We start from the raw sequence: 72,089 nt of genomic DNA, 5'->3' as shown, positions 1-72,089 counted from the left end.
TAGTAGGAAATCACCGTGATTGCTGTATCCATTATATAACCCATGAGTATCAGGTATCTACCTTCTGGGTCTTTAATTTCTGATGATAAGGTGAATGGTGTGGATCGGTGAAATGCAATTAGAGTTCCCCTTTGCTTGGTACAGGCAGAAGCCGTGTAAATTTGTTGATAAAAAGGAGAAATATATTTTGGAGTAGAATCTTTGGTGAAGTGTGTTTCTTGGAGGCATACTATGTGAGCCTTCTTGTTATGAAAAGTACGGAAGGCTTTGGTCCTTTTTTGAGGGACATTTATTCCCTGAACATTCAGGGAAAGTATATTCAGTGGTGCCATGGCAATAGATCAAATAGTTTTGACTTACTTTTTGTTATGCAGAGCTGACTGCGCAGATCAACCTGTGTGGACTGAAGAGATGAATAGATAGAAAAGAAACCAGTGAATTGTGGAGTAAAGAGTAAACAAAAAACATATGAGATTAGATGATACATTGTATAAATTATTTTTTGCAAGTAATCACAATTTACCCGTGAAAGAGAATAAATATCTCTCTCAGGGGAATAAGTGCCTTTGTCACACTCCCACATAATATGGTTGGGAGAATGAGGAGGGCTAATGGGGGTACACGGATCTTCCGCTTACAGGAGAGAAGTGCTATGTCAAAAGACATCAAAATGTTTCATTAATTGGAGTGCAGAATACAGTTTTTGTTGAAATTATTTAGTCCAGGGTGGTTGTATATGGTTAGTCTTGCCCTAGGCTAAATAATTCAGTTAGAAAGGTACTGTTAATAACTTTGGTATTGATGAAGATAGTTTGAATTATTTGGGGATTTTAACCCTTTTAGAGTAAACAATTACATATTTTATTCATATGTAACTGTTTAGATATGTTAACTCCATAAAATTGAGGTTGTATTGCTTCAGATTAGAATAAACAAAAACATAATTCTAGGAACTAGTTAGGTAATAATATATTTGTTTTAAGAAAAGAAAGAAAAAGCTTCCATTACTTCTGGATTATTGAACATTTTTGTCCTAAAAAGTAATAAATCTATTGTTATTACCTGATAATATATAACTGAACAAGAATTTCCTTATTTCACTTATATATTCTAAGGCTATATGAAGTAATAAGAGATATAACTGGAATGTAACATGATCCCACACAGTGTGTGACTATCAGAATGCAGTTACATTCAGTTATAAATATAGGTTTTTTATAGAGAACCATCTCTTAGTATAATAAATGAAGAGATATCAGGAATTAGGATGTCAGTCCATTGAATCTTCTTGGTCCATGGATGATGTGGCATAACGGCCTCTTTTGTGAGAATGATGATTCCCATTTTGTTCTGAAATTTTCTGGGTGCTGCCTGAAGGTGAAGATGACGCCATTCTTCTGCGCGTGGGAGTGTTGCTGCTTGTGGGTTCTGTCAGATTTAATTTTAAAAGGGTTTGTTGTAGTTCATCTGCTGATCTGCTTCTGTAAATTGTACCTCGGTAGTTAAATCTGACTGAAAAGGGGAAGCCCCATTGATACATAATGTTGTGGCATTGCAGTTCTAGTATTCTAGTATCTAGTATTCTAGCAGTAATAGTATATTGCAGGTCTGTCACAGTTTCAGGTATTCCCCTTATGCGCAAGTTTGAACGTCTGGCTCTATTTTCATAATCTTCGAGCTTAGTTTGAAGTATTAAATTCTCTTCTTTTAATTGTTCCAATTCTGTTATATTTTCTTGGGTTGTAATTTCAATTTCATCCATTTTTATTTCTAAGGCTGCGATGCGGTTTCCCAGCTCTCTTATTTCTTTGGTTAGGCTTTTTGTTATTTGGTCTGAGGTTTGTTTTAAAGCCTTATGAAGCATCTTTTCAAATTGTAATAATATTACTGGGGATACTGAGGAGGCTTGTGGAGAAGTTTGTGAGAGGATTTGTTCTGTATCTGACTCAAATGGAGAGTCTTGCTGTGACATTTTCTGTCTGTGAGAGCGCCCTGATGCTGTATCTTGTGAGGTGACTGGAGCTGCTTCAGCTGCAGTGAGTGCCTGTGAGCTCTTTGTGAGGTGATTTTTATTTCTGCCACGGTTTCCTCCCAGTACCATATTTCCTGCCCAAACTTTCACAGTTTGTTCCCTGGGGCAAAAAGGTTCAAATGGATACCTTTTGAGCCTGCAGGCTCCGCTTTGTCCTTCTCTTCTCTCCTCAGCGGTGTGGAGCTCTAACAATGCATGTCTGCTCCGCTAGGCTCCGCCTCCTGCCCCTCGCATTTTCAGTTATGTTTGAATGACATGTAAACCCCTGCGTGGGATTCCTTAGTGGATTTATGGACTGTTTTTGTTTTTTTGTTCATTTAATAAATGTGGGCTACCAGGCCCTTAACTATAAATGCCTGTCTGATGTGGACTCACTACAGAAAAACGCATCTATCACTGAGCTGAACAATCCCCAATGCCACAATATTTTCATGAAGAAATGACACTTTGCTACAATGTAAAGTAGTGAGTGTACAGCTTGTATAACAGTGTAAATTTGCTGTCCCCTCAAAATAACTCAACACACAGCCATTGATGTCCAAACCGCTGGCAACAAAAGTGAGTACACCCCTAAGTGAAAATGTCCAAATTGGGCCCAATTAGCCTATTTTCCCTCCCTGGTGTCATGTGACCCGTTAGTGTTACAAGGTCTCAGGTGTGAATGGGGATTAGGTGTGTCTTACTGGTCGCTGGAAGTTCAACATGGCACCTCATGGCAAAGAACTCTCTGAGGATCTGAAAAAAAGAATTGTTGCTCTACATAAAAATGGCCTAGGTTATACGAAGATTGCCAAGACCCTGAAACTGAGCTGCAGCACTGTGGCCAAGACCATACAGCGGTTTAACAGGACAGATTCCACTCAGAACAGGCCTCGCCATGGTCAACCAAAGAAGTTGAGTGCACGCGCTTAGTGTCATATCCAGAGGTTGTCTTTGGGAAATAGACGTATGAGTGCTGCCAGCATTGCTGCAGAGGTTGGAGGGGTGGGGGGTCAGCCTGCCAGTGCTCAGACCATACACCGCACACTGCATCAAATTGGTCTGCATGGCTGTCATCCAGAAGGAAGCCTCTTCTAAAGATGATGCACAAGAAGGCCCCCAAACAGTTTGCTGAAGACAAGCAGATTAAGGACATGTCCTGTGATCTGATGAGACCAAGATAAACTTATTTGGTTCAGATGGTGTCAAGCGTGTGTGGCGGCAACCAAGTGAGGACAAAGACAAGTGTGTCTTGCTTACAGTCAAGCATGGTGGTGGGAGTATCATGGCCTGGGGCTGCATGAGTGCTGCCGGCACTGGGGCGCTACAGTTCATTAAGTGAACCATGAATGCCAACATGTACTGTGACATACTGAAGCAGAGCATGATCCCCTCTCTTCGGAGACTGGGCCGCAGGGCAGTATTCCAGCATGACCACTGCCTTGCTAAAGCTAAGGGTAAAGGTGATGTACTGGCCAAGCATGTCTCCAGACCTAAACCCTATTGACTATCTGTGGGGCATCCTCAAATGGAAGGTGGAGGAGCGCAAGGTCGCTAACATCCACCAGCTCTGTGATGTCATCATGGGGGAGTGGAAGAGGACTCGAGTGGCAACCTTTTAAGCTCTGGTGAACTCCATGCCCAAGAGGGTTAAGGCAGTGCTGGAAAATAATGGTGGCCACAAAAAATATTGACACTTTGGGCCCAATTTGGACATTTTCACCTATGGGTGTACTCATTTCTTTGCCATGAGGTGCCATGTTGAACTTCCAGTGACCAGTATGAGAGCATCACCATTCACACCTGAGACCTTGTAACACTAACAAGTCACATAACACCAGGGAGGGAAAATGGCTAATTGGGCCCAATTTGGACGTTTTCACTTAGGGGTGTACTCACTTTTGTTTCCAGCGGTTTAGACAATAATGGCTGTTGTGATGAGTTATAATGGCTGTTGTAATGAAGTCTTTTCTTCAGTGTTGTCACATGAAAAGATGTAATAAAATATCTACAAAAATGTGAGGGGTGTTCTCACTTTTGTGAGATACTGTAAATGGGTGATTTTATGTATATTTATATGTGAGTGTTTGTATGTATGTGTGCATATATATGTAGGTGTGAAATGCCGCATAGGGAGTACTGGTGTGCACTAGGGTGTATATACTCCTGGTCTCTGTACTCTTGACTCCTGCACATTATATATTACATACACCTTACATCTGGGATTATTTTTCTCCCCAGGGCTTGATTTGGAATCCAACCTTTAATCTGTCTCATGTGGATGATGATTTATATTTAATTGATCTATTGTATAAATTAAATTAAATGACTCTCGCATGCGCAGTAGGAAACGTACGGCTCCACTACCTGTTTCCCTTAGTTAGGATGGCGGGGCCGGGACCCGAGATCCGAGGGAGGGATCAGCCTCGGGCGGCCGACATCGCGGGCACCCAGGACAGGTGAGTACTTATTTAAAGTCAGCAGCTACAATGTTTGTAGCTGCTGACTTTTAATTTTTTTTTTTCTTTACGGCCGGAATCCCGCTTTAATTGATCTATTGTATAAATGATTAATACTTTTTTTTGTGAGGATAGCTTCTGTTATTGTATACAAAAAAAGTGCAGCGCTGGATATAGACAAACAGATATTGAAAAACTCTGTGCTAGATATAAACAAACACTGAAAATATAAAATTAAAAAACTGTGCACAATAATTCACTTGTAATAAATATTGTCCATGAGTGTTCCCAATATGGTAATACCAAACTGAAATGTGGAATAAAGTGCGTGGCAATCACCCCCGCAAACCTCTATCTTGTTTAGATAGAACGTGCTTAAACTTTATATAGTGTCCATAAAAAGCATATGTGAAATTCCTGTTGAATGATTTTATGACTTCCACCGCTGATAAACCCGTCACCACAGAGAGATTAAAGGCTTACCAGACAGCCCTTAAAGAAAGGCATGAAACGACCTCCACTCTGGATGTTGTCCCTTTTGTGGATGGGTCCCGTCCGGAAGCGTTGAATGGATATTTGCAGACTGTCATCAGTAGAGGGGGTTCACTCTCAGCGATGATAGGTATCCACAAAAAAAGGAAGAAATGCTCCAATAGTGTAAAAGAGTTTATCGTTCCTTTATTAAAATTGCCATGCAGGCATCCATGTACACAAAATCCTTGCAAGGAGTTTTAGAAAAGCTCCGGTGTAAAACGAAAGTTCGCGCATGCGCAGTCTGTGCGTGCGTGTCTACCCTACGGCCGTTTCGTCAGAAATGACATCATCAGGGGCACGCCTACACGTCCGCACATGCGCATTAAGTACCCGAGCGGCGGAACGAAGAAGTTCAGCCATTGGTCACAAAATTACCGGAGTTATAAAACAGCTGAAGAATCAACAAAGGGAATGTCAATTATTTCAGATGCTGATTCACCTAGTTTAAACACATAGGACAGCATAAACCTTTCCTAGTGCCATCTTGTGTACAACTAGGATATTGCTTCAGGAATAAATTTATTTTATATTTTAAACCAAATAAAGTGAAAAAGTATATAACGTACGATAAATTGTACGAATGGCTGAAGGACGGTTCACATCACCCTTCAAGGTAAAAACATTTATGATTACACAATCCTCAAATAAGGGGGATTCCTCCCCAAAAATTAAAAATTCCAGTATCTGTTTGTCTATATCCAGCGCTGCACTTTTTTTGTATACATACTTAGTGGTGCCCCCTATCAGGGTTATAGTGTTCAGCCGCAGGACAACTTTTCACAGGTTTTGCATTCATAATTTCATTCACAATATTTGTACACCTAGCGCAAATTTTCTCTTTTAGAATAATTTTTGTTTTTTGATACGTATTATTTGCAGCTGGTGCATCCGCAATGGATATTTTTGATTATAGGTCTCAGATCGTTACCAACACAGAAGGGGTCTTTGATGGCAATGATGATCCAAGGGACGACTTGGGGGGTTGTTTTTTAAGATTAAAAAATTTGACCATCGCTGAAGTTCATACTAGATGGGACATAGCATATTTGGAGGAATATGTTAGACATATTCCTCCAAATATGCTATGTCCCATCTAGTATGAACTTCAGCGATGGTCAAATTTTTTAATCTTAAAAAACAACCCCCCAAGCCTCCGATGGGATGTCAACCCCCAAAAGGAAGACAGCGAGTTAGCTGAATGGTTCAAATATTTTAATGAAGCGGGAGTAAACTTCCTGCAATTTTTAATAGCAAAAAAGAAACGTAAATTGACCACATTAGATTTAGAAATTAATAACATCAAAAGTAAGTTAATGCCCTTTAAAAGTGAGTCAGAGTACATACAAAAATCAGAAGCTCTAAAAAGCGTCTTGATTAACCACTTGACCACTGGGCACTTAAACCCCCTTAATAACCAGACCAATTTTCAGCTTTTGGTGCTCTCACATTTTGAATGACAATTACTCAGTCATGCAACACTGTATCTATATGAATTTTTTGTCCTTTTTTTCACACAAATAGAGCTTTCTTTTGGTGGTATTTAATCACCGCTGGGTTCTTTATTTTTTGTGCTATAAAAGAAAAAAGACCGAAAAATCTGTAAAAAAATAAATTTTTCTTCGTTTCTGTTATAAAATTTTGAAAATTAGTAATTTTTCTTCATATATTTTGGCCAAAATTTATACCGCTACATATCTTTGGTAAAAATAACCCAAATTGGTGTATATTATTTGGTCTTTGTGAAAGTTATAGCGTCCACAAGCTATGGTGCCAATAGCTGAAAATTGATCACACCTGAAGTACTGACGGTCTATCTCATTTCTTGAAACCCTAACATGCCAGAAAAGTACAAATACCCCCAAAATGACCCCTTTTTGGAAAGAAGACATTCCAAGGTATTTAGAAAGATGCATGGTGAGTTTTTTGAAGTTGTCATTTTTTCCCACAATTCTTTGCAAAATCAAGTTTTTTTTTTTTTTTTTTTTTTTTTTTTTTTTTTTTTTTTTTTTCACAAAATTGTCATATTAGCAGGTTATTTCTCACACACAGCATATGCATACCACAAATTACACCCCAAAACACATTCTGCTATTACTCCTGAGTACGGTGATACCACATGTGTGAGACTTTTACACAGCATGGCCACATACAGAGGCCCAACATGCAGGGCAGCACCTTCAGGCGTTCTGGAGCACCCAGGCCAATTCTGACATTTCTCTCCTACATGTAAAAATCATCATTTATTTGCTAGAAAATTACATAGAACCCCAAAACATTATATATTTTTTTTAGCAAAGACCCTAGAGAATACAATAGCGGTCATTGCAACTTTTTATCTCGCACAATATTTGCGCAGCAATTTTTCGAACACGTTTTTTTTGAAGAAAAAAAATGTTTTTTGCTTTAAAAAAAAAACAAAACAGTAAGGTTAGCCCAATGTTTTTGCATAATGTGAAAGATGAAGTTACGCCGAGTAAATAGATACCTAACATGTCACCTTTCAAAATTGCACACGCTTGTGGAATGGCGCCAAACTTCACCACTTAAAAATCCCCATAGGCAACGTTTTAAAATGTTTTACTGGCTACAAATTTTGAGTTACAGAGGAGGTCTAGGGCCAGAATTATTGCTCTCACTCTACCGATCGCAGCGATACCTCACATGTGTGGTTTGAACACCGTTTTCATATGTGGGCGGGACTTACGTATGCGTTCGCTTCTGCATGCGAGCACACAGGGACAGGGGCGCTTTAAAATTTTTTTATTTTTTTTTTATTGTTCATTTTACTTCATTTATTTTAGTTTGACACTTTTTTCCAAAAAAAAAATGTTTTTGATCACTTTTATTCCTATTACAAGGAATGTAAACATCCCTTGTAATATGAATATGGCATGACAGGTCCTCTTTACAGTGAGATATGGGGTCAATAAGACCCCACATCTCACCTCTAGGCTGTGCCTGAAATAAAAAAAAAAAAGGATCCTGGCTTCGATCGTAGCGGTGAGTCGGTAGAAGCACCGGAGGGCGGCGGGAGGGGGGACGTCCCCTCTCGCCTCCCGTAAGAACGATTAAGCAGTGGAACTGCCGCTATGATCATTCTTATGGTGTAGGGAATCGCCGGCTGAAAAAGCTGATATCTGAATGATGCCTGTAGCTGCACCCATCATTCAGATATCCCCACACAAAGTCAAGAACGTCGTATGATGGAAGGCGGGAAGTGGTTAAAATGCTTTTTTTTTTTTTTAACACAAAGTTGTCCATTTATACAATATTTCTAACACATAACATGTACATACCAAAAATGACCCCCAAAATAGATTCTCCTACTCCTCCTGAGTATGGCGATACCACATGTGTGAGACTTCCACAGCCTGGCCACATACAAAGGCTAGGTATGGCTGAGCATGGCTGGGTATGGCTGAGCATGGCTGGGTATGGCTGAGCATGGCCAAGTATGGCTGAGCATGGCTGGGTATTGCAGAGTATCGCCGAGTATGACTGGGTATGGCAGAGTATGGCTGGGTATCACCGAGTATTGCAGAGTATGGCTGGGTATTGCAGAGTATGGCTGGGTATTGCAGAGTATGGCTGGGTATTGCAGAGTATGGCTGGGTATTGCAGAGTATGGCTGGGTATTGCAGAGTATTGCGGGTTATGGCAGAGTATTGCAGATTTTTGCGGGGTATTGCAGAGCATGGCTGGGTATGGCAGAGTATGGCTGGGTATCACAGAGTATTGCAGAGTATGGCTGGGTATTGCGGGGTATGGCAGAGTAATGTGGGATATTTCAGGGTATTGCAGGGTATGGCAGAGTATTGCGGGGTATTTCAGGGTATGGCAGAGTATTGCGGGGTATTGTAGGGTATGGCAGAGTATTGCAGGGTATGGCAGAATATTGCGGGGTATTTCATGGTATGGCAGAGTATTGCGAGGTATTGCGGGGTATGGCAGAGTATTGCGGGGTATGGCAGAGTATTGCGGGGTATGGCAGAGTATTGCGGGGTATTCCAGGGTATGGCAGAGTATTGCGGGGTATTGCAGAGTATGGCAGAGTATTGTGGGGCATTGCAGAGAGCATTGCAGAGTATTGCACAGCATTGCAGGGCATGCAGAGTAGTGGGGATGGCTGAGCATGGATGGATGGATGGTTGGATGTCTCTGTGCAGCGCTGTGGGCACTACACATCCAGCCCACAACGCTGCAGCCATCCATCCATCTCCCTCTCCGCTCACAGTGTACCGATCGGTACACAGGAGGGGAGGAGAGGAACCGGCGTGATCAGATGACGCCGGTTTGTTTACATGTGATCGCGCCGTCATTTGACGGCGCGATCACATGGTAAACGGCTGCGATTAGCGGCCATTTACCAGGATCCGTAATGCGCCAGGTCCTCAGGACCCGGCGGTCACGGATGCTCTCGAGTGCGCGCCCTAGGGACGTCCTCCCAGAGTTAAGCAACCGCCCTGTAGCCGTCATTTGGCTATGGGCCGGTTGTTAAGTAGTTAAAGAGGAATTGGAACAAAAAATAAAGAAAAAAAGGAAATACAATAGGGATGTAAAAGACTATAGTGATAATGTGGTTTTTAAGTGGCAGGTTACAAGCCTCCCTGAACCGCCATCAGCAGTCACTTTAGCAGACCCACCTCCCATTCCTGTAGTGAATGGTGGGGTTGGTGCGTATCAGGCTTCTCCCAAACCCCCTAGTGGGAGAATGGGTATGCAGCAACACCGGGGGCATTCTAGAGTGAGGGGTGGAGGCGGAGGTTCTCTTCCTCGCCCCACTCACCAATCACCACCACCCTGGAGACACTGGGAGGAACAACACACTTATCCTAACCAGATAAGGACATATGACTCTAGGAGAAAAAATGATTCACAGAATCAATATGGAGTGGTCACTAGAAATAGGTTTACTCCATTGTCTAACAATAATAGAGGTTCTGACTCAAGAGCAGGGGGAAGTTTTAATGGGCCTCACCCATCCCTAAATCAACTGGATTTTCAGAGGGTCAACAGGGGAGGCCAAAAAAGAAATGGGGACGGAAGAGAGGGACCAGAGGGGGGAGGAAACTTCACTCCAAAGAGAAGAAGAACTTAGACACTAGTGGTATCATCAATCTTAGTAATAAGGAACTATCTAAGGAAGAACTCCTGACCTTGAGCAAGGGATTAAAATATGCCCCCGCACGGAATCTTAATAAGTTCCAAACATTCATAGATATACACAAATATACACGGAAATTGAACATTAAAAGGTATATCATGAGTAATCCAGCTAGACAAGAAATGAGGGAAACCTCTACTATTGTTCATTCTAACTTGGCTAACGCCTCGCTCTTTAACCCACTGGGTAATCTGGCCCCTAATGTTAATATCTTCCGGGATTTGGTTATCAAAGATCTGGCTAACTTGAACACAAGAACCATTCGATCTAGGCAGGATATAGCTGTGGGAATGGAATCGCTCTGTAACAGAAAAGACATAGTGGTCCGCCCTGCTGACAAGGGAGGGGCCATTGTCGTTTTGGACAAGGAGGCTTACTCTAATGAATTGTCAAGGATCCTCGCGGATTCCGAGACATACTCTCCCTTACCGGCAGATCCTACATGCAGGTTTAAACAGAATTTAAAAACACTTGTCCAGAAGGGATACGATATGGGCATCCTGAATAGGAAGGAAAAATAATTTTTGGTACCCCTGGCACCACGGATGCCAGTTATGTACATACTACCAAAGATACATAAAACATTGACTAACCCCCCTGGGAGACCCATCATCAGTGGAATTGACTCTGTTACTTCAAGAGTTGGGAAATACATTGACAAGTACTTACAACCACTGGTGATGGGAACCCCCTCCTTTTTAAAAGATACGAAGCATGATATCAACTTGCTTGGGGAGATAGAGTGGAAATCAACGTACTTGCTGGTTACCGCGGACGTAGCATCGCTTTATACGGCCATCTCTCACCAGTTAGGTCACGAAGCGGTCCATTTCTTTCTTCATCGGGACTCCAGTATCTCAATCACGCAAAAGAAATTCGTGGTGGAGCTAATGAATTTTTCAATGAAACATAATTACTTCTGGCACAATGGAGCTCATTATCTGCAGAAGAAAGGAGTAGCCATGGGAGCAAAATTTGCTCCCAGTATGGCCAACTCATTCATGGCTAAGTGGGAGGAGGATGTGGTACTACACGATAGACGTGACAAACTCATTTTTTGGAAAAGGTTCATCGACGATGTCCTTTTTATATGGGACGGGGACATTGAATCCGTCACGACTTTTTTGTCTTTTTTGAACAATAATGATAGAGGAATCGTTCTCTCTCATGAGGTCAACTCCACCCAAATCCATTTTCTGGACTTAAAAATAACCATAGACAATGGGAGGATTACTACATCCACATATTTCAAAACGACAGACAGGAACGGATATATTCCACTTGACTCTTGTCACCACAGTTCCTGGCTGTCGGCAGTCCCAAAGGGTCAATTTTTGCGGCTCAGGAGAAATTGTTCTAACCTGGAGGATTATAAAAAAGAAGCTCAGGTTCTTAGATCCCAATTTCTAAATAAAGGCTATGATGGTCAGGCCCTTGATTCATTGATAGCAGAGGTAGGAAACAGAGATCGTCAGACTCTCTTGGTTGACAAACTACCACAAGTAGAGAAATGGGAGGATTTTGGGTTAGCGTTTCTAACCACCTACTCTAGCCAGCATTGGGCCATAAAACGCATAATTAAAAGACACTGGCCTGTCATTAAGAACGACAGGATCCTGGGGCCGCTATTGGCTGAAAACCTTGTGTGCTCTTTAGGGGTGCCTCAAATCTTAGGCACTTCATAGCACCTAATGTTCCAGACCCACCAGTAAGACCTTCTTTCTTTGGAGACTTAAAGGGCTTTTATCCCTGTAAAAAATGTCAAGTTTGTAGCATCAATGCTTTCAGGGGGAGAAGACTGACTGAGTTTACATCAACAGGAACAGGTACCGCATATTCAATCAAATCTTTTATCACCTGTACTACAAATTGCGTAGTGTACCTTTTAAGATGCCCTTGCGGGTTGGAATATGTGGGACGCACCACTAGAAAGTTACAGGTGAGGCTTGGGGAGCATGTTGCCAATATCCGAAGGGGTTTTGATAAACATAATGTTTCAAAACACTATGACCTTAAACATAATAGGGATCCCACAGGCACTACGTTTTTTGCCCTCGAAAAATATATACCACACTGGCGGGGCAGTAATGGTAAACGTAGCATATCTAGAAGTGAGACTAACTGGTTATATAAATTGGGCTGTCATGTACCTATGGGTTTGAATGTGGAGTGGGACATCAACTGTTTCATCAATAATGGTTGACGTTTTTGGCTCTCCCCCTTTTTGGTGTCTCCTCCACATTCTTGGTTAACAGGACCCCCCAATCTTGCTTTTTAGGAGAGCACTATCCTAGTTTCTATATTATTTAGATCACAAAGTCTTTGGCATAACCCCTCTAACTGAAATATGTTTTCACTTTCTAAGGGCGATTATTTTATTTTTACAAAAGCAAATCATCCCATTTTGCCATATTAATTTTTAGCAACTTATTCTGTACGATACACTATTTAAAGCATTTATATTTTGTCATATTACTGGAACTTTTAATTTTTGGGGAGGAATCCCCCTTATTTGAGGATTGTGTAATCATAAATGTTTTTACCTTGAAGGGTGATGCGAACCGTCCTTCAGCCATTCGTACAATTCTTATATACTTTTTCACTTTATTTGGTTTAAAATATAAAATAAATTTATTCCTGAAGCAATATCCTAGTTGTCCACAAGATGGCACTAGGAAAGGTTTATGCTGTCCTATGTGTTTGAACTAGGTTAATCAGCATCTGAAATAATTGACATTCCCTTTGTTGATGCTTCAGCTGTTTTATAACTCCGGTAATTTTGTGACCAATGGCTGAACTTCTTCGTTCCGCCGCTCGGGTACTTAATGCGCATGCGCGGACGTGTGGGCGTGCCCCTGATGATGTCATTTCTGACGAAATGGCCGTAGGGTGGACACGCACGCACGGACTGCGCATGCGCGAACTTTCGTTTTACACCGGAGCTTTTTTAAAACTCCTTGCAAGGATTTTGTGTACATGGATGCCTGCATGGCAATTTTAACCACCTCAATACAGGGCACTTACACCCCCTTCCTGCCCAAGCCATTTTTCAGTTTTCAGCGCTGTCGCACTTTGAATGACAAGTGCGCAGTCATGTTACACTGCACCCTAATGAAATTTTTATCATTTTTTCCCCACAAATAGAGCTTTCTTTTGGTGGTATTTGATCACCTCTGCGGTTTTTATTTATTGCGCTATAAACAAAAGAAGAGGGACAATTTTGAAAAAACACAATATTTTTTACTTTTTGCTATAATAAATATCCAATTTTTTTTTTTTTTTTTTTTTTAACAAATTTTTTCCTCAGTTTAGGCCGATATGTATTCTTCTACATATTTTTGGTTAAAAAAAATTGCGATAAGCGTATATTGATTGGTTTGCGCAAAAGTTATAGCGTCTACAAAATAGGGGATAGATTTATAGCATTTTTATTATTTATTTATTTTTTACTAGTAATGGCGGCGATCTGCAATTTTTATTGTGACTGCGATATTGCGGCGGACACATCGGACACTTTTGACACATTTTTGGGACCATTCACATTTATACAGCGATCAATGCTAGAAAATTGCATTGATTACTGTGTAAATGTGACTGGCAGGGAAGGGGTTAACACTAGGGGGCGTTCGAGGGGTTAATGTATGACCTAAGGAGGTGATTCTAACTGTGGGGGGAGGGGACTTACTGGGGGAGGTGACCGATCGGTGTCCCTATGTACAAGGGACACGCCATCGGTCTCCTCTCCTCTCTGACAGGACGTGGATCTGTGTTTACATGCACAGATCCACACTCCTGCTCTGTTACCCAGCAATCGCGGGTGCCCGGCGGACATCGCGGCCGCCAGGCACGCGCACCGGGTCCCGAGCGACGCAGCGCGCGCCCCCTAGTGGCTCGGAAAAGCGAGGACGTCATATGACGTCCTCCCAGAACAACAGAAGCCTCGTCCCGCCGTCATATGACGGTGGGCGGTGGCTTAGTGGTTAATAAAGGAACGATAAACTCTTTTACACTATTGGAGCATTTCTTCCTTTTTTTGTGGATACCTATCATCGCTGAGAGTGAACCCCCTCTACTGATGACAGTCTGCAAATATCCATTCAACGCTTCCGGACGGGACCCATCCACAAAAGGGACAACATCCAGAGTGGAGGTCGTTTCATGCCTTTCTTTAAGGGCTGTCTGGTAAGCCTTTAATCTCTTTGTGGTGACGGGTTTATCAGCGGTGGAAGTCATAAAATCATTCAACAGGAATTTCACATATGCTTTTTATGGACACTATATAAAGTTTAAGCACGTTCTATCTAAACAAGATAGAGGTTTGCGGGGGTGATTGCCACTCACTTTATTCCACATTTCAGTTTGGTATTACCATATTGGGAACACTCATGGACAATATTTATTACAAGTGAATTATTGTGCACAGTTTTTTAATTTTATATTTTCAGTGTTTGTTTATATCTAGCACAGAGTTTTTCAATATCTGTTTGTCTATATCCAGCGCTGCACTTTTTTTGTATACATACTTAGTGGTGCCCCCTATCAGGGTTATAGTGTTCAGCCGCAGGACACCTTTTCACAGGTTTTGCATTCATAATTTCATTCACAATATTTGTACACCTAGCGCAAATTTTCTCTTTTAGAATAGCTTCTGTTATTAATTTCAATATCATTGATCCTTATTTCATGCTTTATTCATTTCCAGTTTCTAAACTGTATTGGTGTCTTACGTGGATAAAAGTGAGGTCTGTAAAGTCCTGAAACGCGTTGACCCCATCACATCGACCAGAGATATCTCACTCTGGTTACATTTCCGATTGGTTGATGGTGAAGTTGTGACCTCTTGTGCAATAAATTTAATTGTTTTTACTATGCACTTATATCATGTCTTTAATGTGATTTGTTAATAAAATATGGATATTTTTTACCTGCTGTCTGTGTACAATTGGAGGCATATATAAAGTCCCACACTTTTTTTCTTTGGATTGTAGTAAAAAAGTAAATAGCCATTTGGCTTTTCATTTTCAATAAATCCTATTAAAATAGTATTACACTATTAGAGCTTTTCATCTATTATGATTATCCCCTGCCCCAGGATGATTAGGAGGTCCCGCTGTGAGGGGTGACTACAGTGAGGAATTCATCCACCACTTCCTTGCCCTTGGAGGTTACATTCTTGCTACCCCACAGAGATTATTCTGTTTCCCTACTTGACCATCCTAGAGATAGGTGGTCCCAACCATTTGTTAAGAGTCCCTGATTACTTATGTGGCGTGCCACTGAAAAATCCTGCATCCAGTCACTTGGTGGTGGAATATACACGTATTCTTGGACCATTTTTCTTCCTTTTTCTTTTAATTCCAAAGACTCATGTTTTACTAAGGATTTCATCATCTGCTTTTTGCACATTGCACTTTATTTTTATCCACTTGTTTAGTGTGTCACAGTATTATAAGGAGTGATATATTCACTGACTAGAGCAATTTATTCTTTGTTTATTTTCTTTGGATTATGCCATTAGGGATGATGCCTCCTTTGGTAACCTATATCTGTTTAACATGAAATTCGCTACCACATGTTTGTTCCACATTATTGACCCTTGCACTTTGTAATTTATCCAATCCTGACCTCTGCAATGTCTATGTATGTATAATGTTCAGGTATGGGTGAGATGATTGGTTATGGGGGGCAGTTTGGCTTGGCATTAGTCATGGGGCAGCTTGGCATGTTCTCCTTGGGCGCTGGATGACCTTGTCCTGACACTGCACAGGGTTGATACACGAGGTTAATAAATCTTTCATGGTCACCATGTGACAGCACTGGGGGGTCTTTGCAGCTATTTGCCAAGCACTGTCACTGTAAATTGGAGAAAGAAGTGCGACTCACACGCTCTCCTATATCTGGAAGAAGTATGTATTTTACTTTGCTTCTGACCACTGAACAGAGCAACATGGATGTGAAACAAAAGCAAATGATGTGCTGCCTCCGTGATACATGGTCTGCTTTAACCACTTGCCAACTGTCTCCTGTAGCTTTACTGCTAAAAGGTGGCTCGCCAGTGCAGAATCACGTAAATATATGTGATTTGCATCTCTGGGTAGGGGGCACACGTGCGCTGCCCCGGCTGTGCTGTCATGCTGCCAATGATTTATGGCCGGAACTCGCTGATCGGCGGAGCGAATGACAGAAGAGAGCCCTGTGCTGGCAAACAACACAGGGCTCAGTACGGACAGCTGCGATGTGCCATTTTTTTCCTCCCTTCAAAACAGGGAGTAAAAACTGGCAAATTGCAGAGAAAAACAGCACACAGTACACAGACTAAAGCTGGCCATACACCTATAGATTATCTGCAGATTTTCTATGGTTAGATAAAAAAAGTGCAACAGATCTCTCCATGTTCGTTGAACTGTGTGGATGGAGGAATCTCCCACTTTTTCCATCTAACCATAGAAAATCTGCAGATAATCTATAGGTGTATGGCCAGCTTAAACATTGTTAGGCACACAGTTAACCCCTTGATTGCCGCTAAATGTTAACCCCTTACCAGCCAGTGTCATTAGTATAGTGACAGTATATATATTATTAGCACTGATCACTGTATAAGTGTTACTGGTGATGTTAGTGTCAGTCCCCCCCCACAGTGTTAGTTAGTGTCAGATTGTCCGCTGCACTATCGCAGTCCTATTGTAAGATGCTGATCACCACCATTACTAGTATACAAAAATAAATAAATAAAAACTCCAGTATTTATACCATTGTTTGTAGATAAAACAAAAATCCCAAAGGCTGAAGCTGCGCTAGAAATAAAAAATAACAAGTAGTGAATAAGTGTCAAAATAAGTTAATTAAAGCTGCCAGCACCTGAAAGTCTAGTATCAAACTCCAAAAGTACATATATAAACACAAAAGATGCAGCGCTAGAAATAATATGTGAAAAAATTGTGACTGAAGAAAACTAAGGCAGAGTCTCATAAGCATATCAGCATGTGATCAATGGTGAAAAATTCAGATGCGACATAATCTAGTGAGCAATAATACAAAGACATGTGAAAAATGCAAAAAGGAAAAGTCCCATCAAAGTATTAGTCCATGAATGAACAAGGGAAAAACACCCATCCATGGAGATGTGGCTTTCAAGAACAGAAATGAAACTAAGCATACAGATCTCGCCTCTTCAAAGTGCACACATAACAGTGCAAGTTTTATATATGTCTTTGTATTATTGCTCACTAGATTATGTCTCATCTGAATTTTTCACCATTGATCACATGCTGATATGCTTATGAGACTCTGCCTTAGTTTTCTTCAGTCACAATTGTTTCACATATTAATTCTAGCGCTGCATCTTTTGTGTTTATACATCGTTTGTAGATGCTATAACTTTCACGCAAACCAATCAATATACACTTATTGGGATTTTTTTTTACCAAAGACCTGTAGCAGAATGCATTTTGGCCTAAATTTATGGAGAAATTTAATTTTTTTGGATATGTTTTATATCAGAAAATAAAAATTCATTTTTTATTTTCAAAAATTTCGGTCTTTTTTTGATTATATAATAAAGAATAAAAAAACTCAGTGGTGATCAACTACCACCAAAAGAAAGATCTATTTGTGGGGAAAAATTATATAAATTCCATTTGGGTACAACGTTGCATGACAGTTGCCAGTTAAAGTAACACAGTGCTGAATGGCAAAATATAGTCTGGTCATAAAGGGGGTAAAATCTTCCGGAGCTGAAGTGGTTAAAACAGAACTAAAACCTCCTATCTTTTACAGGCAAGGAAGCTGCCATCTTATCCTCTGTTGAATCTACAGTTGCCATGATGCTGCACATGTGATGAGCTCTGACACCAGCCATATGATGGCTTGACAGTTCATTTGAAAGCTAACATAAGCACACTAACAAGGCATGGCTTGAATGTAACAAAAACAGTTAGGACCAGTTCACACCACAAAAATGCACTCCAGATCCAATCCAGATGCGTTTCTATATGCACAATTTTAACACATTTTTGATGCGTTCTGGTGCATTTTTTGGTGCATTTTTTATGTGTTTCCAGATGCTTTCCAGGTGCTTTTTTTTCTTCTTTCTAGGGTCCAGTTTTGATGTGTTTCAGTGCATTTTTGATGCGTTGTACTGCGTTTCAGTGCAGGAAAAATGCAGCATGTTCTGCTTTTTTTTCCTGGAAATGAAAAGCCCTGGAACTGACTGCACTGGTGTGAACTATGCCATTGGAAACCATATAACCTACTTTCCATGCATTTTTAATGCAGATCAAAAACGCACTAGACTGCATATGATATGAACTGGCCCTTAAATTGGTGGATTTAGTTCCACTTTACATGCAGTAACCAGGGAGCCTATCAGAATCAATTCTGATGAAGTCAGACCAGTACATGGATTCTGATTGGCTGCCATGGGTTACAGCAGTTAAGCATAAGAGCTCTTTATTGAATAAAGAATATATATTTTTGTCTATTTAATAAGTGTGCTTGGGGTTTAAAAGGCAGATTACACAACTGAAAAAAAAACACAATGTGAAAGAGAGTAAAGCTTCTTTATTGTACAGATTGTCATGTAATGAGAAACAATCGGTGCATAAGGGAAAATGGCAGTCAGACTGAATCCCCTGACTTTATGAGCTTAGATATAGGATTTAGTAGGCAAAATGACTGTCATGCTTTTATAAAAGCAAAGGATGCAGTAAAGCAAAAGGAAAAAATAAAATCTTTTCCTTATTTGCACTTTCCTATTTTAACAAAGTGAACAGGATAGCTATTTCTGCATTGGATACATATGTAATCGTTTTTATTTCTTTGAGAATATTTGCACCTGATGGTTCTTCTGCAAGTAGTTAAAGGAAATTCTTGGCCACTTTCTACACTACCAGTGACTCCTCTGCAGATCTCCTTGATTGGTCCAGTGGTGGAATGGATGAAGGTATTGACCGGCTTGCACTGCCCATCTGGAGTATATAAAGGATCGTTCATGGTTCTGTTGCAGTTGAATGCAGCGACACTTTGAGTGGTGAGATGCTTTGTTTTAAACTTTTCCCATTCTCTTGATTGGCATTGGGAAAGGCCAAAGAGAATTCCACAGATAAACAGAAGTGTTGTTACTGAAAACATTTTGCCAAGGATTTTCTGCAAAAAAAAAAAATACAAGCAAAGTAACAAACAGAGATGAAAAGTGCCCCCTTTGTTGGTGTCAGTGAGATGAAGAGTAGCCATGAGTTTGATTTCCATTTTATCAGCAGACTGTGGGCTTTACCTCCAGGATGACCATTGGGTACTACAGAGGAGAAGTCAGATGCCTGATCTCTTCTCCGTAGAGTCAGGGCCAGCGCTACCGCTAGGCAGCCGCCTAGGGCGCAGCCACGTCCGCTATCTGGATGTGTGACAGTAGTAGTCCATTCAGGGCGCAAGCTGCCGCCGTCCAGTCCTGTGGAGGAAGAGGAGGAGGCGCTGGGAGATTGTAACAACCTCAATCCACCAGTTGTTGGCTCAGTAGGTGGATCCATGTGCTCCCCTCCCCCGGCTCCTCCCGTGTTTTGTGGATCTCCTACCATGTGCAGAGCGCTGATAATGACCGCTGTGGCTGAGCAGCTCCCTGATCTCTCCAGGATGGACGGCCATAGTGGAAGACCTGCCAGAGCAGGAGTAGCGATCATCAGGGAGCCAGTCTGCCAGAGTCTCAAGGTACAGCATGATGGTGTTGCTGCCCGACACTGACAGCATCCTGTGGCCGTGACGTCACTCCCTGACCGAGGGCACCCCCAACATCCACCCGTGACCTCACACACACACAGCCCTGATGATATGATGTCACCTACTGTCCCCCCGTCATCATCATGCTCCTCTTCATCCCCCTGTTCCTGGTATCCCACCACCCGACCTCTGAGTCCTATCATCCTACTTTTTATCATCATCTCCCCGGTACCCCACTGTCATCTTCATCCCCCTGTCAGCTTCCTACCACCCCACCCCCTGTCATCTTCATCCCCCCTGTCATCTTCATCCCCCTGTCAGCTTCCTACCACCCACCCCCTGTCATCTTTACCCCCCCGTCAGCTTCTTACCACCCCACCCCCTGTCATCTTCATCCCCCCTGTCAGCATCCTACCACCCCACCCCCTGTCATCTTCATCCCCCCTGTCAGCTTCCTACCACCCCACCCCCTGTCATCTTTATCTCCCCTGTTAGCTTCCTATTACCACACCCCCTGTCACCTTCATCCCCCCTGTCAGCTTCTTACCACCCCACCCCCTGTCATCTTTATCCCCCCTGTCAGCTTCCTACTACCCACCCCCTGTCATCTTCATCCCCCCGTCAGCTTCTTACCACCCCACCCCCTGTCATCTTTATCTCCCCTGTCAGCTTCCTACCATCCCACCCCCTGTCACCTTCATCCCCCCTGTCAGCTTCTCATCCCCCCTGTCAGCTTCCTACCACCCCACCCCCTGTCGTCTTTATCTCCCCTGTCAGCTTCCTACCACCCCACCCTCTGTCATCTTCATCCCCCCTGTCAGCTTCTCATCCCCCCTGTCAGCTTCCTACCACCCCACCCCCTGTCGTCTTTATCTCCCCTGTCAGCTTCCTACCAACCCACCCTCTGTCATCTTCATCCCCCCTGTCAGCTTCTCATCCCCCCTGTCAGCTTCCTACCACCCCACCCCCTGTCATCTTTATCTCCCCTGTCAGCTTCCTACCACCCCACCCCCTGTCATCTTTATCTCCCCTGTCAGCTTCTTATTACCACACCCCCTGTCATCTTTATCTCCCCTGTCAGCTTTCTACCACCCCACCCCCTGTCATCTTTATCTCCCCTGTCAGCTTCCTATTACCACACCCCCTGTCATCTTTATCTCCCCTGTCAGCTTTCTACCACCCCACCCCCTGTCATCTTCATCCCCCTGTAGCCCCCGTCATCTTCATCCCCCATGTATCCGTGTCAGCTTCCTACTACCTCACTCAGTATCATCTTTATCTCCATCCTCATGAAAATCCCCCAGTGCCTGGCATCCTACCACCCCACCCCCTGTCATCTTCATCCCACCCTGCACCCAACTGCCAGCTTCCTACCACCCCACCCGCTTAAATTTCCTGGTGCACGTCACATATGGGCGCAGGGACAATTTTTTTCTTCCAGTGACAACACGGACAGAAGGATATTTGTCCTTCCAGTGAAACCACCAAAGCTGGGGCTTTCTTTCTTTCAGTGACACCACAGATGCAGGTGCACTTCTACCTAAGTCCCTGCTCACCCATAGCGCAGTGACCTGTGTTTTTTTTTTTTGGGGAGGGAGGGGAGACATAGCTGGTCCTGCCTAGGGTGCAAAATAGCCTTGCACCGGCCCTGTGTACAGTGAACCTCTGCTCAGAGCACTCTAAGAGCCCTTTCACACCGGGCCGCCCTCAGCGTCAGCGGTATTTTTAGCGGCGTTTTACTGTCGGATTAGCGGCGTATTTAGGCCGCTAGCGGGGCGCTTTTACATCCGCTAGCGGCCGAGAAGGGGTTAAAACCGCCCGCAATGCACCGCAATAGCGGCGCTTTGCCAGCGGTATCCCAGCGCTGCCCAATTGATTTCAATGGGGAGCAGTGGTGGAGGAGCGGTAAACACACCGCTCCTTCACCGCTCAAAAGAAGCTGCTGGCAGGACTTTTTTTCCCGTCCTGCCAGCGCAGCGTATCGGTGTGAAAGCCCTCCGGCTTTCACACTGCAGACAATGGAGCAGCTGTTTGAGGGCCGATTGCAGGCGCTATTTTTAACGCTATAGCGCCTGCAATACGCCCTTGGTGTGAAAGGGGTCTTACAGGTGACAGATCCTGGCCAGCTGGGCCCAGGAGAGGAGCAGATTGAGTTCTGCCTGTACTGGATCTGTTTGGCCTCAGTGCAGGGAGAGGTGTAAGAGTCTAATATACTTCTGATATTGCCATAAGGAGGACCTGCCACCTGCACTATGCTATTACATAGAGGCCTTACAAGCTCTTGCTATATTTCAGGCTCACTGAGGCCAATACAAAGCATTCTGTGAAAGGGCCAGGAGAGAGGAAGGGGTGGACAAACAACAGTACAACCTCCGTGTATAAGAGACTCAGCTCCTATAGTTGCCGCACAGGAAGTATAGTGAGAGCGACACCATCCAGCCTCTATGAAAGTGTAAATATGAAAGTCGTATTAAACTGAAAAACAAAAAGTTCATATATTGCAGCTTACCAGTCCTTAGATGCGGTGGCTGCATTAGTTTTCATTTTTATGCTTTTTCTTCTTTATTTCACCTGGTGCATAGCTCCCAACTGTCCCTGATTTCGAGGGACTGTCCCTGATTTGGAGCAATGTCCCTCTGTCCCTCTTTCCCCCTCATTTGTCCCTCATTTTGGTCTGATATATATAGTTGTATATAAAATGCACTTTTTATCTTTCAAAAAGTGTTTCCCAGTGCTAAACCTTTCATCCAAATTCTAAATTGCTGCATTTGTAAATTTTAAATGCCAATATAAATGAATAGTAGTGGTAAAAAAAAAATGCCTTGTGGATATAATTAACTTTTTTTTGGTTAATTCTCCTTTTAAGGGGGTGTGGCAGGGGGCGTGTCCGATGCCTACATACGTTTGCTAGTAGGTGTCCCTCATTCTCATCTCAAAATGTTGGGAGGTACAGTATGCTGGTGATCCTGCCAGTAACACACTTCCTGCCCAAGGGTGTCTGCATTCTGGATGAAATAGTAAAGCAGACACCTTTGGACTGCAGCATTGCAAGCCTGGGGTGGAAGTAGTTAGACTAGAAGATTTAGATACAGTTGGCTAAAATTGAAGCTGAACTCCAGCTAACACTTTATAACAGTTGCAGTTTTATCCTTTTTGGATAAAGGTTTAACATAGATAATTAAAAACTTACCATTGTAAGCACCCCTCTCAGTGGTAAATGATTTGTCTCAACCCTCTAACTGCTCCTTTGTCTGAACAGCTTGGTCTGTTAAAGGAAGTTTAAAAAACAACAGACTTAATGGCAGATTTTTCAGGTGAAAAAGAAGAAAAAAAAAAGAATGCAGCCACCACATTAAAAAATTGGTAAGCCGCAAATTAAAACATTTTTGCTTTAGGGTTTAACACCACTTTAAAAAAAAAGTACAACACCTCATGAAACTATATATATATATATATATATATATATATATATATATATATATATATATATATATATATATATATATATATATATATGTGTATGTATGTATACATACATACATACATACATACATACATACATACATACAAATATATTTCCTGTCGCATCATGGCAGCATACACGTTGGGTTGTGACTCCGCCTCCACAACCTGATAGGACCACATAGCTATAAATTAGAGAGTAGACACCTGCCCCAGTATTCTCTTATTTTTCCTCACCTGTCAGGACGCACGGATCAGCACCCCCTTACCGCTTCGCCCCAGCCAGGTTCTAGCCTCTCCTGGGTGGAAGTCCTTCTTGTACAGCCTCTAAACGAGCTAAATGGAAGGAGCCCCACTCTGGTGGTCTCAGGGGCACTCATCTCAAACTCAAACTGTTTGCCAGAAGACAAGCCTTAAACAGGCTTCAAGTGCAACAGCCCGCAAAAGCCTTAAACAGGCTTGCTGGAGGATTGGCCAGGGAACCATCTGTATGGCCTCAGAAAGTAAGCCTTAAACAGGCTTCATTGTGTGCAGCGGTCTCCATTCCCCCCCCCTCTTTCTCCCCCCCCTCTCTTTGACATACCGTGGGTGTTCTGCTGGGCTCTGTGGTCCATGCAGTGCTGTGGGGGGACCGCCGAGCGTTCTCGGCGTCCTCGCGCATGCGCAGTACGGCTCTTTGGGCGCTTCTAGGCTATTTGCCAGTCTCCAAGATGGCGCCGGGCGCCTCGCGGCGCTACTGCGCATGCGCGGGCGTCCGACGCCAATGGCGGCAGATTTAAAAACCACAGCATTGCTGTGGAGGCTGCTAATGGTTGCTGCATGCTACAGACGCCTGCTCTGCGATCCATAGCAAAGAAAAACGCTCTACAAAGGTGGGTCTTCCCCTCCCCCCCCTCCTGTCCAGGCTGGGTCAGTTTCTACATTTGCTGCTGTCTTTTCCTTGCAGGTTTCCAACCCACTTACCATGGAGACCGCTGCCCCAGCAGATCACCGCCAGCCTACTAGGTAAGGGGGGGAAGAAGAGGGTAAGTAGCGAAGATTGAAAAAGAGAGCACTTCTAACGCTACCTAAATTGGTCAGCCCTACCAGGTCCTCAGGAACGTCTGCGTCAAGACATAGAGAGTCCTCACGCAGGAGAAGTCGCTCCAGACATAGACGGAGCCGCTCCTACCATAGGAGAAGCCGCTCAAGAGGAAGCCGCAGAAGAAGCTGCTCCAGATCACATTCTCGGCATGGTCGATCCCGCCACAGAAGGTCGTCCTCACGCAGGCACCGCTCCCCTGCACGCCATTCCTGTCCCGCCGGGAACGCATGCTGGATTTGTGGTACAGCGGCTCTTCCGGATAAGCTGGTTTGTCAGAGATGCCTAGAAGAGGCCACAAGAGAGAGGGCCTCAGAAGTCGGGGACTCAGCCCCTCAGGCCTCAATACCAGATGTGGATCTCTCCACCATTACCTCTCCAGCCCGGGCCAGCACATCAAAGGAGCAAGACTCCCTATCTGATAATGAAGGCCTGGAGGTGTCGGCCGGATTCAACTTTGGCCTTATAGAACCGTTTGTTAAATCGGTCAAGGAGGCAATAGGATGGGAGGAACCCCAGGAAGTCCAGCCAAAGCAGAGAAAATATTTTCCTCAGCTTAAAAAGGAACCAGAAACTTTTCCGTTCATCGATGAGCTGGAAGATTTAATCAAAGAAGAGTGGCAGAGACCGGAGAAGAAATCTAGTCTGAACAACAGACTCCAGAAGCTGTACCCACTCAAGGAGCCTAAAGTGAACCCTCTGGTATCCCCTCCGGTAGTGGACGCATCTTTAATGCGCCTCGCCAGGCATGTTACCCTCCCGCTAGAAGATGCGGTTACGTTTAGAGACGTTCTTGACCGAAAGATCGACGCGGATCTTAAGCGGGCTTACCTTACGGCCGGAGGCGCATGCAGGCCTGCGATAGCACTCGCGGCAGTAGGAAGGGCCATCTCGAGTTGGTCTTCAAACACGGAAAAGCTGGTATTAGAGGGGGCAGACCAAGAGAAAATAGTGAAGGCTTTACAAGAGTTAAGCTTGGCTGGTGATTGCATGGCTGAGGCCTCAGTTGACACTATCAGGTCTGCTTCAAAGTCTATGTTGGCCTCAGTGATGGCCAGAAGAGCTTTGTGGCTGAAGCCCTGGACGGCGGATCCGGCATCCAAGTCTAACTGGTGCCGTATTCCATTTGACGGTGAGCACCTTTTTGGAACAAAGTTGGATACGGCCATCTCCAAGGTAACTGGTGGAAAATCCGGGCTCATTCCCTCAGATAGGAGGCCCAAACAGAGACCTCCTCCTTTCAAGCGGAATCTCCCAGAAAGGTATAGAGACGCGAAAGCGTACAGACCAGGGAAGGAGTACCGAAGGAACTGGAAGAACCCTCAAACTTCTTTTATGAAATTCCAAAAGCCTAAGACTCCCGCTCCCAGTGACCAGAAGCCTTTTTGAAGGTGCGCCCGTCCGGCCAGCAGTAGTAGGAGCAAGGCTTTCCAGTTTCAAGCTGGTCTGGGCGGGAACCATACACGATACCTGGACCCTGGCCACCGTCAGTTTCGGCCACAGATGGGCCTTCAAAAATCGACCCCCAAGAGATCATTTCTGCCCAACCCATATTCCTCCTCCCGGGGAGAAAAGGTTGTCCCTTCTAACTTATGTCCTAGAACTTCTTCAAAAACGAGCGATAGCAGAGGTCCCGCCAACACAACGAGGCAGAGGATTCTATTCTCCACTATTCCTCGTCAAAAAGAAGTCAGGGGACTTTCGGCCGGTTCTAGACCTGAAGAAACTCAACAAGTCCATCAGAGTGGAGTCGTTCAGGATGGAAAGCCTGCAGTCTATCCTTCAGGCCATAAACTTGGGAGACTGGATGCTCTCCATAGATCTCCAGGATGCCTACCTACACATACCAATTCACGTGGCATTCCAAAAGTTCCTGCGATTCTCGGTGGGCCAGGAACACTTTCAATTTCGAAGCCTCCCTTTCGGGATCTCTACGGCCCCCAGAACGTTTACAAAGGTTCTGCTTCCAGTAATAGCCTCTTTGAGGGAGAAGGGTCTAAGGGTCCACCATTACCTGGACAACATTCTTCTCCTCTCAAACAGCCAGGAATCACTCGTGCAACATCGCGAGATCTTAGTTTCCACCCTAACGAGTCTGGGTTGGATAATCAACTGGCAGAAGAGCAACATTCAGCCTACCCAGAGGAAGGTCTTCCTGGGAGCCGAACTAGACACCCGAGCCAACACGGTAGAACTGCCAAGGGAGAAGTTGTCCCTACTAATTCAGAAAGTGAAAGATGTGGTTCCAGCATCATACTTACCGGCCAGAGCATACCTCAGCCTGCTGGGGTCCTTATCAGCAACCATTCCAATGGTCAGATGGGCGCAATGGAATACCAGACCTCTGCAAGCCTTCTTCCTGTGTCAGTGGGACGGATGGTCCATGTCCCAATCGATTCGCATCTCAGAAGAGGCCAGATTATCTCTACGGTGGTGGACTCACCCCAGCAACCTCAGCAGATGCAAACAGATAGTCATTCTCCATCAGGAGGTAGTAACGTCGGACGCCAGTCTGGAAGGATGGGGGGCACACTACCTACATTATGCAGCTCAGGGCCGCTGGCACTTCAAAACCAGGGATGTTGTGTCAAACGTCTTAGAGATGAAGGCAGCCTTCCAAGCCCTCTTGGCGTTCAGCTCTCTTCTGAGAGGGAAACAGGTCCTCATCCAAATGGACAACCGAGTGGCTGTGGCCTACATCAACAGGCAGGGGGGTACCAAGAGCATCTCCATGATGCGGGAAGTTGGTCCGGTGATGCGATGGGCTCAACTGAACCTGCAGGACCTGAAGGCGGCCTATATTCCGGGAATTCAGAACAAACTGGCGGACTCTCTCAGCAGGACATTCGTTTCCAACAACGAGTGGTGTCTAAGCCCGCAGGCCTTCGCCCTCTTATGCCAGACATGGGGTCATCCAGACATAGACCTCGCAGCAACACCAGAGAACAGGAAATGTCAAAGGTTTCTGTCGAGGAACCCCTTCCCCTCAGCGGAGGGAACGGATTGTCTCCAGCATACCTGGAACTTTTGCCTAGGTTACATTTTTCCACCAACCCCACTGATAGCCAAGTTCCTTCTGAGGCTCAAACACTCAGCAGCTCTAGTCCTGGCCGTGATTCCCTTCTGGCCACGGAGGCCTTGGTTCACCACCCTCCTGCAACTGAGCACAGCGGATCCAATTCCTCTTCCGGTGACAACGGATCTACTAACCCAGGGCCAGCTACTACATCCGAATCCAGAGAGATTGCACCTAGCGGCCTGGAGACTGAAAGGTCTAGGTTCCTAGATCAAGGCTGTTCACAGAAGGTGGTCGAAACCCTGCTTCTAGCCAGGAAATCTTCCACGAATAACACCTACGAGAGAGTCTGGGGGAAGTTCTCTTCCTTTGCTCAGGGACAAGGTTGGGACCCTTCTTCCCCATCAGCAATACAAGTGCTTGAGTTCCTACAGTCAGGCCTAGACAAAGGCCTTAGATCCAGCACCCTGAAAGTCCAAGTCTCTGCCATCTCTGCTCTGACAGGGGTTAGGGCACTTAATCCTCTTGTAGTTCAATTCCAGAAAGCATGCCTGAAGCTAAGGCCTCCCAGGAAGCCTTTATTCCCAACATGGGATCTATCAACTGTCCTAGAAATTCTATCCGGTGAACCGTTTTCCCCTCTTGAAGATACCTCCCTCTGGGACCTGACTTGTAAAGTATCATTCCTAATTGCCATCACTTCAGCGAAAAGGGTCTCGGAAATGCAAGCTTTACTGATCAAGGAACCATACCTGATGGTTTACCCAGACAGGCTAACCCTGAAACCTTCAGACAAATTTATCCCAAAGGTCTCCTCTGCATTCCACTTTAACCAGGAGATTGACCTCCCGGTTTTGAGCACAGATCAGGGCGTTCCTCATCCCCTGGATGTTAGGGGCAACATTCTGCATTACCTCTCGGTGACCGAGTCTTTCAGGAGATGCGAGAACCTTTTAGTCATCCCACATGGGTTCAGGAAGGGCCAGGCAGCTTCTGCCCGTACCATCGCCTCATGGCTCGTGAAAGCTATCAAGAAGGCCTACTCCTTAAGCACCTTGCAAATTCCGGAAGATCTTAGAGCGCATTCCACCAGGGCAATGGCTACTTCATGGGCAGCTTACTGTAAAGTTTCAGCGGAAACCATTTGTAGAGTGGCCACTTGGTCTTCGAGAAACACCTTCATTTCCCATTATAAAATAGATGCTGCACGCTTAGCAGCAGTTGAATTTGGGAGGGCCGTCATACAGGCCAATTCTTCTGTTCCTTGTCAATAAATTTGATTTTTTTTGCATTCCCACCCAGTTTGGCGAGTTACTCCCCAACGTGTATGCTGCCATGATGCGACAGGAAAACGGAAAATTGTATACTCGCCTTTCCATAATTTTCCTTTCCTGTCGCATCTTCATGGCAGCATACAATCACCCACCCTCTGAGGTGACATGTGTATATATTTACAGAGAATACTGGGGCAGGTGTCTACTCTCTAATTTATAGCTATGTGGTCCTATCAGGTTGTGGAGGCGGAGTCACAACCCAACGTGTATGCTGCCATGAAGATGCGACAGGAAAGGAAAATTACGGAAAGGTTAGTATACAATTTTCCGTTATTCTAATAAAATAAGATTTATCATTAACACCTGCATAGGAAGTGCATTGATCAGCAGTTGCATAGTGTCATTTGTTGTCCTGTATGCATATCCTATAGTAGAGTAAAAGTCCACATTCCTTTGTCAGCAATTTTTGTTTGTGTTCAAGCATGAGGCATCAAGCATGGCACTGCACAGGTTGACCACTTCAGCCGCGGAAGGTTTTACCCCCTTAATGACCAGGCCATTTTTTTGCAATACAGTACTGCGTTACTTTAACAATTGCATGGTCGTGCGGCGCCATATCCAAATAAAATGTACGTCCTTTTTTTCCTACAAATAGTGCTTTCTTTTGGTGGTATTTGATCACCTCTGCGGTTTTTATTTTTTGCACTATAAACAAAAAAAGATTGATAATTTTGAAAAAAAAAAAACGATTGTTGTTACTTTCTGCTATAATACATATCCAAAAAAATTAAATAAAAAAAATCTCAATTTAAACCAATATGTATTCTTCTACATATTTTTGGTAAAAAAAATCCCAATAAGCGTATATTGATTGGTTTTCACAAAAGTTATCGTGTCTACAAACTACGGGATAGATTTAGAGACTTAATTGTTTTATTGTTTTTACTGGTAATGGCGGCGATCGGCGAATTTTAGCGGGACTGCAACATTGCGGACAAATCTGACACTGTTTGGGGACCAGCGACACCAATACAGTGATTAGTGCTAAAAAAAAATGCACTGTTACTGTATAAATGACACTGGCAGGGAAGGGGTTAACATCAGGGGTGATCAAAGCGTTAAGTGTGTTCCCTGGGAGTGTTTTCTAACTGTGTACTTTCCCTGTCAGAACGGGGATTCTGCCTTGTTTACAAAAGCAGATCACCGTTCTGCCTCTCTGTGGAGCTATTGCGGTTTACCGACGGACATCGCTGATTGGCTCTCCCTCCGTGCAGCGGGCACATGCGCCCACAGTATCTATTGCACAAAATGACGTGCAGGTAGAATTGCCACCTCATCCCTTTAAACCTGAACACATATTAATTACACAGGTTCTGTGGCTGATTAAGGTGGTAATTAAACTCACTTGTTGCCTTATCTGCATTTAATTAGCCTCAGAACCTGTGTAATTCTTATGTGTTCGGGTTTAAAGGGATGAGGTGGCAACCCTACGTACAGTTAGGTTGTTTCACGCAATAGAGCCTCCCTGCCGCAGTATATATGCGATGAGCAGTCTTTAAAGCGGAGTGGCACCTAAAAAAAAATTTTTTAAAAGTCAGCAGCTACAAATACTGCAGCTGCTGACTTTTAAAACATGGACACTTACCTGTCCAGGGCGCCTGCGATGTCGGCACCCGAGGCCGAAGCGTCTCTTCGTCCTCGGGTGCTGCCGCCTCCATCTTCGGTAAGGGAATCAGGAAGTGAAGCCGTGCGGCTTCACTTCCCGGTTCCCTACTGCGCATGCGCGAGTCGCGCAGCGCAATACGGATGGTCCCTGCTGCCTCTGGGACCCGTGTGTTTCCCAGCAGGCAGCGGGGGGGGAACAGGATGTGGCGTAAATACCCGCAGATTCTGCGGCTATCTATGCCGGAAGTGGGTACAGATACCTGTAATATACAGGTATCTGTACCCCCCTCCCCCCTGAAAGGTGCCAACTGTGTCACCGGAGGGGGGGAGGAATCTAATGAGTGGAAGTTCCACTTTTGGGTGGAACTCCACTTTAAGTGATTAATGATTGACTGCAGGTGAAAACTAGTAATTAGATTTGAAATAACCACAAGCAGGTAGAGCAATGAAGGGGAAAGATATTCTATCTCTGGGTTTGTGTGGGTTTCCTCCCACACTCCAAAGATGTGCTGACAGGATAACTGGCTGCAGCCTAAATTGCAAATTGCACTAGTGTGTGTATGCATGTATGAAAAGAAATTTAGATTGTAAGCTCCTTAGGGCACAGACTGACGTGAATGTACAAAATGTAAAACACTGTATAAATTATCCGTGCTATATAAATGTCTGTAGTAAGATAAGTAAAAACAATGTACTGTATGTCTAGCTGTAGTACTCACTTGTCCCCCAGTTTGTCCTCTGCCATAGCAGGTTCACTTTGGCTTTACCAATAATATTACAAGCTGACAGTTAAATACACAGTTGAAATCATGCATGTTTTCTGTTTTAGCACATCTGCCATACTGAACAGCCAGGCAGGTGACAGTATGTGGTTTCTGAGCTCATATCCCAATCAGGAGACTTATTCTTCATATTTCTGTGAGGATCAGGCAGGGAAATAAAGAGACATTGTCAATGTGCTCATTTAGAGAAAAGTGACCATGTTTGTGTAAAGTTACCCCAACCCACTAATACCCTTCAGGAGGTGTTGTCTGTCTAAAGGCCATGTCACACCAGCGAACCTCGCTGGCAGTTACTGATTAATGATAGAATTGCTAAGCAGCTCTAAAGAAGGAAGTAAAAGATACTTCCATGTGTTACTCTGGCCATACTCCATGCACATTATGGACAGTTCCCGAGAAACCCTATGAAATTTGCTCAGTGGGTAGTCCTGGCCGCTGCCTTCTGTCCAATATCATTTGATTAACTGCTTCCTGCCCGGTCTATAGACAAATGATGGCCGAGTTGGAGGTTTCTCATCCTGGGTGGATGTCATATGACGTCCTCCCGGTCACATGCCTCACATGCTCTCTAAGGCCTGCGCTGCAGCGGACAACCCGCTGTGTCCACCAGACAGCAGATCCTTGTACTGGTCCGGCCCCAGTACCATGTGATCGCTGTGTCCAATCACAGTGATTACATGACAGTTGTACACAATGAATGACTTTCATTCATAGCCATTCATTGTGTACTACTGTGATGATCTGTGTGATTGGTGAAGGTACAGACAGGGCCAATCACAGCACATCTGTACCTTGTGATAACTGGCCAATCACTGATTTAACAGTAGTACACAAAGGGGGAAATTTACTAAAACTGGTGGACACAGAATATGGTGCAGCTATGCATCATAACCAATCGGCTTCTAGATTTTATTGTGAAAGCTTAATTGAAGAAGCTGAAGTTAATAGCTGACTGGTTACAATGCACAGCTGCACCAGATTCTGTGTGCACCAGTTTAGTTCATCTCCACCAATGAATGAATGGATGCCATTCATAGAAATGATTGCTTATAACAGTGATCATCACTATGTTAACACTGTACTGCTTTGGTCACAGTATATGTAAAAAATAAAAAAAGAACAAAAATGATTGAAAATCATTTTTTTTTTTACATTCTCACCAGCCAGTGTCCCTGATAACCACCACACCAGTCATATGATGACACTGTACTGCTCTGGTGACAGTATGTATAAGTGTTGCATGACTGAGTAATTGTCATTCAAAGTGTGACAGTGTTCAAAACTAAAAATTGGCCTGGGCAGGAAAGGGGTGAAAGTGCCTGGGATGGAAGTAGTCAAAAAAATTGAAGATGCCATGAGGAAACTTGTTGACCCAACAGCAGCTGCATCCAATCAAATGCAGCCACTGCGGCTATTGTACTGTAAAAATACAATAGCTGAAGTACGGGATTAGTCCATCCACAGTGTGTAGTGTGGATGGACAAATCTGTTCCTTGTTTTCATTCAGCTTGCAGGCAGGGCTGGACTGGGACAAAAATTTGGCCCTGGACTTCACCCAGACTGGCCCACTTTGACAGGTCTCTCCCATGCCGGCTTGCCACCCAAGCCCCCCCCACCCACTAGCTATTAGCCGTTCTACATTATTTCTCTTATAGGCAGTACCAGTGGGGAAGCTAGACACTATTTCACCTGGGGCAAAGAATCAGTTTGGCGCCCCCCCCCCAATGGAACAAGATTAGGCAGGAAAGTGAGGCCGCCCTCCTTCCAGATCGTATGATGAGCTTTTAAGTGTTGACTCCTGAGCATCATGTCTGTATTCAGGCGCGCTGCATAACTAGCCAGGGAGAGGAGGTGAGCACTGCGGGGGGGGACAGAGGACTGGAGGGAGGCAGCGGTCCACTGTCACTGAAATCGGCCCACTGAGCCATCGGCCCACCGGGAAACTCCCTGTAGTCCCAATGGCCAGTACATGCCTGCTTGCAGGATGGCCAGTTTTATGGTCTAGCTGACTGGGTGAGTGGGGCATCACCCCCTCACTGGTGACGTAGCGATTCCTTCAATGAGGAAGTGACACCTTGCTTTTCCATTCATGAGAGAGTTATACATGGAAATAAGTGTGAATTTTTCCAGGTGCATGTGAAGATGTTATGTCCACCTCTCTAGGGTATGCATGGCTTTCCAAAATGTATAAGAATCCTGTTAAACTGTATAACCACCAACGTTTTGTTCAGTTTTGGTTAGAATAGGAAAGGATGGGGCATGGTTTGGAGCCGCTCTAAGATGGACGCGTTGTGCTGAAGCTCCCGTCCATGAGGTCTTACTTCATTAGCGATCCGCCACCATACAACTCTCTGCTATGGTAAGGACAGCCCGCAGTACCTCAGCATCCCGATCCAGATCCCCTCGGAACCAAAATCCCCCGCGGGGAGAACATATTCCCGAGATCTTCCGCTCCCGGCCCAGAGGCGCCATGCAGGCCGCTCAGCCAGCGGCCTCGAGTAAATCACAGCCCCAGAGTGCCAGCACCCCCAGCTCAGGCACACAGAGCAGAGCGGGCACTGGGACAGAACAGAGACACCCACCCACAGTAAACCTAGATGACCTTCATACTGTGGCTGCAGATATAAAAAACACCCTGATGGCGGCCATCTCAGACATGCGGTCTGATCTCCAGGCAATCTCACTCAGAGTAGAAGAGGTTGAAACTACCCAGACGCGACACGAGGCTTCCCTGTGCCATGTACAGCAGCTCATTGAGTCCCATGCCATACACCTGAGAGACCTAAATCGCCACATGGAGGACCTTGACAATCGCAGGAGACGCCGCAACCTCCGATTTAGGGGGATACCAGAATCGATCGATTCACAGCAGTTATCTCAAGCAGTTACTACCATTGTGAATGAACTCCTGGACAGGCCCCAAGATGCCCTGGTAGTTTTTGAACGCATACACAGAGCACTACGACCAAGAGGGAGAGACACAGACCCCCCAGAGACACCGTTTGCTGCCTTATAGATTTCTCACTAAAAGAGGATATTCTGAGATCTTCCAGAAATCGTAATCAGATAATCTTTCAAGGCTCAAACATCAAGATCTACCAGGATCTCTCCAACATTACCCTGCAGAGGAGACGTGAATTGAGGCCTTTACTTGACACTCTGCGAGCCAGATCTATCGTATACCGATGGAAATTCCCCTTTGGACTGTCTGCATCGCACCAAGGCCGCACAGCCCTCCTCAGGGTCCCAGAGGACTTAGACCACTTCTGTTCTACACTAGATATACCGATTGTCGCCCTGCCGGACTGGTACAGCGATTTTCGTCTCCCCCAGATGCACAGAGCCACATCGATGGACGGCATAGCAGAAGCAGGAAACTTCCACCTTGGACGCCGCCGACACCACCAAGGGCCACACCTCTCCCCGCAACGAGATCCAGGCTTGCCGAGGAACGGCAGCCCCACAGCTTCCCCTGCACATCGCAGAGCCAGGATCACCTAACGGTCTGGTAAAGTACTTTTTATCCTTTTGTATGACCCATGAGACTGACTGAAAGAAACCCTGCTGATCATTCCTCCCCGCTACACGACTACAACTACCCGCAAATGCAATCCAATCAGGCCTACACCCCTTTCCACGCACCACTATGATGGTGGTCAACCCTACCATTGCTTTAGATCCGATTTGTCTCCATTGATCCCTCGCCACTTTCGTCGGGGCAACATCACTGTGAGACAATGACACATTCCCTAACCATAAAGTGCTATGCAGTGTCCTGGACAAAGACCCCCCTTGTTACCTGGATCCCAACACATTTATCATCACTCATATGAAAGGAAGGATACGGCTAGTAATCTATGCAATGCCCTCCCACACAGGCCTGGATTCCAGACGATACCCAAACAGAAGATCAAGAGAAGCTGCTCTGACATAAAATTAAGGACTCCTGCAGTAAATATATATGTCTTTCTATTTTTATCCTTCTCCCTATATACCCCTGCTTCTCTCCCTCCATTTTATTATTTTCATATCTCAGGGCCTCCTCTCGAACTTTCTTCCCTTCAGGATAAATAGCTCAGAGCTTCACCCCATAGCATACTCTCATGAGCAAGTGTTCCTTATCCTAACAAAACCATTTTAATGAATATATGTGAATAATAGTACCAATGTTGGGGATACGGTCAGAGGTAATGTCATACAACCCTGCCCCTCCCTAGTTTCTCTTATGTTTTCCTTTCTGGTATATAACTCTAAAATTTTAAATCTTAGACAATAGCGAATGCCGAAATCGTTCTGGAGGTCGACAGGGGCGGGCTCAGGTAAGCGATATATACCAAAAATACTTACCCACGTACTCCGCACACTCCAACCTCAGCCTGACCCTCCCTCACAAAATTTATACTACATATCATTCAACCACCAGTAGAGGGCATTTCACAATGATTTTACCCAGAGATCGTGACTGAGCGTGCCCCTCTCGATACCAGAGAGATCTTATTGAAGATCCATCTTCTCTTTTACAGGTACGATTATTTCCGTTAACCTTTTGTTACGTTTAGTTTGTTAAGTTTACAAAGGAGCAAGTTCGCTAAATACTTTGAATGTTTCCAGGCCCACTGGGTTTCGTACACCTACACTCTCAAGAACGCTACCCGAGGCCTGTACAGTTTTATACTTGTTGACAAAAACATCTATATTACTTATCTTAACACCAGCCAACTATAGTCCTCTTGGCATAAGAAGCAGTAAGTCACTATCACCACTCCACAAATAAATAAGTAACACACGATAGTGAAACTGACCACTCTCTAAAATACACCGTTCAAATCAAAAAACCTCTAAAACTTCCGTGACCTAAAATTACCCTCACAACTCATAGATCTCCTATGGTAAGGATGCGATATTACCTTCAACACACCATAGTCAGAAAACACTTAAGTTACCATTCGGGCCCACAGTGGGATTTCCTTAACATCCACTGTGGAGCCCCGACCCGCGTATTAAGCAACCATATAGTTTGCCCATCATGACCTCTTTGGGACACAGGACGACCTCCCTTCTCTGAACGTCACCTTCCACTTCCGCACACAGCAGAACCCAGTGGTTCTAGCTGACTCATACCGGTCCCCCCATAATTATCAAGTGGGTTTGCCGGCCAGCCCACACAGCCGGTATCCTTGTGTACTTCCCCTGAAGTTACTCCCCCACACACCCTCCCACCATTCCCTTACATCCACCCTTACCCTCATTACTACGCTAATATCCCTCAGCCCTAAACCCAAACACACCCAAAACCCAATCTCTGACTCCTCCTAAATACTTTCATAGACTTAGGTATCCAAGCCTTTTAAGAGTGACAATGGCCCCTCGTCAGGCGCAATCATTCACCCACCCGTTGAAAGTCATATCTATCAACGCAAAGGGCCTAAACATCCCTGAAAAGCGTTCACAGTTACTTGCTCAAATGCGTAGCTCAAAGGCAGACGTAATCTTCATACAGGAGACTCACTTCTCTAGCACTAACATCCCTAAACTGACGAACCACTTCTTCCCCCATTGCTATCACGCCACTACACCTTCTTCAAAGACAAAAGGAGTTTCAATTCTTCTTTCCAAGAATACACACCTGCAAATTTCGGATACTTTAACAGATGTACAAGGCAGATTCATCTTCATCAAAGGCACATTCAACAACAGACCAATCACCCTAGCAAACATTTCTAGCCCTAACACCTCTCAAGTTCCGTTCTTCCGCACAATAACGAGAGAATTATCATCCTTTCAGGAAGGTCTCCTGATCCTGGGGGGGGATTTTAATGTCCCCCTTGACCCCGTTGTAGATTCCTCAACAGGCAAATCCCATCTTCCATACAGAGCCCTAAAACAGATCAAAAAATGTTTACAAGACCTATCACTGCACGATTCGTGGAGAACCCTACATCCATCAGACAAGGACTACACCTTTTTCTCGGCCCCACACAATAAATATTCCCGTATCGACTACTTATTCCTATCACAACCAGACACCCCTACCCTCTCCATTGTGACCATAGACCCGATGTCACTCTCAGACCATCACCCCATTTCTATGTCACTCAATCTCTCTGACACCCCCCAACGACCCTACTTGTGGAAATTAGATCACACACTCCTGACGGATGAAATACAGGTAGCAGAAATCCGTTCCTGTCTGAAGGATTACTTCATAGAGAATAATACCCCAGACACATCCCCTCTGACGCAATGGGAAGCGCACAAATGCGTCATAAGAGGGAAACTAATATCTATTACAGCCTCCATTAGAAAAGCCAAAAAAGCCAATCTACACAACCTTTTTGCGAGACTTAAAAAACTAGAAGCATCCCACAAACAAACGTTAGCACAAGACACCCAAACAGAACTAACAGAGATCCGTACACTTATCAAAGAAGAAATCTACTCTAACCTTAAGAAAAAGTTCATCCTCTCACACAAACTATTTTATGAGTTCGGTAACAAAAGCGGCAGATTGTTAGCAAGGGCCCTACGCAAACAAAAAACTGACAACACAATATACAAATTACAATCCACCTCCGGACAGTCCCTCACACAAAATGAAGAAATAGCAAAGGAATTTGCGAACTATTATTCCTCCCTTTATGACCTACATACATCAGAACCAACATCTACCCCTACACCAGTAAGAAACCGAAATATTAAATCATTCTTAGATCTATATGTCCCTGAGTAACTATCCCCAGAGATATCAGCATCTCTTGACTTATCAATTACTTCTATGGAATGGTCCCAGGCCCTCAAACAACTTAAACCCGGTAAAAGCCCGGGCCCGGATGGCCTCCCGGCCGCCTATTACAAAACGTTTACAGACACCCTCCAAGCTCCATTCCTAAGGACCTTTAACTCTCTCTCCCCCACTAACTCCCTCACTAGTGGAATGTTAGAAGCCCACATAGTAGTTATTCCAAAAGAAGGCAAGGACCCCTCCCACACAAATAATTATAGGCCGATCTCCCTATTAAATGTGGACATCAAAATCTTCTCCAAAATTCTAGCCAACAGATTATTAACACTTCTCCCCTCCATTATATCCAATGATCAAGTCGGCTTTATCCCTGGAAGAGAAGTCAGGGATAACACGTACAAAGCAATTAATCTACATCACCTGATCACACGCACCAAACAAAAAGGATTTTTCTTGTCACTGGATGCGGAGAAGGCGTTCGACAGAGTATCCTGGGATTACATGCTTGCAGTTTTACAAGCCATAGGACTTGGTCCTCAGATGATTGGCTTTATTATGTCATTATATAGCACTCCAGCAGCGAAAGTAAGGATCAACGGTACTCTGTCGAACGCCTTCCCGATCCGTAACGGAACGAGGCAGGGCTGCCCACTGTCACCCCTCCTCTTTGTATTAACGCTAGAACCCTTTCTAAGGAAAATAAAACTCAACCCTGACATAAAAGGAATTCACTCACCAGTAAAAGAATATAAGTATGCTGCTTACGCGGACGACATACTATTATTCCTCTCACAACCTTTAACAACTTTGCCAATATTACTATCGGAATTTAAGCTCTTTCAATCCCTATCCAATCTGAAGATTAACTTCTCTAAATCTTTCGCCCTTAATATATCACTAACCCAACACATAGTAGACCAATGCAAACACAACTTCCCATTCCAATGGAAACAAGACGCATTAACGTACTTAGGGATACAGATCCCATCCTCACTCTCAGACCTATACAGTAAAAATTTTCTCCCCCTCTTAAACAAATTAGCCTCTGACTTTGAAACTTGGAATAAACTGACATTTTCGTGGTTTGGCAGAGCGGCCATACTAAAAATGAACGCTCTTCCCCGGATTTTATATTTACTACAGACGATCCCGATACAGATTCCCCCTCTATTTTTCAAGTCATACAGACAGATCAGCTCTAAGTTCTTATGGGGTAAACACAGACACAGAATTAGCCATCTCTTGCTCTCCCGTCCGAAAAACTTAGGAGGAATAGGCCTTCCCAACATCTCCAATTACCACATAGCTACCCATCTCACCAGGATAGTGGACTGGAATGTTCACACCCAACAGAAAGACTGGGTTTCCCTTGAAGCCTCCTTTACGAAGTTAGAATGTAAATCACTCCCGTGGATCTCTCTTCACTAGGGATGAGCCGAACACCCCCCGGTTCGGTTCGCACCAGAACCTGCGAACGGACCGAAAGTTCGCACGAACGTTAGAACCCCATTGACGTCTATGGGACTCGAACGTTCGAAATCAAAAGTGCTCATTTTAAAGGCTAATTTGCATGGTATTGTCCTAAAAAGGGTTTGGGGACCCGGGTCCTACCCCAGGGGACATGTATCAATGCAAAAAAAAGTTTTAAAAACGGCCGTTTTTTCGGGAGCAGTGATTTTAATGATGCTTAAAGTAAAAAAAAAAAGTGAAATATTCCTTTAAATATCGTACCTGAGGGGTGTCTATAGTATGTCTATAGTATCTATAGTGTCTATAGTATGCCTGTAAAGTGACGCGTGTTCCCCGTGTTTAGAACAGTCCCTGCACCAAATGTCATTTTTAAAGGAAAAAATCTCATTTAAAACTGCTTGCGGGTTTAATGTAATGTCGGGTCCTGGCAATATGGATGAAAATCAGTGAGACAAACGGCATGGGTACCCCCCAGTCCATTACCAGGCCCTTTGGGTCTTGTATGGATATTAAGGGGAACCCCGCACCCAAATTAAAATAAGGAAAGCTGTGGGGCCACCAGGCCCTATATACTCTGAACAGCAGTATACAGGCTGTAGGTTTGTTGTTAAGTAGAATCTCTTTGTAATTTTGAACGGGTACATTTTTAACGTGTTTAGCTCCAGCCAAAAAATCTTTTTTAAGCTTTTTGGAAAACATAGGGAAGGGTTATCACCCCTGTGACATTTGTTTTGCTGTCTTTCCTCCTCTTCAGAAGATTTCACCTCACTTTTTGTCCCAATGGATTGGAAAGCATCAGTGGAAAGGAGAAATGTTTTTCCCATATTAACTCTTACAGGAGAGAATTTCCCTTCCTAGGGGTAGATTTATTCTCACTTCTGGTTGTCTCCTTCCGTTTGCAAGTAGGAGTCGTTTGTAAGTTAGTTGTTTGAAAGTAGGGTCCTGCCCTATATACTCAGCAGAAATGTGGGCCTTAGGTGTTGCTGTGGCCACAACACTGTAAGCCCTCACAGGGCTCTGCTGTGAAATATTAGATCAAGAATTGTAATTACATGCCCCTGTTGAACAGGAGCTGAAAAATTAGGCCTTAGGCACTGGTGCTGGTGCCACAACACTGCAACCCCTCACAGACACTCTAGTTGGAATGCAACGAGCCCTGCTGCAAAGTATTACATCAAAAATCGTAATTACACGTCCCTGTTAAACAGGGGCTGAAAAATTGTGCCTTAGGCACTGGTGGTGGCACCCAGAACCAAAAATGTTCTTACAAGCTATCAGCGTGATGATTGAGGAGGAAGAGGATAATTACTCAGGGATAGTCACTCAGCATCAGCATAGGCAGTCTTTGAAGGGATCTGAGATTTCAAAAAAAATTATTCGGTTACATCAGCATCAGGTGCTTGGTAGCTGGTGGTGATCCAAGACTCATTCATTTTTATGAAGGTCAGTCGATCGACCGAGTCAGTGGACAGACGCACCCTGTGATCGGTTACCACGCCTCCAGCAGCACTGAATGTGCGTTCCGAAAGAACGCTGGATGCAGGGCAGGCCAGTAGCTCAATTGCATACTGTGCAAGCTCTGGCCAGTGATCCATCCTCAAGACCCAGTAACCCAGAGGATTTTCGGTGGGAAAGGTGTCCAAGTCTGATCTTGCCCCTAGGTATTCCTGCACCATGTAAAACAGACGCTGGCGATGGTTGCTGGAACCGATCATACCTTGGGGCTGCGGACCAAAAAATTGTCTGAACGGATCGGTCAGACGGCCACCTTCTCCACCGCTCCTTCTTTGACTGACCGAAGCCTCAGCAACACGTTGTCCAGAAACAGGAGTTTGTAACCTCCCAGTCTCTGGGAACGCGTTGCACAGACCTTTCTGCAAGGCCTCCCGAAGATGTTTCATCCTCTGCTCCCTCTGCGATGGCAAGATAAGGTCCGCAACCTTACCCTTGTAACGTGGATCAAGGAGGGTTGCCAGCCAGTATTGGTCCTTCTCCTTGATACCACGAATACGAGGATCCTTACGCAGGCTTTGCAGGATCAGGGAGGCCATGCAGCGTAGGTTTGCTGAGGCATTCGGTCCGGAGTCCTCTGGGTCACTAAGGACGACATGGTCCGCAGCCACCTCCTCCCAGCCACGTACAAGTCCATGTGTTTCTTGGGACTGATCCCTTAAAGACTGCTGCTGATGCTGAGTGCCAGGCTCCACCTCCATACTGACACAATCTTCCTCCTCCTCCTCTTCCTCCTCTTCCTCCTCGTCCTCTTCCTGTGTGATCGGCGGGCACGCAGGAACACTGTCTGGATAAAGGGGGCCTTGAGAGCTAAGGAAGTCCTCCTCTTCCTGCCTCTGTTCTGCCTCAAGTGCCCTGTCCATTATTCCACGCAGCGTGTGCTCCAACAGGTGGACAAGGGGGACAGTGTCACTGATGCATGCACGGTCACTGGTCACCATCCTCGTGGCCTCCTCAAATGGTGACAGGACAGTGCATGCATCCCTGATCATGGCCCACTGGCGTGGGGAAAAAAAACCAAGCTCCCCTGACCCTGTCCTGGTGCCATAGTCGCACAGGTACTCATTGATGGCCCTCTGCTGCGTGTGCAGCCGCTGCAGCATGGCCAACGTTGAGTTCCACCTGGTGGGCATGTCACAGATTAGGCGGTTCTTGGGCAGGTTAAACTCCTTTTGGAGGTCCGTCAGCCGAGCACTGGCATTATATGACCAGCGGAAATGCACACAGGCTTTCCTGGCCTGCCTCAGGACATCCTGTAAGCCCGGGTACCTGCCCAAGAACCGCTGCACCACCAAGTTAAGGACGTGAGCCAAACAGGGCACATGGGTCATTTGTCCCTGTCGGAGGGCAGAGAGGAGGTTGGTGCCATTGTCGCAAACCACCATTCCTGCCTTAAGTTGGCGTGGCGTCAACCACCTCTGAACCTGCCCCTGCAGAGCTGACAGAACCTCTGCCCCAGTGTGGCTCCTGTCCCCCAAACACACCAGCTCAAGCACCGCATGGCATCTTTTGGCCTGCGTATTTGCATAGCCCCTTGAACGACTATGGAGCACCGCTGGTTCCGAGGAAGAGGCCATGGAGGAAGAAGAAGAGGAGGGGGTGGAGGAGAGAGGTGTGTCACAATCATTAGCATTTTGGAGGCGTGGTGGCGGAACAACCTCCAACACTACTGCACCTTGTCCTGCATCCTTCCCAGCTGCCAGCAGAGTCACCCAATGTGCCGTGAAACTTAGGTAACGTCCCTGTCCATGCCTGCTGGACCATGAGTCAGCGGTAATATGCACCTTACCGCTGACCGCCCTGTCCAGCGAGGCATGGACATTGCCTTCCACATGCTGGTAGAGAGCCGGAATCGCCTTCCGTGAGAAAAAGTGGCGTTTGGGTACCTGCCACTGAGGAACCGCACATTCCACAAACTCCAGGAAGGGGGCAGAGTCTACCAACTGAAAAGGCAGCAGTTGAAGTGCTAGCAATTTTGCCAAGCTAGCATTCAACCGTTGGGCATGTGGATGGCTGGGAGCAAACTTCTTTCGGCGGTGCAGCAGCTGGGGCAGGGAAATTTGCCTGGTACAATCTGACGTCGGTGTACCAAAATCAGATTGCCCACAAGTACGTGGCTGTGACACACCTAATTCTACACCTTCGTTCCTCTCAGTGCAGGTCTCAGAGAGGACTGAAGGTCTAGTGGGGTTGGAAATCTCAGCTGATGAGGAGCAAGCAGAGGTCCTCTTTGTTCTTTGGTGTGGGTCTTTTAGATACGCTTGCCAACGAACTGCATGGCAGGTCAACATATGTCTGGTCAAGCATGTGGTACCCAAGTGGGAGATGTTTTGGCCACGCGAGATACGCTTGAGACATATGTTGCAAATAGCAGCGGTGCGATCTGATGCACTCGTCTCAAAAAAGGCCCACACCAAAGAACTTTTTGAATAACGCGCAGAGACTGCAGCGCCCTGCACATGTGGAGCTTTGGGGTGTGATGCAGTGAATGTGCTGCCCTTAGGCTGGCCCCTGGAGGGCATCCTGCCTCGTTGGTGATGTGCCGCCTCCTCCTCCTCCTCCTCCTCCTCTCTCCTATCAGGCACCCACGTTGAGTCAGTGACCTCATCATCCCCTCCCTCCTCATCACTGGAGCAAACCTGGCAGTATGCTGCAGCAGGGGGAGCATGACTGCCAGATTGCTGTCCTTCTTGGGCACCCCCTCTGTCCGTGCTCGTGTTACTGCCTTCATCGAGCTCAGTATCATCATCAGAGCCTTCCAAACGCTGGGCATCCTCCTGGAGCATGTACCCAACACTGTGGTCAAACAGTTCGAGGGACTCCTCAGGAGGACATGGTGGGGCTAGGTAAGGAGTCACTGATGACATTGAGCCGAGGGAAGAGGCCGCTGCTTTGCCAGACAAAGTACCCTGGGCATGGGTGAGAGAGGATGAGGAGGATGAGGACGGCTTGGTCATCCACTCGACCAAGTCTTCCTCATGTTGCGGCTCAACATGGCCAGCTGCCGAAAAAAAGGCCAAGCGTGTCCCATGGCCACGTGCTGATGAGGATGCACCGTCTCCATGACCAGCACTAGACACAGAGCCTGCTTGCCCTCTCTTATTGGCTTGTGACTGTCTGCCTCTACTTCTTGGTCTTCCAGACATACTAATGGCCTGTAGCTGCACTAAGCTGGGATTATATATATATATATGTGTACTGATACTGCAGCTAGCAAAATCAACTGCCTGCCTGTAGTATGAGAACACCACCAACCTTCTACAGGTAGCTTTAGCTGAACACTGTGAGGTGGACGCACCCCACTAACTTGTAGGTTTAGCAGAACACTGTGAGCAGGACGCACTGCACTAACTGTAAATAGTCTAGCTGCCTGACTGTGGTACTAATAGGATCAAAAGAACACCAGCAATTTTCTTCAGGTAGCTGTATTTACTGTAACAAGACAAGCCTGCCTGTCAGTAAGAAGATAACAGAAACGGATCTAGCTGAACACTGTGAGCAGGACGCACCCCACTAGCTTGTAGGTTTAGCTGAACACTGTGAGGTGGACGCACCCCACTAACTTGTAGGTTTAGCTGAACACTGTGAGCAGGACGCACCCCACTAACTTGTAGGTTTAGCAGAACACTGTGAGCAGGACGCACTGCACTAACTGTAAATAGTCTAGCTGTCTGACTGTGGTACTAATAGGATCAAAAGAACATCAGTAATTTTCTTTAAAATACTGTAACAAGACAAGCCTGCCTGTCAGTAAGAAGATAACAGGAACGGATCTAGCTGAACACTGTGAGCAGGACGCACCCCACTAGCTTGTAGGTTTAGCTGAACACTGTGAGGTGGACGCACCCCACTAACTTGTAGGTTTAGTTGAACACTGTGAGCAGGACGCACCCCACTAACTTGTAGGTTTAGCAGAACACTGTGAGCAGGACGCACTGCACTAACTGTAAATAGTCTAGCTGCCTGACTGTGGTACTAATAGGATCAAAAGAACACCAGCAATTTTCTTTAAAATACTGTAACAAGACAAGCCTGCCTGTTAGTAAGAAGATAACAGGAATGGATCTAGCTGAACACTGTGAGCAGGACGCACCCCACTAGTTTGTAGGTTTAGCTGAACACTGTGAGGTGGACGCACCCCACTAACTTGTAGGTTTAGCTGAACACTGTGAGCAGGACGCACCCCACTAACTTGTAGGTTTAGCAGAACACTGTGAGCAGGACGCACTGCACTAACTGTAAATAGTCTAGCTGCCTGACTGTGGTACTAATAGTATCAAAAGAACACCAGCAATTTTCTTCACGTAGCTGTATTTACTGTAACAAGACAAGCCTGCCTGTCAGTAAGAAGATAACAGGAACGGATCTAGCTGAACACTGTGAGCAGGACGCACCCCACTAGCTTGTAGGTTTAGCTGAACACTGTGAGGTGGACGCACCCCACTAACTTGTAGGTTTAGCTGAACACTGTGAGCAGGACGCACCCCACTAACTTGTAGGTTTAGCAGAACACTGTGAGCAGGACGCACTGCACTAACTGTAAATAGTCTAGCTGCCTGACTGTGGTACTAATAGGATCAAAAGAACACCAGCAATTTTCTTCACGTAGCTGTATTTACTGTAACAAGACAAGCCTGCCTGTCAGTAAGAAGATAACAGGAACGGATCTAGCTGAACACTGTGAGCAGGACGCACCCCACTAGCTTGTAGGTTTAGCTGAACACTGTGAGGTGGACGCACCCCACTAACTTGTAGGTTTAGCAGAACACTGTGAGCAGGACGCACTGCACTAACTGTAAATAGTCTAGCTGCCTGACTGTGGTACTAATAGGATCAAAAGAACACCAGCAATTTTCTTCACGTAGCTGTATTTACTGTAACAAGACAAGCCTGCCTGTCAGTAAGAAGATAACAGGAACGGATCTAGCTGAACACTGTGAGCAGGACGCACCCCACTAGCTTGTAGGTTTAGCTGAACACTGTGAGGTGGACGCACCCCACTAACTTGTAGGTTTAGCTGAACACTGTGAGCAGGACGCACCCCACTAACTTGTAGGTTTAGCAGAACACTGTGAGCAGGACGCACTGCACTAACTGTAAATAGTCTAGCTGCCTGACTGTGGTACTAATAGGATCAAAAGAACACCAGCAATTTTCTTCACGTAGCTGTATTTACTGTAACAAGACAAGCCTGCCTGTCAGTAAGAAGATAACAGGAACGGATCTAGCTGAACACTGTGAGCAGGACGCACCCCACTAGCTTGTAGGTTTAGCTGAACACTGTGAGGTGGACGCACCCCACTAACTTGTAGGTTTAGCTGAACACTGTGAGCAGGACGCACCCCACTAACTTGTAGGTTTAGCAGAACACTGTGAGCAGGACGCACTGCACTAACTGTAAATAGTCTAGCTGCCTGACTGTGGTACTAATAGGATCAAAAGAACACCAGCAATTTTCTTCAGGTAGCTGTATTTACTGTAACAAGACAAGCCTGCCTGTCAGTAAGAAGATAACAGAAACGGATCTAGCTGAACACTGTGAGCAGGACGCACCCCACTAGCTTGTAGGTTTAGCTGAACACTGTGAGGTGGACGCACCCCACTAACTTGTAGGTTTAGCTGAACACTGTGAGCAGGACGCACTGCACTAACTGTAAATAGTCTAGCTGCCTGACTGTGGTACTAATAGGATGAAAAGAACACCAGTAATTTTCTTTAAAATACTGTAACAAGACAAGCCTGCCTGTCAGTAAGAAGATAACAGGAACGGATCTAGCTGAACACTGTGAGCAGGACGCACTGCACTAAATGTAAATAGTCTAGCTGCCTGACTGTGGTACTAATAGGATCAAAAGAACACCAGTAATTTTCTTCAAAATACTGTAACAAGACAAGCCTGCCTGTCAGTAGGAATATAACAGGAACGGATCTAGCTGAACACTGTGAGCAGGACGCACTGCACTAAATGTAAATAGTCTAGAAGATAACAGGAACGGATCTAGCTAAACTGAATACAGTGTATATATATATATATATATATATATATATATATATATATATATATATATATATGCAACACCTGGGATGCATATATATACACAATACACTTTAAGTGCAGCTAACTGACTGACTGTCCTGCCTAATCTAGCTAACTCAAATGAAATGACACTGTCTCTCTCTCTCTCTAAGCACACCGGAACACACTGCACAGGGCCGCCGTGCAGGCGGCCTTATATAGTGTGGGGCGTGTACTAAATCCCCTGAGCCATAATTGGCCAAAGCCTCCTTGGCTTTGGCCAATTATGGCTCTCTGTTAAGGCGGCGCTGTGATTGGCCAAGCATGCGGGTCATAGTGCATGCTTGGCCAATCATCAGCAAGCAATGCACTGCGATGCCGCAGTGAATTATGGGCCGTGACGCGCCACACGAATTTGGCGCGAACGGCCCATATCGTTCGCAATTCGGCGAACGATCGAACAGCCGATGTTCGAGTTGAACATGGGTTCGACTCGAACACGAAGCTCATCCCTACTCTTCACCAAATCCCACAAGAGATCCAAACTCACCCGACGATTGGTCCCACCCTGCGATACTTCCACTTAACCTGCAAAACGGTTTCGCTCTCTTCTACTCCCAGCCCACTGACACCAATAAAACTGAACCCGGACTTCCCTCCAGGTATGCATCACCAGTTTCTAGATGACAATCTACCTCAAGGACAAACCAGAGCATATCACTTCCTCTACCAGGGCAAAATCATCCCCGCAATGCAACTAGCAACACGCTCTGAAAAAACACCTATCCCGCAGTGGACATATATAATGATAGCACACTACCTCCAAACGCTCGATAAGACAGGTCAATGCTCCAGGCAACTTACACCCTTTGAAACTCTATGCACCAAATCAACACCACAAACACACCTTATTTCGCAGATACACAATATGCTTTTTGCTGATCTCAAAGCAAACGACAGTCAGTTCTGCAAAAAATGGGAGAAGGATCTTTCTATACAAATTACGGAAGAGAGCTGGGAGCGTATATTCTTGCACATACATAAAGGCTCAATTAATGTTTCCACTCAACAGAATGGATTCAAAATATTGTTGAGGTGGTACCATACCCCAGCACTATTGCACAAATTCAAATCCAACATTCCCGAAACATGCTGGAGGTGCCACCAAGCAAAGGGCACCCTACTCCATATGTGGTGGTCCTGCACCCCTCTCCAAACTTTTTGGTCAGAGGTTCACAAAATGATTGGGCAGATCACCACCTACAACCTAGACTTCGCCCCAGCTCAATTCCTCCTTCACCTTTCTTCCCACCCACACAGCACATACCATAAGTCACTTATGATGTACTTGATCAATGCAGCAAAACAATGTATCCCCATACACTGGAAATCACACAAGACACCCACTCTGGCTGAATGGTTCACCAGAATTAACAAAATAGAAGAAATGGAAAAAATTATACATATTGCTCAAGATACTCCAACGAAATTTAGCCATAAGTGGGCGTGTTGGACCCACTTTAAGACTCTGCCGGACTACCAGTCCATCCTGAACTCTCCTACATAAAGTGACTAGGTTATATAAGGTTACCACTCATGCTACACACACATACAGATTAGATATACTTATCCTTTGCCCCCACCTCGCTGAGGTCTTATCCCCGATTTGTTCTATACTCACACATTCTGGATACTCCCAGCCACCCCCACCCTCATTTGGAGGAGTCGGAGATTTCCCAGACCCCCCGTTCCATCCCTCCCTCCCCCTCCCTCATGTCCTACCTACCCTTCACACCCTTCCCTCCCTTCTCCCCCAGCCTCATTTTCTCCCACGCCTGGCCTCCCATATTTATTATGAGCCCTCAAATTACTCACGCCTCATTCTACTCAGATACCCATTTTGAAAACTACGTTTCAGAGAATTGGGAGAGGGCCCGACACGAATAAAGTGAGAACCATACCCCTCGGACGTAGTCTTCCCATGTATACATGTACCGATCACTTACTCCACACCGGAATAATGATGCAACACATACTACCGAGGTAGTCTCAGTTCCTAGGTTGTTAAGACCCTCTCCCAGATAGGTGCTAGGTTCTATATCCCACATTGACATTGATAATACGCTGGCTACCCTTTGGCCAGGTGGGGATTTCTCTTAAAAGGATTTCCTTTTTTTTTTTTTCTCTAAACCCATTCTGTAAAAGTGTTCATGATCTATGTCTTCTGATGTTTGTTACACATTGGCTGTAAAATCTTTTCAATCTTCAATAAAATATTTGAAACAAAAAGAATAGGAAAGGATAAGGACCCCTGTCTATTTTGTTTTTTGCAACTTTTGTCCACTTGAGGAGATTTCCCTTTACTTCCTGCCCCGTTGATGTAAGAGGATGTGAAAGGAAATCTTCTATTAGACGGTCATCGCCATAACAGAGGTTCCCATTGGAACTTTTCAGCTTTTGTTTTGGTGACAACTGTACAATTTTAGATCTCCAATTATTTTCTGCATCTATAAAAATGGTCATCAGGACAAACAGTAAAGGTGACTCTGCACAGATAGCAATACAGACTTGACAGGAGTTTTAATCCTTCCCTCTGCTATCCAAACTAAAAAAAAATAATCTTTTGCCTATGCGTACACACTAACCCAATGCTGGCTGGCAGCATTCAATGAACACGGACGATCCTTGGGTAGTACTTAGAAATTCTACTCCAATATCTCTTTACCAAAAAATATAACTTTAAACTTACCTGATTCACTTCTTTAGCTCTCCTAAGAATGAGGTGCGTTTTGATGAGATATTTATATTTGATTTTAGCATTACACAATAACTGCACTGATATTGGTCAAATAAAAATTAGCTTCAAAATCGGTTAACTATTAGCTTGGGTCAGTCTGTGAGTTAGGTCAGGGCGCCCTGACCCACTTTGTGTAAACTGCCCTTTAGTAGAAGAACCAGAATATGTCACTTACATCAATGTGTATTGTATAAAACAGTATGAGACAGAAAGGCTCATTTACTAAAGGAATTGAGAATTTTCATTCATTATTGTGTGAATAGTTCCTGTGCCGCAAGCGAGACTCTAAAAGACATGCACAATTATTTGTATAAACTCTTCCATCGCTTATGCTTTTCTGCACACAAAACTTCATAAACATAGTCAGTGACTACTTAGCAATCAGCAATTCTTTTTTGATGCGCATATTGTTTGTTTATTAGATTTATGTTCTGCTCCCCGTGGCCCCTGAGGAAGCAGCTTTCCCTGGGAAACATGTTAAGGTATTTATAGGAGAGCATGTTTTATAAAGGAATGTATTCTTACTATTCTTTTGATATATACAGTACAACTGTTGTTAAACGACATTTGTAATAAATACTGATTTTTTTTTTCTGCAAATGGACAAGAGCCTTCTCTCCAATCCTGCGGGCAAGGCCCAAATGAACATCCTGCAACCGGCAGACTCTTCTAGTGATCTAGTATTAAAGTCCTTCCCATTGGTTCTTGTTATTGCCTACCCTCTGATTGGCTCCCTCTCCCCCTGCTAATAGGAACACAGGGGAGGGAGCAGAGAGTGGCAAATGCCTTTGTGAGTCAGTGAGGAGGAAAAGAGGGGAAGAAATTCCCCACCGCAGACACTGACAGTCTCTCTCACAGGATTTGCTTGGCCAGCTTGGCAGGGTTGCAGGATTTGCGGGGCACCCGCTACATTTAATCTCTAATTTAGGAAAGACCTTTAACCACTTGCCGACCTGCTAACGCAGATATACTGCGGCAGGTCAGCTCTCCTGCTCAAACTGGCATACCTGTATGTATAGCGAGCGCGCGCACACCTGCCGCGTGCCTCGGGAGCGTGACTGCGGGTCCCGCGGACTCGATGTGTGCCGGCGGCCCTCGATTGCGGCAAGAAGAGGCAGAACAGGGATCAGTGCATTTTTTTTAGCACTGATCAATGTAATAATGTCACTTGTCCCCAAAAAGTGTAATTTGGGGTCAGATTTGTCCTCCGCAATGTCGCAGTCCTGAAAAAAATCGCAGATCGCCCCATTACTAGTAAAAATAATTAAAAAAATAAAAGTCCCTAAATCTATCCCGTAGTTTGTAGACGCAATGACTTTTGCGCAACCCAATCAATATACACCTATTGCGATTTTTTTTTTACCAAAAATATGCAGAAGAAAATAAATCGACCTAAACTGATGAATAAATTTGTTTTTTTATATATATTTTTTTGGATATGTATTGTAGCAAAAAGTAAACAAAATTGTTTTATATTCAAAATTATTTTTCTTTTATAGCGCAAAAAAATAAAAACCGCAGAGGTGATCAAATACCACCAAAAGAAAGCTCTATTTGTGGGGAAAAAGGACATGAATTTCGTTTGGGTACAGAGTCGCACGACCGCGCAATTGTCAGTTAAAGCGACGCAGAAAGCGATGCAAAAAATGCTCTGGTCATTAAGGGGATAAAACCTTCCGGGGCTGAACTGGTTAAACACCTTTAAAAAGTGGTGGATACTCCTCTTCTGATCACAGGGTGTCCTCAAAATGTTCTGTCTTTCTCAACACTCAGCACCTATCTTGAATGCTTTTGCACCCAAATTGGGGCATTCTAATATATCTAGTTTTAAAATAACACAGAATGCATCTGATCTTTTGGAATAGAGTTTGAGAATAGATACACGGAAACAAGGGAATCGGAGTATGTCCTATAGACTCCACATTACACAATTCACAATTGTCACAGAGTTGAATATTATCATTCAATAAAAAATCCATTTATCTTAGAGGAGGAGCATTATAGTTGGTTGTGGGTTTCTGCTCTGCAGAACCCCTTGATTATTATAGAAAAAATCACAGAGTTTTATCTATCATCAGTGTATCTCCCTGCACAAAGGGATCTCCAGCCTGGTGGATTGTTTAAGCCTGACACTATATAATCTCAGGTATTTTTTCTGAGCAGCGGTGTACTTTGGAATTTAGACACTTTGGGGGTCATTTACTATAGCGCCAGGAAGTACTGGGCACTATGGCAAATAATAGCTCCTATTTTAGCCAAATAAAATTTCAACAGGCAAATGTGCGAATGAAAATTAGCGCTATTGTTGAGAAACATACATTGGTAAATTCCAAATCGGTGCTAATTAGCGCTTCCGCGTATATGCGAATGCCAATTCCTACCAAGTTATATAGTACTGCACTGTAACCATGATCCATGTATGTGAAAGAAACATTTTTATGTGAGATGTGCTCTACCTCGTGTGCATCTATTGATGTATGTTGCAATTAGTATTCCTAGTTTTTTTCCTTTTTTTGCTAACGAATGCAGTTATAAATGATTATTACATAGTAATGTCTGCTATTCTGTAAAGTTACATGTATTAAACATTTAGGTTACCTATTTGTTGTATGTTGTTTTTTATTTTTTAATTTAGGTGACTATAAAGCGGTAATTATTTATATTCATTCTTTAACCAGTTGCCGACTGCCGCACGAACATATATGTCCTCAGAGCGGCACGGGCAGGCAAAAGGGCTTACAGGTACGTCCTTGCCTGCCCGCCGGTGGGGGGTCCGATCGGACCCCCCCCCCGGTGCCTGCGGCGGTCGGCAAATCTTCCCCGGCGATCGGTGGTGAGGGGGAGGCCATCCATTCGTGGCCCCCCCTCGCGATCGCTCCCAGCCAATGGGATAATTTCCCTGCCTCTGTATTGTACACAGAGGCAGAGGAAATTATATCATCTCTCCTCGGCTCGGTATTTTCCGTTCCGGCGCCGAGGAGAGAAGACTGTAATGTGAGTGCACAACACACACACACAGTAGAACATGCCAGGCACACAAAACACCCCGATCCCCCCCCGATTGAACCCCCGATCACCCCCCAATCACCCCCCCGTCACAAACTGACACCAAGCAGGTTTTTTTTTTCTGATTACTGTATTGGTGTCAGCTTGTGACAGTTACAGTGTTAGGGCAGTTAGGGTTAGCCCCCTGTAGGTCTAGGGTACCCCCCTAACCCCCCCTAATAAAGTTTTAACCCCTTGATCACCCCCTGTCGCCAGTATCACTAAGCGATCATTTTTCTGATCGCTGTATTTGTGTCGCTGGTGACGCTAGTTAGGGAGGTAAATATTTAGGTTCGCCGTCAGCGTTTTATAGCGTCGGGGACCCCCATATACTACCTAATAAATGTTTTAACCCCTTGATTGCCCCTAGTTAACCCTTTCACCACTGATCACCGTATAAGTGTTACGGGTGACGCTGGTTAGTTCGTTTATTTTTTATAGTGTCAGGGCACCCGCCGTTTATTACCGAATAAAGGTTTAGCCCCCTGATCGCCCGGCGGTGATATGCGTCGCCCCAGGCAGCGTCAGGTTAGCGCCAGTACCGCTAACACCCACGCACGCAGCATACGCCTCCCTTAGTGGTATAGTATCTGAACGGATCAATATCTGATCCGATCAGATCTATACTAGCGTCCCCAGCAGTTTAGGGTTTCCAAAAACGCAGTGTTAGTGGGATCAGCCCAGATACCTGCTAGCACCTGCGTTTTGCCCCTCCGCCCAGCCCAGCCCACCCAAGTGCAGTATTGATCGATCGATCACTGACACTTACAAAACACTAAACTCATAACTGCAGCGTTCGCAGAGTCAGGCCTGATCCCTGCGATCGCTAACAGTTTTTTTGGTAGCATTTTGGTGAACTGGCAAGCACCAGCCCCAGGCAGCGTCAGGTTAGCGCCAGTACCGCTAACACCCACGCACGCACCGTACGCCTCCCTTAGTGGTATAGTATCTGAACGGATCAATATCTGATCCGATCAGATCTATACTAGCGTCCCCAGCAGTTTAGGGTTCCCAAAAACGCAGTGTTAGCGGGATCAGCCCAGATACCTGCTAGCACCTGCGTTTTGCCCCTCCGCCCGGCCCACCCAAGTGCAGTATCGATCGATCACTGTCACTTACAAAACACTAAACGCATAACTGCAGCGTTTGCAGAGTCAGGCCCGATCCCTGCGATCGCTAACAGTTTTTTTTTTGGTAGCTTTTTATTGAACTGGCAAGCACCAGCGCCCTAGTACACCCCGGTCGTAGTCAAACCAGCACTGCAGTAACACTTGGTGACGTGGCGAGTCCCATAAGTGCAGTTCAAGCTGGTGAGGTGGCAAGCACAAGTAGTGTCCCGCTGCTACCAAAAAGACAAACACAGGCCCGTCGTGCCCATAATGCCCTTCCTGCTGCATTCGCCAATCCTAATTGGGAACCCACCACTTCTGCAGCGCCCGTACTTCCCCCATTCACATCCCCAACCAAATCAGTCGGCTGCATGAGAGGCATTTTCTTTATGTCCTCCCGAGTACCCCTACCCAACGAACCCCCCCAAAAAAGATGTTGTGTCTGCAGCAAGCGCAGATATAGGCGTGACACCCGCTATTATTGTCCCTCCTGTCCTGACAATCCTGGTCTTTGCATTGGTGAATGTTTTGAACGCTACCATTCACTAGTTGAGTATTAGCATATGGTACAGCATTGTACAGACTAGGCACACTTTCACAGGGTCTCCCAAGATGCCATCGCATTTTGAGAGACCCGAGCCTGGAACCAGTTACAGTTATAAAAGTTAGTTACAAAAAAAGTGTAAAAAAAAAAAAAAAAACACAAACAAAAATATAAAATAAAAAATAATAGTTGTCGTTTTATTGTTCTCTCTCTCTCTATTCTCTCTATTGTTCTGCTCTTTTTTACTGTATTCTATTCTGCAATGTTTTATTGTTGTTATGTTTTATCATGTTTGCTTTTCAGGTATGCAATTTTTTATACATTACCGTTTACTGTGCTTTATTGTTAACCATTTTTTTGTCTTCAGGTACGCCATTCACGACTTTGAGTGGTTATACCAGAATGATGCCTGCAGGTTTAGGTATCATCTTGGTATCATTCTTTTCAGCCAGCGGTCGGCTTTCATGTAAAAGCAATCCTAGCGGCTAATTAGCCTCTAGACTGCTTTTACAAGCAGTGGGAGAGAATGACCCCCCCACCATCTTCCGTGTTTTTCTCTGGCTCTCCTGTCTCAACAGTGAACCTGAGAATGCAGCCGGTGATTCAGCCAGCTGACGATAGAGCTGATCAGAGACCAGAGTGGCTCCAAACATCTCTATGGCCTAAGAAACCGGAAGCTACGAGCATTTTATGACTTAAATTTCGCCGGATGTAAATAGCGCCATTGGGAAATTGGGGAAGCATTTTATCACACCGATCTTGGTGTGGTCAGATGCTTTGAGGGCAGAGGAGAAATCTAGTGTCTAATAGACCCCAAATTTTTCAAAAAAGAGTACCTGTCACTACCTATTGCTATCATAGGGGATATTTACATTCCCTGAGATAACAATAAAAATGATTTAAAAAAAAAAATGAAAGGAACAGTTTAAAAATAAGATAAAAAAAAAAAAAAATAATAAAGAAAAAAAAAAAAAAAAAAAAAGCACCCCTGTCCCCCCTGCTCTCGCGCTAAGGCGAACGCAAGCGTCGGTCTGGCGTCAAATGTAAACAGCAATTGCGCCATGCATGTGAGGTATCACCACGAAGGTCAGATCGAGGGCAGTAATTTTAGCAGTAGACCTCCTCTGTAAATCTAAAGTGGTAACCTGTAAAGGCTTTTAAAGGCTTTTAAAAATGTATTTATTTTGTTGCCACTGCACGTTTGTGCGCAATTTTAAAGCATGTCATGTTTGGTATCCATGTACTCGGCCTAAGATCATCTTTTTTATTTCATCAAACATTTGGGAAATATAGTGTGTTTTAGTGCATTAAAATTTAAAAAAGTGTGTTTTTTCCCCCAAAAATGCGTTTGAAAAATCGCTGCGCAAATACTGTGTGAAAAAAAAAATGAAACACCCACCATTTTAATCTGTAGGGCATTTGCTTTAAAAAATATATATAATGTTTGGGGTTCAAAGTAATTTTCTTGCAAAAAAAAAAAAATTTTTTCATGTAATCAAAAAGTGTCAGAAAGGGCTTTGTCTTCAAGTGGTTAGAAGAGTGGGTGATGTGTGACATAAGCTTCTAAATGTTGTGCATAAAATGCCAGGACAGTTCAAAACCCCCCAAATGACCCCATTTTGGAAAGTAGACACCCCAAGCTATTTGCTGAGAGGCATGTCGAGTCCATGGAATATTTTATATTGTGACACAAGTTGCGGGAAAGAGACAAATTTTTTTTTTTTTTTTTTTGCACAAAGTTGTCACTAAATGATATATTGCTCAAACATGCCATGAGAATATGGAAATTACACCCCAAAATACATTCTGTTGCATCTCCTGAGTATGGAGATACCACATGTGTGGGACTTTTTTTTGGGAGCCTAGCCGCGCGCGGGACCCCAAAAACCAAGCACCGCCTTCAGGCTTTCTAAGGGCGTAAATTTTTGATTTCACTCTTCACTGCCTATCACAGTTTCGGAGGCCATGGAATGCCCAGGTGGCACAAAACCCCCCCAAATGACCCCATTTTGGAAAGTAGACACCCCAAGCTATTTGCTGAGCAGTATAGTGAGTATTTTGCAGATCTCACTTTTTGTCACAAAAAGTCTTTCTTCATTTTCAAAAACAAATGAGAGCTGCAAAATACTCACCATGCCTCTCAGCAAATAGCTTGGGGTGTCTACTTTCCAAAATGGGGTCTTTTGGGGGGGGTTTGTGCCACCTGGGCATTCCATGGCCTCCGAAACTGTGATAGGCGGTGAAGAGTGAAATCAAAAATTTACACCCTTAGAAATCCTGAAGGCGGTGATTGGTTTTCGGGGCCCCGTACGCGGCTAGGCTCCTAAAAAGTCCCACACATGTGGTATCCCCATACTCAGGAGAAGCAGCTAAATGTATTTTGGGGTGCAATTCCACATATGCCCATGGCCTGTGTGAGCAATATATCATTTAGTGACAACTTTTTGTAATTTTTTTTTTTTGTCATTATTCAATCACTTGGGACAAAAAAAATGAATATTCAATGGGCTCAACATGCCTCTCAGCAATTTCCTTGGGGTGTCTACTTTCCAAAATGGGGTCATTTGGGGGGGTTTTGTACCGCCCTGCCATTTTAGCACCTCAAGAAACGAATGCATGCATTTGAAGAGTTAATATAATAGAATCAGCCAAACTTAAAGTGCATTGGCTAATTGGCATTCACCTATTTTCAGCATATGCTGCTTTGGCTAATTGGCTAATAGTCATTTGCCTTTTTTTTCACCAATTCAATCTTTTAGTATTTCTCTGTGGGATTTGAACCCATGAGTTCTTCAAGGTAGAAGTGCTGACCACTAGCCAATGGGTGTAGCACAGTCATACATAGAAAATACATTCACTAGTGTTTGATGTTTCTTCTCCCCGAGCTGCCTCTCCTGCTGCCGCCATCTTCTCCTGCTGATGTGTTCTTCTGTGCAGCCAGTTACCCACTAATAAAATAAAAGCCGCTCTTCTTGTGGCGGTCTTCTGTGGCCATCCGATAATGTCACCCGGAGAGTCCGCTCCATGGCTATGTAAGAGACGCCACACAGCGGGTGACAACACAGCAGAGGAAGAGCGCCATGGAAGAAGAGCAGCTTTTTTTTTTATTAGTGGGTAACCAGCGGTGCGGAAGAACACAGCAGATGGAGAAGATGGCTGCGGAAGGAGAGATGGCTCTGGGAGAATACAGCTCGGGGAGAAGATGGAGGAGGGAGAGACAGCGTCTGGAGAAGATGGCTCAGGGAAGAAGACAGCTCGGAGCTATTTTACAATAAAGGACTTGTCAAAAACCAGCTATTGATTTTTTTACATTTCACTGCTTTTTTTGGTGAATGGGTAGGGGTAAAATGTACCCCATACCCATTCACATAGGGGGGCAGGATCTGGGAGCCCCCTTGTTAAAAGGGGGTTCCAGATTCTGATAAACCCCCTGCCCACAGACCGACAACCACCGACCAGGGTTGTCGGGAAGAGGCCCCCTGTCCCTATCAACATGGGGAAAAGGTGCTTTGGGGTATGTGGCCTGGTAAGGTTCAGGGAGGGTGCTCACTCGTCCCCCCCTATCCTGACCTCCAGGCTGCATGCTCAGATAAGGGTCTGGTATGGATTTTGGGGGGGCCCCACATCAAATTTATTTTACATTTTGGCGTGGGGTTCCCCTTAAAGTCCATACCGAAGGGCATGATATGTACTGGGGGGACCCTATGACATTTTTTTCCTTGAATTTTGGAATTCTATACCATAATATTATTGAATAAGTACATACCATTGCATGCATTTGAAGAGTTAAAATATGGAATAAACCAAGCTGATGTACATTGGCTAATTATGCTTCTGAGTACAATGCACACTTCCAGGAGGTGATGCTATCAGTGGGATTTGAACTCATGGCTTGAACCTTTGAGGGCAGCAGGGTATACCGCTATGCTACAGAGCTGAGCACATACCTACAGAGAAAATACATTTACTAATGTTTGATTCTATACAATAATGTTTTGCATTTCAGGCATTAATATTATAGTAACAACCATGCTCATGCTGATGTGGCATTGGCTAAGGCCTGATTCACATTTATGCATTTTTAGTGCTTTTTGCATTTTGCAGATTTCCACTACAGAATGTGTTCCATAGAAAACCATGTTAATCGGACTGTAGTGCAAATCTGCAAAATGCAAAAAGCACTAAAAATGCATAGGTGTGAATCCAGCCTGATAGGCATTCGCCTCTTTTCAGCATATGCTGCTGAGTCTAAGGCTCCATTCACACTAGCGCGTTTTTTGATGCATTTTGCATTTTGCAGAAATGCATGGGAATTTTTTAACATGGGTTCCTATGGAACATGTTCACATCAATGCCTTTTTGTATCTCTGCATTTTTGGAAAGGGTCAGGGACTTTTTTTCATGCAAAATGCAGCGTTTTGCATGTAATGGAATTCAATGGACAAGCATCAAAAACGCAAGTGCACCGTTTTTGCAGCATTTTTGATGCGTTTTTGCCGTTTTTTTTTTTTTTTTTTTTTTTTTTTAGACTGTAAAAAAAAAAACTGTAAAAAAAAAAACGCAAGACGCAAAATGCGGCAAAAACGCGGCAAAAACGCTACAAAAACGCTGCTCAAAAACGTGGCAAGCATGAAAAAAAAACTCCAAAAACGCTCAAAAGCAACATGCATAGGTGTGAATCGAGCCTTATGCAAGCTTTCAGTAGGAGCCCTTGCACACTGGGGCGGTTTGCAGGCGCTATTGCGCTAATAATAGCGCCTGCAAACCGCCCCGAAAGTGCCGCTGCTGTCATCCCAGTGTGCAAGCCCCGAGGGCTTGCACACTGGAGCGATGCGCTGGCAGGACGGTAAAAAAAGTCCTGCCAGCAGCATCTTCGGAGCGGTGAAGGAGCGGTGTGTATACCGCTCCTGCCCATTGAAATCAATGGGATGGCGCGGCTATACCGCCGGCAATGCGCCTCTGCAGAGGAGCTTTGCGGTGGTATTTAACCCTTTCTCGGCCACTAGCGGGGGGTAAAACCGCCCCGCTAGCGGCCGCATACCGACGGTAAAACGCCGCTAATAATAGCGGCGTTTTACCGCCGATGCCGCCCCCCCGCCCCAGTGTGCAAGGGCTCTAAGTGATACCATCTGTGTGATTTTCAGCCATTTGAGCACAATTATATTGAGAACATACATTTACTAGTGTTTGATGGTGGGACTACTTTATATTGTAGGTATAATAGTACCTGACCTAGGCCCCTTTCACACTTGTGCGACCTGAAAGTTGCGAGATTTTGATGCCACTTTAAGCAATGCCTGTGTAATCTTGAGGTCTATGGACGCAGGAGTCGCAGGGAAAGGCACGCAACTTTCCCACGATTTTGCATCAGCAATTTTGCCGCAATTCCAGGGAATGCCTGTGCAAACTTGAGGTCTATGGACCTCAACTCGCATCAAAGTCAGACCAAAGTAGTACAGGGACTACGTTGAAGTCAGTGTTACTTGAAGTCGCACAGATATGAATGGTATACATTGAAAATTGGGGTATGACTTGTCATGCAACTCTGATGTCCAAAGTCGCACAAGTGTGACTCAGCCCGACTTTGTGAGCGATTTCAGAGACATCAGTGCACTTTCATGCACAGATGTCTAGTAAAATCACATAGGTCCCAACTGTTCTCCTTTAAGAAGGTGTCCTAAGCCTACCTACTTTTGCTAATAGGTGTCCCTTATACCCATCTCAAAAAGTTGGGAGGTAAGAAATCGCCCCATGAAGTCGCCCAAAGTAGTGCAGGAACTACTTTTGGGAATCGTTGTGGCATTGCACCAATTCGGACAGTTCTATTGCCATCAATAGGCGCCGATTTGGCCCGCAATTTGACATGTCAATTCAGAGCTATGTGAACATGGGTGAAGTTGCATAGTTATTAGAACTGCACGGTTCTGGCCAAAATGAGAATCGCAATTTTTTTGCTTAGAATAAAAAGATCCTGATTCTCACAACGTAAAATCTTTCACATTATCCCCAAAAAAATTGGGCTAACCTTTTTTTTTAAAATTCATTAAAGTATTTTTTCCCAAAAAAATTGAGTTTGAAAGACCGCTGCAAATACAGTGTGACATAAAATATTGTAACCACCACCATTTTATTCTCTAGGGTCTCTACTAAAAAAATATATATAATGTTGGGGGGTTCTAAGTAATTTTCTAGCAAAAAAATTATTTTAACCTGATACCAACAAACGTCAGTGTTTAGTGTTCAAGTGGTTAAACTTTCCTCACTTACACAGAAGTCTATTTCATTGACAAATTGTTACAATGTTTCTAGTTACGATCACTGATAAAGAATATTCTAATTCTTGGCAGACTTCCCTGTTTTTCTACTCCTTTCTTTTGAGGGCTGTGGCTTCAGAAGAGCAGAGAGAATTCTTTGCATAGCAAGAATCATGAAACGCTTTTTTCAAGATCGCAAAGGGGAAAAAAATCACGATGAGATTAATCGTGCAGCTCTAATAAATATGAATGGAAATCATGAGGGACAACTTTTCATGTGACTCTGAGGTCCAAAGCTCCATGAAAAGTCACCCAAGTGTGAAAGTAACCTAATGAGATTAATTGATAACACCTTTGAATAAGGCCCCATTTGCACTTGTGCGACCTTAAAATTGCACAGCTTTGTCAAGACTTGAAGCAATGTCTGTGTAATCTTGTGGTGTATGGACCTCAAATTGCATCAAAGTCAAACCAAGGTAGTGCAGGGATGAATTTGCTACACTTTCAGTATGCACAAGTGACAATAGAGCCAAATTCAAAGCTGTTATCCTTGAATCTCATTCACACTGCTGCAACCTGAAAGTCACACTATTTTGCTGCCACTTTGCTGCTGCAACTTGGCCCCAACTTCTGGGCATGCATGTGTAATATTGTACCAGATATACCTCAAGTCACACCAAAGTAGTACAGGGACTACTTTGAAGTTGGTGCGACTTAAAGTAGCACAGATAGGAATGGTTATCATTGAGAATCATGGGGTACAACTTGCCCTGCAACTCACAGATTTGACATGTCAAATCACACCAATGTGAACCAGAGCTGACACATTCAAACACTGCCTATCCACCAGCTGAATTTATTACCTGCAATTCTCCACAGCTGTTATATATAAAGATTCCACCTTTATCATTAACATGCAGGTGTGCAGAAGCCTGGGTTTACATTGAAGCGATTTGTCATGTGATTTGAGAGATTAAATCGCATGACTATTGGCAGCAATGGCACTGTTCCAATCGATGCAACTTTTTTCTGGCGCCGCACCAATCTGCTAAAGTAGTTCCTGCACTACTTTTGCCGATTTTAGGCGCGACTTCAATAGACATTTGTGTATGAAGCCACACGGATGTCTATTAAGTCGCACCTAAAATCACGCTGACCTTGCTACTTTGAAATTGTGCTACTTCAAGTGAAGTAGCGCGATTTCAAAGTAGCATCAATGTGAACCAGGGCAAAGAGATTTGTTTTTTGGTGCACAAATACATATTGAAATAAAATATAAGAGATATTGCACTTTCCCAAAACCACCACCCACAAAAATTAAGTAGAAGAAAAAAAAATACCACAACAAAAGCTCAATAATGTACTTTTATTTTACCAGCAGAAAAAAAAAATACATTTACTAGCTTCAAAAAAAATTTGGACAGGATATATGGTGCTACATTTAGCAATGGGATTTTAAGGGCCCTGCTCATAGGAGCTTACAATCTAAAATTAGACAAAACCTTAGAGTGGACACAGCTTTAATTTCACTGTATAGCGGGCAACACATCACATTATTATCTGCAAGATTATAGAAACATACTTAACAGTCATTCTTACAAAGCATTCCCACATAATATTACAAAAGACTTATTCAAAACACCCACCACCAGCCTGCAATCCACACATACATACGTTGGTGACCATGTTCTGCTGGCCTGCACAGAGTCCTGGCCTCAACCCGATAGTACACCCTTTGGCTGAATTAGAGTAGAGACTGCGAGCCAGGCCTTCTCATCCAACATCAGTGCTTGGCTTCACAAATGCACTTCTGGAAGAATGATCAAACATTCCCATAGGCACACTAAACCTCGTGGACAGCTTTCCCAGAAGCTGTTCTAGATGCAAAGGGTGGGACAAATCAAATTTTAACCCTACGGACTTAAGCTGGCCATACACCTATAGATTATCTGCAGATTTTTTATGGTTAGATAGAAAATGTGCAACAGATCTCTCCATGTTCGCTCAACTGTGTGGATGGAGGAATCTCCCACTTTTTCCATCTAACCATAGAAAATCTATAGGTGTATGGCCAGCCTAAGACTGGGCTGCCATTAAAGTTCATGTGTGTGTAAAGGTAGGCGTCCCAATACTTTTGGCTAAATAGTGTATCTGGAAAAGACCTACAATAGTGGTGGAACCCTCCTACACATAACTACTACATTTAGACATAGGACCTGGGAGATGAGACAACTTCTCTACATGAAGTAACATGGTTGGGATTTGAACCCAAACCCTCAGGGATACTAAGCAGAAGTTCTAACCTCTAAGCCACAGAGCTGCCACATGTGAGAGCCTCCTACACATAAATACACATAAAAACACATAAATACTGCATTTCTATGGACATACAGGTGATGGAATTACATTACTCAAGAGTTATTCTTCTTGATTTATTCTGTGATATTTGTTTTTTTTTTTTTGTGGGTGTTTTTTGTGGGTGAGAGTAGAATATTACTCTCAAATTTTTGGGAATTACATTTTGCTTTCTGATGTTGGTACACATATCACATTTTTTTGGGCTCAAATTATGAATATTTGCAAATAATAAAAAGCACAAAAAATTGTGATTTATTTTAAAATTGCATCAGCAATGGTATTGTTTGTGCTTTGTAAAGACACCTGTGTCAGTTTGGGGTAAAGATTGTTGTGAGATGGAGAGTAACAAGTGAAAGTGACAGAGAAAAATATATTTTACCAAAACATCAAAACATTCCACATTGTAGCATTCTTAAAATCAAAATATTTTAAGTAGAAGCAACAATGTTGCAAAGGAAAATTTATTTCAGAGAAAGATACATTTCATCTCAACATTAAAAGTTTTTTTTGTGAAAGTTAGAATTGTTCCATTAGAATCAATGACTGAAACTTCATTTGGACTAAAATAGAGCAGATTTTAACTTCCAAAAAATGTTCTCTAATTAGCTCTCATTTTGGTATTTACTATAGCTCCGGGTAAAAAAGACACTTGAGTTAAAATGAGAGTTATTTTCAGGTCTGAGCATGCTCAGTTGTGCTGGCACCTAGTTGTCCAAAACGGGGAATTTTTCACTTTTCAGACTTTTAAAGATATTTCAGTGTAGAAATCACTTTTTCACACAGTTTAAAAGCAGATTATCTTTAAATAATATAACGCATATTTCAGTACCATTTAGGCAATTATATCATGCTCTAAACATTATTTCCATGTGCAATTCTCCAGGTTTTAGCAGAGTAAGGGTTTGGGCACTATTTGGTTTCAGGGAACTATAGTAAATTCGATTTTGGGAATATTTTCTCACCAGTGCTATAGTGAATACCGGTTTAGCGTGAATTAGCGCTAAATTGCCGCAAATTAGCGCTAATTCATGGCAATTTGCGCGAATTAGCGCAGTGGCGCTATAGTAAATGACCCCCTTTATGTGTGTGCTATGCAGTGAGTCTGCTATTTACTTCTTTATGCTCTGGGGCTTGTTGCCAGGAGGATTTAATCTATCCATGTATGCAATCATCTAGGTGGAAATTTGCATCTGACTATATAATGTTAAATATCCAAGTGCACCTGTGGTTTATATCAAAATCTACCTCTGTTTAATGGGCTGTGTAAAGTGTGATTTTTTTAGTACACAGTGATCATCTTGGTGAGTGGGACATTTCTTTACCTTAAAGCTGTAGTAAACTGCTGAAACCCCCCCCCCCCCCGAAAAACAAAAAACTTGCAAGGCAATAGCATAATATGCTAGTACGCATCACATAATAGCACATTATGAAATACTTACCTTAGAACGAGGCTCCCACAGCTCGCCCGGACATGTTTCCTCGGCACTTCTTCCGGGTTTGCAGGCTCCGGCGCTGTGACTGGCCAGAGCCGTGATGATGTCACTCCCGCACGTGCGTGGGAGTGTAAGGGCTGGGCTTAGCCCTCCCTTATCAGAGCTCAGGCTGCTCAGCTGTCAGTTAATTGCCAGCACTCATGATTCCACAGTGACTCACCTGGCTATCATATCCTGCTTGTTAACAATCCCTGCTGGCAATTTAAGCTGCCTGGATTAGATATCCTGTGCCTTCACCATGGTCAACATATCTAGAGACCCTCTGCTGGTTTCCTGTTGAAGACTTGCCTGGCTGATGTCCCTTCTGGTTCCTGATCCTGTCTGCTGCTCTGACTACGCTGATCTCTGGCTCCCTGATTTCCTGCCTTGTTCTGACTACCCGATTTGGTTACACCTGGCTATGTTTTGACTACATTTACTATTTGTACCATTTTTACCACTATATTAAATGGTGCGATTTTTACTGCATTTTCTGTCTCCGTCTGATTCATGGTTCCTGACAGTAGGCGAAGGCCATGAATTCAGAAAATGCAGGCAATCCACTTGCTGGTAATATTTTTACCAGGTTGGATGAGCAGGATCACCGCATGGATCAGTTTGCCATAGCGTTACAAACGCTTCTTATTCGCACTGCTCACCTGGACCCTCCCATTGTGGCTGCTCCGGTACAACCTTTGTCGCAGGCCGTCTCTGCTGTTCCGGTCTCTGTACAGGCACCCGCCTCGAGTATTACCTCTATAAGAGGCATGTCTGGTTCTGCTCCGCTTCCCCAGCGATTCGGGGGCGATCCAGTTCAATGCAGAGGGTTTCTCAACCAGATTGAGATATACTTTGAGATGCTGCCCCAGGTGTTTCCCATGCAGGTTTAGCAGATATTCATTTTACCTACAGGTAAGCCTTATTATAGGCTTACCTGTAGGTAAAAATGACCAACTGCTTTAATTAATGAATCCCCTATTGGGGATAGGTTTTTCCAGTGGGTGTGGCTCCAGAGCGGAGCAACATGTATAACTAGGCAGCCCATTAGTGCATCTTCCTACACATAGGGATCTCCAGCTTGGTGGACTGTTTAAACCTGACAACCTCACAGGTATTTACCTCTGATTGCTGGTGCACTTTGGAATTTAGACTTACCTCTCTATACAGCTATGTGATATATACTGACACTGCTCCTTACCCATTCATGATCTGTAGTTTGTTGCCAGGAGGATTAACTTTATCCGTGTATTCATTTGGGTGGAAATCTGCATTTGACCATAGTATAAAAAAATCTAAGTGCACTTGTCTTTTACATCAGAGTCTAAATTTGCTCCATGGGCTGGGGTTAAATGTGGCTTTTTAGTATACAGTGATCATCTTGGTAAGTGGGACTGCTTTTAACCCTAATTAATTAATGCCCTATACATGTATACTATTACTTTATATACTGTATTGCATACCATTTTAGCTGTCTCAGTCTGCCTGTGTTACATTTGGCTCCCACATCTACCGGCTGCCTGGACTTCCAATGTTTCCCTGCATAAGCATTGCTCTTGTGTGTTTGGTAAGCCCTCAGTGACCACCTGATGGCCACCACCTGACTATGATTATATTTTACATTGTCTGTTGCTTTTTGGTTGTACAATGACGTGTGTGTGTGTGTGAGTATATATATATATATATATATATATATATATATATATATATATATATATATATATACCTACCTGGTTTCCCCGAAAATAAGACCTAGCGTGATTGTCGGTGATGGCTGCAATATAAGCCCTACCCCCCAAATAAGCTCTAGTTGAAGTCCTAGAAGGTCTTATCTTAAGGGTAGGGTTTATTTTCGGGGAAACGGGGTAGGGCTTATTTGGGGGGTAGAGCTTACATTGCCATCACCGACAAGCACGCTAGGTCTTATTTTCAGGGAAACAGGGTATATATGTGAAAACACAGAAAAAGATCTGTCGTATATTGCTTTTTGTGATGAGAATATTGTTTGTTTCTTTTTCGTACATCACGGGACACAGAGCAGTCATATACATCACTACAGTACCTGGGTTATACGCTTCCAATAGGTGAATGGACACTGGCAAAATAAAAAAGACAGGAAGTCTCCCTCTGTATAACCCCTCCTATACAGGATGTACTTCATTTTTTCCGCCAGTATCTTGAGCATCAAGGGACAGCTTTTTCAATCGGATCTATTTAAAAAAAGCTGCTATGCTAAGATAAAATGGTACCCAAGCCTCGTAAAGAAGATCAGAAGCAACTACGAGGTTTTGCCTGTAATGCGACCCTGAGTGGCGCTGGACCCTGCATTGCAAAATTCCTGGGCACTTCAGAACAAAGGTATTTCCTGTAGGGTGCTGTACAGGTCCAAGGGAGTGGACTCTCATATGAAAAGGGTACGCAGTTCTTGAAGGTCAATGGCTGACAGAACCCGCCGTGATGGGTGAAGGCTGGACCTCTGGCTTAGGCTATTGTCCTGTGGCGGGAGTGGTAAGTGGCTCCTGTACCAGCAGGGGCTGATTATTATATATTCCCCTGCAACTCAGTTTTAACCTAGGCTGACATGTTTTTGAAAGAAAAAAGCTTCCCTTGCTGGACTGTGCGTATTTGTTTTACCCTCTAGGGGGCCTGGTATTGCTGGTCTGCGTTTCTCCCTTCCCGGGTGCTCGGGAGCGTGCATGTGATGGTGCACGGCCGGGGGAACTTAAAAAAAAAAAAGCTGTCAGAAGCCTTGTTGCTGGCCGACTGCAGGGACGCAGAGCAGGCTATCCTGTGGTGGCACGTGAGTCCTCTGGGTGATGGCAAGTGGCAGCCTAGTTATGTTGCTTTAACAGGAAGACTGTCTATTTAAAACAGAAATTGTGGTACTGAGAAACTTGTGTATTGTTCTCACAAAGCCGGTTACCATTTGCTTCAGCAAGATATGTCTTCCAGAAAGTGCACTGGGGGAGTGCTGCAGCAAGGGGCACAAGTATGCCATCTGTAGCTCCTGTAGAAGCTAATCGGAACTCTGCTGTAATAGCCTCCCCTGAAAGACCAGGCAGCCTGAGCTGCTGCATCTATCTGGCATTCTGGCCACTACCAGTGCTTCTACCTCAGCTTTTGTTATTAAGGAGGATCTATCATCAGCTTTGGCTGGTTTAGAAAGCAAGATTGCTGGAATGATCTCTTCTGTCACACAAGGTGGCAGGAAGCATGACAGATCCCTGTCCCCTATTCCTCATATATTGGAGCAAGATTGGGTTGATGAGGTAGAAGAGCTTAATGGCTATTGATGCAGCTGACATCCATACAGAGGAATCTGCCTCAGGTGAATCAGAGCCTGAAGAGGCTCAGATGGTATCAGCTTCTCAATCACAAAAGCTTCTCACCCATGCGCTTACGCAAATGGTTCGTACAGCTTTTAAGTTGCCTCTAGTAGAGGTCCCTGAAACCACTTGTTCCTCCCTGGGTTCTTTGAAACCTCAGCAGGGTGCACAGGCGTTTCCCTTCCATCCAGTCTTGGAGCAGGTGGTATATTCCAACTGGGAGCACCCAGATAGCATGTTTGTGCCTTCAAAGAGATTTTTCCTATTGTATCCAATGAAGGAAAGCTTTGGTAAAAAGTGGAGTATACCGGTTGTAGATGCAGCAGTCTCCTCCCTGAGTAAGACCTTAACTTGTCCAGTGGATAATGTGGAGGTCTTTAGGGATTCTGCGGATAAGAAGCTGGAATCCTTGTTAAAGGCTTTGTTCGCTTTGGCAGGTTCCGCTATTCAGCCCACAGTGGCGGCAATTGGTGTCTATCAAGCCTTGAAGGATCACGCTGAATAGCCCAGTAGGGGAGAGCAGTCTGCTGAGGGGGCAGCAGATTTGCCTCAAGTTCTATGCTTTGCTATGGATGCCCTCAAAGACTCCATACAGCAAATCTCCCGTATGGCTTTTTTATATGTGCACATGCACAGAATTTTGTGGTTAAAAAGCTGGTCAGCAGAGCTCCCTTGTAAAAGGTTGCTAGCTGGTTTTCCATTTCATGGAGAACGTTTGTTTGGGGAGGATCTTGATAAGTATATCCAGAAGATCTCTGGAGGAAAGGGCTCCCTTCTTCCTAAGAAAAAAGTAGCTAAACGGCCCTCATTTAAGGGACCATGCGCTGTTTGCTCAGGTTTTTCAGGCCCTAGGCAGTTTCGACAGCACCAGGGGTCTAAGGCCAAAGGTAAACCGCAAGACCAGGGCCAAAAGAGGCCTTAGATCCAAAAACCCTCTAATACTGACACCAAAACTTCCTTGTGAAGGGACGCCCCAACTCGTGTGGGTGGGGGGAAGGTTGCTGCAGTTTGCAGGAGTTTGGGGAATGCAGATTCAGGACAAGTGGGTCATTTCCACAGTGTCTCAGGGGTACAGGCTAGACCTCCCGACCTACCCTCCTCAAAGATTTTCAAGGTCCAGCGATCCCACGGACCTTGCAAAAAAGGGCTTATTATTCCAGGCACTAGTTCGCTTAAAGCAGCAAGTTGTGATTATGGAGGTCCCGCTTCCCGAAAGGGGTACAGAGTTTTATTCAAACCTGTTCATGGCCCTGAAACCAAATGGGGACATAAGACCGATCCTGGATCTAATGGCACTGAACCGTTATCTTTCAGTGCGACCATTTTGGATGGAATCAGTCCGCTCTGTGGTAGCCGCTCTCCAAGTAGGAGATTTCCTGGCATCCATAGACATCAGGGATGTGTACCTGCACGTGCCAACTTTTCAGCCTCATCAAAGGCTTTTGTGCTTTGTGATAGAGGAGCAGCACTTTCAATCTGTGGCTTTTCCCTTTGGGCACACAACCGTCCCCTGAGTCTTCACAAAGGTCTTAGCACCAGTGCTGGGTCTTCTAAGGTCTCAGGGATCTTTTTTTCAGGCTACCTGGATGATCTCCTGCTTGGGGATCAGTCATTGCAGATTTTGATATGGGAAGGAACATTTACAGCTCAATTCCTGGAACATCACGGCTGGATCATAAATGTTGAAAAATTGGCTTTGAAACCAGTTTAGAGTCTGGAATACTTAGGTCTGGTTATGGAAACAGTCCAGACAAAGGTGTTCTTGCCTCCAAGAAGGGTCAATGACCTAAAGGATCAAGTTCAGCAAGTAAAGGGAAAGACACCCTTCTGTCCGGCTCTCCATGAGTCTTCTGGGAAGGATGGTGTCCTCATTCGAGGCAATTCCTTATGCCCAGTTCAATTCCAGGGCATTACAGCAGAACATTTTGTCTAGGTGGAACAAGAAGATGCAAGCTCTGGATTCTTGCATGATCATAATCCCCAAGGCTCAGGGAAGTCTCACATGGTGGTTAATAGATCAGAATCTGGTACAAGGAAAGTCTTTTCTTCCAGTGTTATGGAAGATAGTGACCACTAGGGATGAGCCGAACACCCCCCTGTTCGGTTCGCACCAGAACATGCGAACAGGAAAAAAATTCGTTCGAACACGCGAACGCCGTTAAAGTCTATGGGACACGAACATGAATAATCAAAAGTGCTAATTTTAAAGGCTAATATGCAAGTTATTGTCATAAAAAGTGTTTGGGGACCCGGGTCCTCCCCCAGGGGACATGAATCAATGCAAAAAAAAGTTTTAAAAACGGCCGTTTTTTCAGGAGCAGTGATTTTAATAATGCTTAAAGTCAAACAATAAAAGTGTAATATCCCTTTAAATTTCATACCTGGGGGGTGTCTATAGTATGCCTGTAAAGGGGCGCATGTTTCCTGTGTTTAGAACAGTCTGACAGCAAAATGACATTTGGAAGGAAAAAACCCATTTAAAACTACCGCGGCTATTGCATTGCCGACAATACACATAGAAGTTCATTGATAAAAACGGCATGGGAATTCCCCACAGGGCAACCCCGAACCAAAATTTAAAAAAAAAAATGATGTGGGAGTCCCCCTAAATTCCATACAAGGCCCTTCAGGTCTGGTATGGATATTAAGGGGAACCCCAGCCAAAATTTAAAAAAAAAATTGACGTGGGGTTCCCCCTAAATTCCATACCAGACCCTTCAGGTCTGGTATGGATTTTAAGGGGAACCCCGCGCCAAAAAAAAAAAAAAAAAAAAACGGCATGGGGTCCCCCTAAAAATCCATACCAGACCCTTATCCGAGCACGCAACCTGGCAGGCCGCAGGAAAAGAGGGGGGGACGAGAGTGCGGCCCCCCCCCCCTCCTGAACCGTACCAGGCCACATGCCCTCAACATTGGGAGGGTGCTTTGGGGTAGCCCCCCAAAACACCTTGTCCCCATGTTGATGAAGACAAGGGCCTCATCCCCACAACCCTGGCCGGTGGTTGTGGGGGTCTGCGGGCGGGGGGCTTATCGGAATCTGGAAGCCCCCTTTAACAAGGGGACCCCCAGATCCCGGCCCCCCCCCTGTGTGAAATGGTAAGGGGGTACAAAAGTACCCCTACCATTTCACTAAAAAACTGTCAAAAATGTTAAAAATGACAAGAGACAGTTTTTGACAATTCCTTTATTTAAATGCTTCTTCTTTCTTCTTTCTTCCTTCATCTTCTTCTTCTTCTGGTTCTTCTGGCTCTTCTGGTTCTTCCTCCGGCGTTCTCGTCCAGCATCTTCTCCGCGGCGTCTTCTATCTTCTTCTCCTCGGGCCGCTCCGCACCCATGGCATGAGGGGGGAGGCTCCCGCTCTTCTCTTCATCTTCTTCTCATCTTCTTCTCTTCTTCATCTTCTTCTTCATCTTCTTCTTCTTCTTCTTCCTTCTTCTCTTCTTCCTGTCTTCTCCGGGCCGCTCCGCAGCCATGCTGTGGCATGGAGGGAGGCTCCCGCTGTGTGACGGCGTCTCTTCGTCTGACGGTTCTTAAATAACGGGGGGCGGGGCCACCCGGTGACCCCGCCCCCCTCTGACGCACGGTGACATGACGGGACTTCCCTGTGGCATTCCCCGTGACGTCACAGGGAAGTCCCTCAAGTCACCGTGCGTCAGAAGGGGGCGGGGTCACCGGATGGCCCCGCCCCCCGTTATTTAAGAACCGTCAGACGAAGAGACGCCGTCACACAGCGGGAGCCTCACTCCATGCCACAGCATGGCTGCGGAGCGGCCCGGAGAAGACAGGAAGAAGAGAAGAAGGAAGAAGAAGAAGAAGAAGATGAAGAAGAAGATGAAGAAGAGAAGAAGATGAGAAGAAGATGAAGAGAAGAGCGGGAGCCTCCCCCCTCATGCCATGGGTGCGGAGCGGCCCGAGGAGAAGAAGATAGAAGACGCCGCGGAGAAGATGCTGGACGAGAACGCCGGAGGAAGAACCAGAAGAGCCAGAAGAACCAGAAGAAGAAGAAGATGAAGGAAGAAAGAAGAAAGAAGAAGCATTTAAATAAAGGAATTGTCAAAAACTGTCTCTTGTCATTTTTAACATTTTTGACAGTTTTTTAGTGAAATGGTAGGGGTACTTATGTACCCCCTTACCATTTCACACAGGGGGGGGGCCGGGATCTGGGGGTCCCCTTGTTAAAGGGGGCTTCCAGATTCCGATAAGCCCCCCGCCCGCAGACCCCCACAACCACCGGCCACGGTTGTGAGGATGAGGCCCTTGTCCTCATCAACATGGGGACAAGGTGTTTTGG

General features: G+C 44.7%; 1 long non-coding RNA gene across 1 annotated transcript; it reads right to left on the bottom strand.

Annotated features, from left to right (window-relative positions):
- Positions 1–18,723: 18,723 nt before the first annotated feature.
- LOC141107211 (uncharacterized) lies at positions 18,724–49,711 on the bottom strand. The gene is made up of 3 exons (XR_012235818.1): positions 49,646–49,711; positions 23,067–23,141; positions 18,724–19,312 (listed from the first exon to the last, which is right to left on the bottom strand). It is a non-coding gene; the product is annotated as an uncharacterized lncRNA (long non-coding RNA).
- Positions 49,712–72,089: the final 22,378 nt, after the last annotated feature.

Source organism: Aquarana catesbeiana, linkage group LG09 (genome assembly GCF_042186555.1).
Source record: "Aquarana catesbeiana isolate 2022-GZ linkage group LG09, ASM4218655v1, whole genome shotgun sequence".
In the NCBI taxonomy this organism is placed as follows: Eukaryota; Metazoa; Chordata; class Amphibia; order Anura; family Ranidae; genus Aquarana; species Aquarana catesbeiana.
Note: the sequence above shows the minus strand (reverse complement) of the source record. Positions and strands in the feature narration are given on the sequence as shown.